We start from the raw sequence: 72,089 nt of genomic DNA on the forward strand, positions 1-72,089 counted from the left end.
GAACCCTCGGACAGACCCAGGCTCTTGGTAGGCGGCGTCTGACGGGCCGGTTGGGGTTAGAGTGAAGAGTGGAAATAACAAAAATAGAAAAAATAGTAGTTTATAGCAGTTCTTTGTAGTAGTTCATGGCATAGCAGGGCACTGTGGGCATTACAAGGCACAGCAGGACGTGCCAGGACATAGCAGAGCGTAGCAAGATGAACGTGGCCTCGCAGGACGTTTAGCGGGACCATGGCAACAGCTGCTACCATGATTTTGGAGCCTCCCTGATCCGAGGGAACATGCTGGGGAAAAAAGAACATAAGGTCTCCGGGGAGTGACTTCACACAACTTCTGCATTTTTGAGCGGAAATATACCCTGGTAATCTTTTTTCACCCCCATCAAGGCAACAGGGAAACAAATGGCGCAAGCAATTAGCAAGAGTTATTATAGCTACCAGGCTGTTATTCCCAATAGCAGCCATATCTGTTATCTATACCTTACCTATACCTTCCATGTTGATGATGAAGTTTGATGGCAATGGATTCAGGCTATCCGGCGGGATGAAGGACCAAACTTTGCAGTTATAAGGGGGAGCACTTATGTCTGCAGCAGACATAAATCATACATCAGACGACTATGTTTTAGGCATCACTGTTTGCCGCTTGCCGTCCCTAGCCTTTTTCCTTGGAACGATTTCACCCCTAAGGGAAAAAGGGACTCTGTGTATGAGCGGTGCCAAAAACAGTAGCCGTTAACGTCTGTAGGTGTCAAGATAAAGGAAATAGCACAGAAAGCTTTGAAACTGGACAATGATTATGCACCCCTGCCGACGGCTGGTAAGAAATTCCGACGTTAATGTCTTCATGGTAGAGTGTGCTGCCTTCTTCAATCACTGTAACAGCTTGTCAATATTTTACCACAGCTAACTTAAAGGGTTTAAAGCATTCCTTACCTCATATTATTGTGCTTCATTCCCTGGCTATGTTCTTGTGTTGTAGACTACTTTGCAAAACTTAATGTTACCCATCCTGCTTGTTAATGGTTTCTGTCATTATTACCCCCCTTCAATTTATCCATTTTGCACAAATAGATGATTAAAGACAGATGTCATGCATCTGTATGCCTTATCTTTTAGTTGTGTGAGAGCCCTCATCACTCTCTGTTGTGAGACATGTGATAGTATGAGAATTTCTTTGTATGCCATTAATATGGTCGCTCCCTAGGTCTATACATTGGTGCACTGAAGAGGTTCTGGGGTGGAAAGGCTTTCTTCAGCTTGGCTTTCTAGTCTCGGATGTAATCCACTGTCTCATCTAGCATACCTGTGGTGATTGAAAATTTACAAATTAATGCAGTCCTTCATTTAGTTTAGTGAAATTATAAAGCCCTGTGGATAACAATATACATATTTTTTTCATCAACTTCAAAAGTTGATGGAAATGAACAAACATTGTAAATTTTATAAGCCATGGGTTACATGAAAATGTATATGTTATTGCATTTTGCTATACATTGTGTACCTCTATTAAAGCATTAACATCAATTTGGCGTGTTCTGTATGCATTTGTGTTTAGGTGAGGGAATGACAAACACAACATGCTCTATGCGGCCAACCAAGATTTTGTTGAGGCCAGACACGTCACCCTTCGCAATTCCTGATATCCAGGGAGCATCTATAGATCCTGCTGACTTGCCAACCCTCTGTGATGTGGTAAGAACAGAGTTATTTATTTTTCCTGATTGACAAAACACTTCTTCCTGCTGTAAAGAAGGCGGAATACAGTGCTATTGTTGAGTCAGATCATGCTCCAGTGTCTCTTGATCTTTTGTTTGCTCAAAACCTGACGCAGCGTAGCACATGGAGATTGAACACAGCCCTACTAACAGTCACTTTTGCAATCTCATATCTAAGGCAATAGATGAATTTATACTATTTAACAAGTCAGACTCTATATCTCCATCCACTTTATGGGAGACACTTAAAGTAGTTGTAAGAGGAGAGATTATATCGTACACTATTTCACGCAATAAGGAGAGAAAGCAGAAGGAACAAGAACTCATTTCGTCAATTAGAAGCATAGACCGGCAATATTCCATCACCCCTACTCCAGAGTTATATAAAGAGAGGATTGCACTGAAAACCGAATATGATTTATTATCAACAGAAAGGACTGAGAGGCATCATCTGTGGTCAAAAGGTCATTATTACGAACATGGAGAGAAAGCAGGCCGTCTTCTGGCCTATCAACTGAAATGTAGATCTGCTTCTCGTTTAATCCCACAGATTCGCAATACTTCACAATCATTGACCATAGATCCAGTAGAAATTAATAATACTTTTAAAGAATTCTACTCAGAACTTTATACGTCTACATCCCCACAAGATAACTCAAACATGACTACTTTCCTGGATAGTATAGACATACCAAACATAGATGCAGCTGCTAAAGACAATCTTGATAAGCCCATACAACTGCAGGAGATTGTTGATGCCATTCAAAAAATGCAAAGTGGCAAATCACCGGGACTTGACGGCTATCCTGTGGAATTTTACAAAAAGTTTTCTTCTCAACTTGCCCCCATCCTACTTGAAATGTTCAATCACTCTTTTAATCAGAATCATTTACCACAGACTCTGACTGAGGCATCCATCTCACTTCTTTTAAAGCCAGGTAAGGACCCACTTGATTGTGGGTCCTACCGACCTATATCCTTGCTAAATTCAGATGTCAAGGTTCTAGCTAAACTTCTCTCCTCAAGATTGGATGGTGTAGTATCCCAAATCATCTCAATGGAGCAAACTGGATTCATGAGAGGCCGTCACTCCTTCACAAATATACGCAAACTCCTAAATGTAATACACTCACCGGCGTCCAGGGAGACGCCAGAGGTTGTTGTCTCCCTGGATGCTGAAAAAGCATTTGACAGAGTTGAGTGGTGTTTTTTATTTGCTGTCCTGGGGAAATTTGGTTTTGGCTCAAATTTCATTTCTTGGATCCGCTTATTATATACTGCTCCCAAAGCATCAGTACTTACAAACAAACTATCCTCCCATCTGTTTTCTCTGTCAAGGGGTACACGTCAGGGTTGTCCCCTCAGCCCTTTGTTATTTGCACTAGCTATTGAGCCGCTATCAATTAAGTTCAGAACGGCCCCCTGACATCCTTGGAATTCATAGGTTGGAAACTGGCACAGAGTTTCTTTATATGCAGATGACCTGCTTCTTATATTTCAGACCCAGTTTCATGCGTTCCTAATATTATTAATATCCTTAAATGACTTTGGGCTGTTCTCAGGTTACAAATAAAACCTCTCCAAAAGTGAATGCTTTCCCGTCAATAATCTAGCCTTCATATTTCAACAATACACTCCCTTTCCGTATGTCAAAGACTGGCTTAAATACTTAGGGATACAGATCACTTGTGTGTTCTCTGATCTCTATGAAAGAATTTTAAACCTCTCTATCAAATTGGAATCAGATCTAAACGATGTCTGTCCTTTATTTATCTCTTGTAGGTAGAGTTAATTGCATAAAGTTGAACGTCTTACCTAGGTTTTTATACCTATTTCAATGTCTCCCAGTCTTTTGTCTAAATCTTTCTTCCGGTCTCTGAATAATTAATCTCCTCATTTTTGTGGGCTGGCAAAAATCCTAGAATCCGTAGAGACTTTTGGAAAGACCCAAGACCAGGGTGGCCTAGCACTTCCCATATGGACAAATATTACTGGGCATCCAATATACAAAAAGTATCATACTGGTATCAGGCCCCAGACCTGGATTGGTGCAAAATTGAGGCAAACTCTTGCTTTTCTACTTCACTCCCTGTTTTAATTACGGCAAAATTACCATTCTCACCATCCAATTCTCATCTAGCCCTGTGGTAATCTCCACTCTTAAATACTGGCACAATTCAGGAAAAGATTTGAGCTGAAAGAATTCTCTGTGTATAGCCCAATTTGTGACAACCATCTATTTCCTGCATCCAGAATGGACCATACCTTCACACTGTGGCGTAGGAAGGGTTTAACTATATGCTACAACTTTTATATGATGGTGTCTTTGCCACTTTTACTGATCTTACTGAGAAATTTATTTGCAGCGGTCAACTTATTTAGATACTTTCAGGTCCGTCATTTTATTCAAGCCAGAGTTCATCATTTCCTGTTTTACCAACAGACTCAGGACTTGAGAAAATTTTGCGGACTCCAGTTCAGCACAAAAGACTGATCTCAACATTTCAAATATAATAACTTCTCTCCAGGAAACGTCACTAGAGCGGCTTAAACCGAATGGGCTGAAGAACTAGGGAGGACATCTCTGATGCAGTCTGGGACTGCGCTCAGACTAGAGTAATGGCACTTCATCCTGTGCCCGTCTTAGCTTGATACAGTTCAAGGTTTTTCACAGAATTTACTACACAAAATCCAACTATCAGAATTTATTCTGACATTCAAGTAGGTGTGAGCGCTGCAATTCTACACCAGCAGATAGTTGCATATGTTTTGGACCTGTTCTAAACTAAGAGATTTTTGGTCAATGTCTGCAACATTTTGAATGATGCTTTTGATACCAAAGTGAAACCCTCTGCAGAATGGCCTCTTTGGAGTCTTGATTAATGAGATCTTGTTGGCCACTGATAAGAAGAATGCTTTGCTTTTGCCTCTTGTTAGCCCGTTAGAGAATAGCTTTACAGTGGAAATCTCCTGATCCACCTAAAGGGTCTGTCTGGCTCAGTGAACTAATGTTTTTCTTGAAATTAGAAAAAATTAAGTACTTCACCAGAGGTTCAATTAGTAAATTTCACAAAATATGGGACCCGTTGATTTTGTATTTTGATAAGCTCAATACTCTCCCGTAAGACAACAGGGCCCTGATGTGTTTGTTTTTCTTTTTTCTTTTTTCAACCATGTGTAGCTACAGGCATGTATAATGTAAGAGTGTTGAGTGCCCCCCCCCCCCTTTTTCTTTCTCCTTTTTTTTGTTTTTTTTTGTTGTTTTTTTTGTTTGTTTTTTCTCATTATTATGTACTTATTTTCGTTATCGTTATTATTATTATCCTTAATTATTTTAATGGCAGTAAGTGGTTGTTGTGGGTGGGTGGATGGGATTCGATTGACAAAGTAATGTTAAACCAATTCAAGATATTCTATTTATATGCATGTACAGTGTTACCTTTCTTGAATAAAAATATCGTAAAAAAAAAACAAAAACAAAAAGTTTTTTAGCTGAGGACCATACCAGACCAGTCCAGACTTTACATTTCCCCAAAGAGATGATCGACCACAACCACTTCTACAGTAAATGAGGAGAAAATCAAGAGAAGCTGGCTTGTATATTCAAGGGAAAAAATACTCTGTATTGCTTCTGCTGCAGGCTCTTTTCATGAAAAAATTATCACCTCATTAGCAGTGGCCTAAATGACTGGAAGGATTGTAGTGAAATCCTGAAAAGCCACGAGCACAGTCCAAAGCATTCATTGCACATGACAGCATGGAAGGAATTGGAGACTCGACTTGAAAAGGGCAAGATAACTGATCACATTGTAATGGCACTCTTTCAAGATGAAGGGAGCAGGTGGTGGGAAGTCCTGACCAGGTTGGTGGCCATGAACCAGTCTTTCGGCGAGTAAAACTATTGTCCTTCGGGGGAACTCAGACAGGCTATACCGGCCAAATAATGGAAACGTCCTTAAGGAAGTTTAGCTCATGGCCAAGTTTGACCGTGTCCAACTGCATGTTGCTGATGTGGAGAGAGGACAACATACTTACCAAAAGATACTCAAAATGAACTAATTGATTGAAAAAAATGTACACTGTATGTTGAAGGAGATAAAGGAAGCCAAATACTATTCAATTATTTTGGATTGCACCCCAGACCTCACCCACATAGAAAAGTTATCTGTTATAGTTAGAATGATTGCAGTAAATGACACAGACACCCCTACAGTAAAAGAACATTCCATGGGGTTCCTTGAGGTGGACTCATCCACGGGAGAAAGCCTCTCCAACCTTATTCTGAAGAGACTGGAAGAGTTTAATCTTCCCTTTGAAGACTGCCGGGAACAGTGTTGGGGAACGGCCCCAACACGAAGGGAAAGTCAAAAGGCTAACTGTTCATGTTTTATTATTTGAGATAGGGATAGAACTACAGGAATTTCAATCTTTTAATTTTGTAGTGGTGCGTACAGTATCCATACTAGCACTTTTGTTTGTAGAGAGTATAGTTAATCCAGTTAATGGGTCATCCGTACATACACACCGCCACCGACTTGAGCTGCAAAAAAGCTCTGGCCGCCCCGCCAAAGACGCTTGTCAAAAAGTACGGGGAAGCTTTGTGACGCTTTGGTCGCTCTGACGTGGCGGCGTTTTCTGTTTGACCGGGAGAAGCACACGCAGACACGGCCAATACACTGACACTAGAAACCTTTATAAATTACATATATAATGACAGAAGTTGTATTAATTGGTCGCAACGGGGTCTGTTAGCAGTTAGCTCGCTCGTTAGCCGCTGGCATGCCGCTATGGCTCGCTCGTTAGCCGCTGAGCCATAGCGGCTGGCCGCTATGGCTCAGCTCGGTGTGCAGGCAGAGCGAGCAGCCGCCGGACTAATCTAGTGACCCGTGCCGGACTTCACTGTGAGCGGATGTGACCGGCAGGTAGCGTTAACTTGTTCCTATGTACAAACAACGTTGTATTATAAACGAAAGGTAACCCAGCAACGGCGATTATGAGCTTGTCCTCAGAATTAATGTTTTGGGTGGAACGAAAGATTAGATCGTATGTTTCTCCAGGATCAGCCAGCGCAAAGGACATCTATATTCCGATTGGCGGCTGGCGTTAACCGCTGCTTGCCGCTGAACCGCGTCATAGCTCATTACCATAAAATTTCAACTTTCTGATTGACGCTCAACACGCTCAAAACGCCCAAAACGCGACGCCGACAGATTTGCCGCTCCTTGCAGCTGAGAGAAGCCGGCTTCCATTGAAAATGAATGACTTCCGGTAACTTTAGACGCTCAAGTCGGTGGCGGTGTGAACGTACGGTAATAATTTGCTAAAGTGTCCTTACAGTTGCTTAAGTGTTTTTGCACAGTTTATGTAGTAAATCAAATTTGGTAAATACCCTTGAAAATTATTTGTAGCATTTGTGTATGAACAATTTATTACAGAATCAATCAAAAATCAATCTCACCTAGGGCAACCAAAGGGCTAGAACCGGTCCTGGCACTGCTGCAGGACAAACTTTGGTCAAGGAACCCAATGTTGTGGCAAGTACAGAGTGGAAAGACACTCAATACAGAAAGGGCTTCTTTCTTTGTCTGAGCCATGGTGAGTCATGGTGAGGTATGTCTTGTTTTATTAAAAAAAATAAAACAAGACATACCTCTACTATTGTGTGTCCCTTAAGGCCAAAAAGATGCGTTGGACAGTCTTCCCAGCAACCAACAGTCCTGTGACAGTCCTCATACACAGCCTGATGACATGTTCCCTTCTGGTGAGTCCATGCCTATTACACAGAATGTGACTTTTTTAATCTTTGCACTGATCATTATTCTTATATGTAGTCATAGTGTCTGTTTGTCTGGGGTTTCACTATTTGGCAAGTATGCATCTTCTCTACATATGGCCATTAACTATTCTAAAAATAAAACGGCACCATGTCAGTGTTGCTCCACTACATAACAAAACAGAACATAGTTTTGTGTAATGTGATTGGTTAAAAAACAAACTAAGCCACCAAAAATTGGTATGCAATTGTTTGGCTTTACAGTGCATGTTGTATCATCATATTTTCAAATGTACCCTTTCAGGTGGCGACAGCTCAGCAAGGTCAAATTCTCCAATGTCAACATCTAGTACAAGTATGAGTTGCACACCTCGACAACAGCTGGCATTTCAATTTTGAAATTCCTGGAAGAAGTTGCCATCTGAAGTCATCAGAAAATTAGAAGAAGGGGAGTGACCAACAAAGAGTGAGAGAGTTGAAATTATACGGCTGATTGTCAGTAAAAGTTTAAGAATATGCCCAACACATGGGAAGAAACACCTCAGTGAGATCGCAAGAAAGATGGCAAAGGTATATTCTGTGGCATTCACTGATGTCATTGAAGGTGAAATTGTGGGTAGTGGATAGGACTCACTCACAAAACATATGATCAGCAGGGTGGATAACTTGAGGAGAGGAAGCACTCCACTTTCTCTAAAGAGACAACTTAATAACACCAGTGAAGGAGAGGATACCCCACCCAGGAAAAGAAGACTAGACACCAATGGATGCATGAATTCTCAACCAATGTGTCTACTAACTGATGAAACACTGGAATCCCAGAAGCACGCACAAGAACAGTTAAAGAAAATCTACAAAGAAAGATGCCGGGACACCAAAGGTATTGAGAGAATGATGAGGACCACCTTCTTTGCTCAGAGAAAAGACATTATCAATGGAATTGAGACCTCTGATTTGACAAACAATTGGCTGTATTTATTTGAAATAAATGGCATGAAGACTGTCATCAATGTCCATGCCTGTAAGCTCTTTAAAATCAAAGCCATAGACAACAAATATGCCAGTTATTTCATACCTCAAGACCAGTGACAAGACAGGGAAGATGGAGACCTTCCTCAGAGAAATGGAAACATCAAGCAAGAATGTTGCAGATGTCAACGCTGCTGGGTTTCTTCAACTAATTGTTAAATATTTCAGTGACGAAGAGGACCAGATGTTCCATAAACTGGATCAAACAACCCTGCCCATTGAAGTGGACTGTGCTGAACTTCTAAGTACGCCATGCATTGTTGTGTAGAGTAAGTTTGAATATTTTCTTTTTCTGATCTAGTTATGATATATTATTATTATAATGTACTTTTGGTTATTAAAGGTGTAGTTCTTTTTTGCCTTCTTCTTCAACACATGATGGCATAGAAACAAAAATTTCTAAACTTTTATACTTTTTTTTTACCAGGCAGAACTAGAAAAAGGCAGCCCATAAACTCTCATAACCTGTGTGTGTGGTGTGTGTGTGTGTGTGTGTGTGTGTGTGTGTGTGTGTGTGTGTGTGTATGTGTGTGTGTGACAAAACATGCAGAAACAAACCATTTCACCAAAGAATCACTCAGTCATGTCACTATTAAAGGTGGCTAGAAATGGTGATAGGTGTAAAACCGAGCCCTGGGTATCCTGCTCTGCCTTTGGGAAAATTAAAGCTCAGATGGGCCGATCTGGAATGCCAAACCCACAGCACCAAAGTACATTATACATATTTACAGTATATAGGTCGATGTTCTGAATCTTGCTAGGAGTATTGCTGCTGTAATCAGCTCAGGCTCTTTCATGACGTCTCCAAAATGTTTCTGGATCCCTTGCGTGTATGAACAGGGGGTGTACACATCCTGCAACATGACTCCAACCTCTTCAGCTTGTCCCGCAACTGGTAGTGTTGGGAGCAGGAGGCCCATATGCACAGATGATTCCCCTTGGAGGATATTAAGGGCCATGGCAACAGGCTTCATCACAGCAGCATACTCGACCAAAAACCCCATTTCAACTGGATTGAACCTATAAAAGATGCAACGATAAAACAATTACTTTCTGGTGTCTTTATTATGCATTGTACATGTTAAATACACAAATAAATGAAAATCAATTAGTTAAATTATTTCATTCGAGACATCCACCATGCAAAGAAAACTCACTTACTTGTTATAGTTACAAGTGGATTCACCCATTTATCAGCCAGGCTTATTTATTTATATTATTCTTTAAAAACTAAATATATATTTTGTCTTTAATGCTGTGCAGACATTGCGAATTGCTTGTTCTCCTTGCTCTGAATGAACAGGGAGCTCCAGCCTGTCTGATTGGGTTGGAGAAACTGCAGCTTGCGTTCACGTTCCACTGTTTCATCAGCCATGGTTGACCTGCTGGTTTTATTCCAAAGAGCATGAAATTTTGCAAAGGCAGAGCGAGACTGCCTCTTGTAGGTTTCATTTGCACTCCTCCTTCAGCAGTGGCATCAACGTGGATATAGTTATAAGAGGAGATGGCATGCACACTTTTGGTGCCATGGAAGTACTCAAGGCCTGTGTTTCCACTGAGGATAGCAGACACATCTTGATACTCCACCTCTGACTCCTTTTGATCTTCTGTTGCATCATCAAGTGTGGAGTCACTCTCCTCTTGTACAATGGTGGCTTCCTCTTCTTTCTCCTCACCATATAATCAAAAGGCCTTCAGTAAGTTTGAGCCTCTGTCTGTCACGTGACGAGACTGCACATCTAAGTTATTGGTGAAACACAGTCACATGGTGGAACCTTTAGCGGAAGTCTCTCTCTGTGTCAAAATAAAACATTAAATGAGGCGTATGCCGGGGGGATAAAAACAATGACACATAGAATACTAAAGAGGTAAAAAGAAAAGTAACAAGCTTAATGTAGCCTAATGTAGCGGAGTAAGAGTACAGCTTGTTCTTCACAAATCTACTTAACCCTTGTATTGTCTTCACTTTCGGGACCCTCTCGACAGTGGTGCTCATAAGTTTACATGCTTAAATTGACTAAAAAGAGGAATAAAAAAATCATCTTTTGTAAATAGATCTTAATGCCTTAATTAAAAAAAGGAAAAATCCAACCTTCACCATAGATAGAAATTGGCATGGGATACTTTTCATAAAATCATCTCTCAATGCAAATCAAACCAGCTATTAGTCTAATAGGCGGGGGGGGGGGGGGGGGGGGGGGGGTATACTTATGCCCCCTGTATTTTAAGGAAGAACATATGTATTTACAATTCATTAGTCTTTCACAAAGAAAATTGGTGTCCTTAAAAGGTTGGATTTTCCTTTTTTTTAAGGTATTAAGATCTATTTACAAAAGATAATTTTTTTATTCCTCTTTTTAGTCAATTAAAGCATGGGCATATAAACTTATGAGCACCACTGTATTTGTTTTTTTTAAACAATTCTGAAATAAAATTTTACTTCATAACCTATTAACAAATAGTGTCTTTATCTCAATTTCAAACAATTGAGATAACATAATGTTTAGGAAATGCAATCAGTCTTTACTAGAACCCAATTCAAAATGGAAGTGTGATTCATTTTTTGTCATAAAGTTATAATTCATGTTAAAAATACACTATGGAAAAAACATAAGTGGTCATATCCAGAATCATTTTCTGAATTGAGTCAGGAATACATGTTTATCACAGAACATATGGTAAGACCATGGATTTTCAGGTAGAAAAATTTAACTTGTACCATTTTTCTTCGTGTAAAAATTTGAAATGGGTCAATTTGACCCAAATACCATACAAGGGTTATGTAAAAGTACAAGTATAGCGATTTTGAAATTTAAGACGTTTTAGGACCCCGCGGAAAGCCTGTACATTGAGTGAGTGTGTGGCATGGAGAGCAAGCGGTAGCGGTGTCAGAGTGTAAAGCGAGAGGAAGAAGAGATAGAAGAAAGAGGAAGAAGAAGAAGTGAGTTACCAGTGAACAATAACATAACAAGCTTCTCAAGAAATGGTGGCTTTAATCTGGAGGGTGTTACCCTGAAAGAACATCGGCCCAGGAGGGAATATCTTCTCTGTGCTTTGCACTTGACTTTATCATGGAAATGCGCGACGCTGCGTTGGACACAAGTGACTGCTGGTATACCCAGTAATGTTGAAGCTGAAAAACGGGTTGTTAAGCTCACTGAGAAAGTGCTTGCTGATAAATTGGACAGGTTGCAAAATGCTACTAAGGCTAAGCTACACAAAGCAAGCGTCTTAAGAAAATTAAACCAAGGGTTGTTGTTAAAGGGTGATATAATACAGAGATTTTATTAATGACATGAAAAGGAAAAGGAAAAAAACCATCAGGGACGTCATCAGCAACTAGTCGACCTCGTCTTGTCTTCAATCACATGAGTAAAATCTGAAGATGTGCAACTCTTAGTTCGTACGAGATCTCAGAACTTTTTCAACACCTTCCAATAAGTGCATTCAACCATTAATGCACAAAGTCAAAATTGAAAGAATAGCATAAAAAGTACATTACCTTCAAATAAGCCAAACTACAAAATGCCACATGTTATAGCAATTCTCCACTTATCCTAATTTGTTCTGCATCATGGTTATAATGTCAAACTGTTTAGTTCTTGCTCAATAGTTTTGTCATTCATCATCCTCTGAAGAATTCTTCCAAATATCCACACAGTTGAGGTGTGGGCAGGGTATTGTGAGGGTATGTGTGTGTCTATCTAAATAGGAACTGACAAAAAAACGTAAAATCCCCCTAAGTGCTACACAGTTTGAAATCCAGATTTCAAGCAGAATGGCCCGCCCCTATTAGCGCCTCTCCTCCACATCTATCAGCCCAATTAGATTATGTTTCTGTGTACTGCCTGCAGACAGCACTGGGGTTTATTAGCATGTGTGTGACCAGAGTGCCTAAGAGCCCCCTCTGAACTCAGCACAGCTGCAGGAATAAAATAACCCAAATAAAGCTGCTAGCGGCAATTTACGGGTTCTAAACCCTTGTTTGCTCATTACTAAAATTAATATAGGTATTGGTTATGGAACCGGCTACTGGTTAAAGTAAACTATGTTGTAATGAATTACCAATCAACACTGTTCTCCATATTGGTCATCATGACTAAAGTAACCTCTGCTCTGAGGGCTGACTCCTGGCCTCTCGCTTTGGTGACACTTGAGGTAGCTGTGTGCTTAAATGTCTTGAGTTTCATTTTTTTCCAATGGTGCATGAAATTTCACCTCATCTGTGTTGAGACAGTGTTGAAATAATTCAACAAATGCCTTCTCGCCTTTTTCCTTTCCTTCTGCAGAGATGGCTTCTGATGCGACCTGATCTGCTGTAACACGGTAAACATGCTCTTTTTCCGGTGTTTGATCAAATGGGTTCATGTGATGTATAGGGGACAGAATGCTCTGAACATCTTTTTCATCCTGTTTCTTTCTTTTCTCATCTAATTCTGTTTTCTGACAGAGATGGGAAGTAACAAAGTACAAACAGATAGTAGATTTTTCACAAATTTTTACTTTACTATTTATTTTTGTGGCGACTTTTTACTTTTAATACTTACATTTTAACACAAATATCCATACTTTCTTACATTTTACAAAATTGAATCGTTACTTTAGTTTTGTACAAAAGGTCGTCATGTCGGAGAATAGCGTGGCCTCACACCGCAAGCCACACAAGGAGAGAATAATTAGAGAAAAGAAAAAGTACGGAGCCCCCCTGGGGTCAGTTGAGAAAAGGATTCAAAACAATTCGTGCTCAAGGATTTATAAGCAAATTTAAGAGCAAAATAGGAAACATAGTTCTATATACTATGTTCTTACCCTAATTATAACTTGTCTCCTCCTAGTTGTACTACAGCACTTCAATCAATCAATCAATCAATCAAACTTTATTTCTAAAGCACATTTTAAAAACAACCAGGTTGACCAAAGTGCTGTACATAGACATGGAACAATACATAGACAGAATACAACACCAGACAAATACAACATACAGTTCTCATGCTGGATTAAAAGCCAGGGAATAAAAATGTGTTTTAAGTCGCAATTTAAAAACCGGAAGGCTGGGGGCCAGTTTGACATGTAGAGGCAGCTCATTCCAAAGTCTCGGGGCTGCGGCTGAGAAAGCCCGATCCCCTCTACTCTTCAGCCGTGTTTTAGGGGCAACAAGAAGAGACTGGTTTGCAGACCTTAAAGATCTTGAAGGAGCATTTGGCTTCAACAGATCAGTTATGTAGACTGGAGCTAGTCCATGGAGGGCTTTAAAAACAAACAATAAAATCTTAAAATCAATCCTAAAAGTAACTGGGAACCAGTGAAGAGAGGCAAGGACAGGGGTGATGTGATCTCGCTTACGAGTTCCAGCAGCAGCATTTTGAACCAGCTGTAGTTGAGAGAGGGAGGCCTGGCTAACACCTACATACAGAGCATTACAATAGTCAAGGCGTGTTGAGATAAAAGCATGTATAACCCTCTCAAAGTCTGTGAAGGATAAAAAGGCCTTAAGTTTAGTAAGAAGCCTAAGTTGAAAGAAACTTGCTTTCACAACAGAATTGATCTGCTTCTCCATTTTAAAATCACAATCCATTTTTACACCCAGGTTTTTTACAACAGACTTAACGTAGGGTTGAAATATGCCTAGGTCTATTTGTAAGACATCAGAGGTGCCACTGGGTCTTAAAACCATAACCTCAGTTTTACTCTTGTTAAAGTTTAAAAAATGTAAGGCCATCCAGGCTTTAATATCATTAAACAGTCAACTAATCTTGCTAAAGAACTACCATCATTTCTTTTGATGGGCAGGTAGATTTGTGAATCATCTGCATAAAGATGGAAGCTGATGTTGTTTCTTTTTAAGATACATCCAAGGGGAAGCAGATAGAGTGAAAAAAGAATTGGCTCGAGAATCGAACCCTGTGGAACTCCACATGTGAAGGACACAGAAGGTGAAATAGAGCCACCAAAACTGACTCTAAAATCTCTGTCTGACAAGTATGACCTAAACCACTCTAAGGCAGTGCCCCTAATCCCCACGCCATGCTCGAGGCGAGAAATAAGGATGCTGTGGTCAACTGTTTCAAATGCTGCTGTAAGATCTAAAAGAATAAGAATGACATAATCTCCAGAATCAGTTGAGATTGAAAGATCGTTAAAAACTCTTAAAAGTGCAGATTCAGTGCTATGAAATGTCTTAAAACCAGATTGGAACACCTCAAGAACACCATGTGTATCTAAAAACGACTGTAACTGTAAAAGAACTGCCTTCTCCAAAATCTTCGAGACAAAAGGGAGTTTAGAGATAGGGCAATAGTTTGAAAGTGCAGATGTGTCCAAATTTGCTTTTTTGAGGAGTGGCTGCACCACTACTTGTTTAAAAAAGGATGGTACAGAACCTGAAGTAAGGCTGCTGTTTATAATTTCTTGGATGGTAGGTCCAATAGTGTCCCACACCTCTTTAAAAAGGTGAGGCGGGACAATATCAGTGGGACAAATTGAGGGTTTCAAATGTGTAACTATATTTTTGAGAGTAGAGATGGACACAGATTCAAATCGGCTGAAAACAGCTGGACACTCTATGGAGATGGAGGGGTCAAAAGCGGGAAGTGAGATGCTTGCTCTAATTGAGGCAACCTTATCCACAAAAAAATGGAGACATTTTTCACAGGCCTCAGAGGATTCTACATGGTAGACTGTTAAAACATAACTTTGAAGACACTACCTTATTTATTTATTAAATTAACAGATAATTTTGTGTCGGTGTTGTAGTTTATATACGTTTCAGCAACGCCGGTTGCTGCTAGAGATCTTATTCCTCCAGGTTGGAGGACTGCTCGTTTTGCTAAAAATGAGTTTGTAGCTCTTTGTTAACCTTACTACGTTAGGAAAGATGCGTCATTTGTGATGTGAACACCCAGGAACCTGTAGCTGTCCACTACCTCAATGTCCGATCCCTGGATGCTCACCAGTGAGAAAGGGGATGTTTTCCTCCTGAAGTCGACGATCATCTCCTTTGTCTTGCTGGTGTTAAGCTGAAGCTGGTTGAGCTCACACCAGTTGACAAAGTCCTTGATAACCAGCCTATATTCCAGATCGTTCCCCTCAGAGACACAACTAACAACGACTGTGTCATCGGAGAACTTCTGGATGTGGCAGTGGGTGGTGTTGTGCGTGAAGTCCGAGGTATAGAGGGTGAAAAGGAAGGGGGAGAGCACCGTACCCTGAGGGGCACCTGTGCTGCAGTGCACCACATCGGACACACAGTGATGGAGCCTCACATACTGTGGTCTGTTGGTGAGGTACTCCGTAGTCCATGCAGCCAGGTGTTGGTCCACTCCGGCACTCTCCATCTTCACTTTGAGCAGCGAAGGCTGAATGGTGTTAAAAGCACTGGAGAAGTCAAAAAACATGACTCTCACAGTGCTCCCGCTGTCCTCCAGGTGGAGCAGCGATCTGTTCAGCAAGTAGATCACTGCCTCGTCCACCCCAATCCCAGGCTGGTAAGCAAACTGCAGGGGGTCCAGCTGTGTGCCCACCAGGGGTCGCAGGTGACGCAGGATGATCCTCTCCATGGTCTTCATCAGGTGAGAAGTCAAGGGAACAGGCCTGAAGTGGTTTGGCTCTCTGGGGCGCGGCAACTTCGGTTCCAGAACGACACAGGAGGTCTTCCACAGGGCTGGGACCTTCTCCAGGCTCAGGCTCAGGTTGAATAAGTGCCTGAGCACACCACAGAGCTGGTCCGCACAGTCCCTGAGGAGACTTGGGCTGATGCCGTCCGGGCCCGGGGCCTTCCTTGCCTTGATCTTCTTAAGTTGACTTCTCACCTGATCATCTGTTATGGAGAATGGGGTGGAGGATGACTGGGGTATGGGGATGGTGGAAGGTGAGAGTTTCAGGGAGGGGGAGGGGGGGGATGAACTGATGAGTGGGGCGAGGGGGGAGGAGCAGGCTGGTGGCCATTTTGTTGAGGGTCGTTGAAGGTGGCAGGCTGAGGAGGGGAGAGGGGGAGTAGGCCAGGGGAGGTGTGAAAGGTGTGAAAGAGGGGGCTGGGGGGTGTGAAGAGGGAGATGAGGAGGCAGAGTCAAATCTGTTAAAAAACAAATTCAGCTCATCTGCCCAGTCCTTGTCTCCTCCGGCTTGGATTCTCCCCACAGCTTTGCCGTGGCCGGAGATGTTCTGCAGCCCTCTCCAGATGTCCCTGGCGTTGTTCTGTTCCAGACTCTTTTCTAATTTTCTCCCGTAGATGACCTTCCCCCTTCTGATCCTGAGCCTGAATTCCTTCTGGACTCTGCACAGCTCCTCTCTGTCCCAAGATGCAAAGACCCTCTTCTTCTCATTTAGCAGAGCTTTAATCTCAGAGTTCACCCAGGGTTTGTTGTTGGGGAAACACTGGACGAACTTGGAGGGCACAGTCTTCTCCACACAGAAGTTGATATAGTCTGTAATGCATTGTGTCATACTGTCAATATCGGTGCAGTGGGGGGTGCAGAGTGCTTCCCAGTCTGTAATTTCAAAGCAGTCGCTGAGCCTATCACTTTCCTCCTCAGACCACTGCTTCACAAGCCTCTTCACAGGTTGTTGTTTGGTCACCACAGGGGAGTAGTCTGTGACCAGATGGACGAGATTGTGGTCCGAGCAGCCAGGGGGGGCTGAGGTGTATGCATCTTTGATGTTAGCATACAATAAGTCCAGAGTTGTGACAACCCTGGTGTGGCAATTAACATACTGGGTGAAGGTGGGGAGTGTTGGGCCGGAATCTTGCCCTTCTAGATTCTTTCAGGAAGAAGGGTTCAAGTCCGTAGGTTGGATAAAAGAACGTTTATTATAATAGAATATATATTCCAGAGACAAGGTTACAGAGAATATGCATCCATAGCTCTCCCTAAGTTTGTCTGACTCTTTTCCCTTTCTGCATGATCTTATGTGCACAGGGGGGTTCAGTTGCTACCACGTGACATGTTTGTGCGCTGTGTTTTGTCTTCAGAAGGTTAGTGCCTAGCAGAGCTTGGCCTGCAAAATAGATAACAGGTCTCAGACTGCTACTGGAGAGGACCTTCACCCAAACACAGGACGTGTCCCAAACCACCCTTGGCCCTGCTTTTCAGAATTAAACTCACTCGGCAGAGCTATCGTTGGACACATTGTACCAAAACAACTTATTAAAAGGTCACAGTAAACTTTATGAACTATCACACTGAAACCAAGCAGACTATGTGTAATGCTTTAGCTCTTCAGCCCAAAACATAAATAAATTTAACACACATGATTAATATAATGCACTACGTGAATATAATGATGTTTATGAGCACACATGATACGAATATATTTTATTCCAACAGGAGAGCAGAGGACAGGGAAGCATGATTGAAGTCCCCGGAGATGAGGAGAAGGGAATGGGGGTGCTGGTTTTGAAGTTGAGACACAACAGTGTGAATCTGATCTGTAGCTGCAGTGGCGACCGCCGAGGGGGGGATGTACACGGTCACAGCGATAACCTGTGAGAACTCCCTCGGGAGGTAATATGGCCGCATGCTAACAGCTAACGGCTCCAAGTCTCTGGTACAGAGGTGCTCCTTCACACTGATGTGTCCCAGGTGGCACCACCTATCGTTCACAAACACAGCAATCCCCCCTCCCTTCTTCTTACCGCTCTCCGTTGCTTTCCTGTCCGCTCGCAATAGTTTAAAACTATCCAGGGTGACTTGTGTGTCGAGAGAAAGTTCACACAGCCACGTCTCGGTGAAACACATGAGGCTGCATTCCCGGTACTCCCTCTGCAGTCGGGTCAGCACCGTCAACTCTTCCATCTTGTTGGAGATAGATCTAATGTTCCCCATGATGACAGACGGTAAACATAGTTTATACCGTCTTTTCCGTTCCCTGCGCTTCACTATTTATACATAAATATATGGAACTTCTTCATTAATGTCAGTTTAGTCATTCCTATTTTATCCTTTATTTTCTTTCCAGAAGGCATATCTGAGCCCACACACATACATGTAGATTTCTTTAAATGATAAGGGAAAGATTAAAAAAGAGGAACTGGATCTGTGAATTCTCACAGAATCACAACTGAATTCATATCTGGCTACTCAGTCAGAATCTTATTAATCTGGAGTCCCAGTCTCTGTTACAATAATCATAATCATACTGTATATGTGATGTTTTAGGCCTATTGGCAGACATCCATTTAAAATGTAGCCAATGGCATATAAAGAGCCTTTTCTCCATGTCCACTGAAGTTTCTCAGCTTGCACTCTAAAAAATGGTTGTCAATCGCAAGGCTACTTTTACTTTTATACTTTAAGTATATTTCCAAGCCAGTACTTTGTTACTTTTACTTCAGTAAAGAAGTTAAATTAAAGTATCTGTACTTCTACTTCAGTACGCGAAGTGAGTACTTTAGCCATCTCTGCTCGTTGACGTGTTCTGCCTAGCCATGTCCTTGACCTCCACTGTCATGGCTGCTCTCTCGTGCTGTGTCAGTGTCCACCTGTGGACTGCACCTTTGTTCAATGAAAAACCTGTAAGCCCAACTTTGGTCTTTGAGTCCCTGTTTGCTGTCTGTTCTATTACTTGGTCACATACAGTGCCTGCAAAGGCATACTGTATGCCTGCTGCCTCTGTGCCACAAAGCCTGTGTGTAGATTCTTGGATGAGTTTCCTTTAGAAGGATCATCTCCTGCCAGTATTCTGAGAAGTTTCTACTGTAATTTATTCTGTCATAGGAAAAGAACCACGGCAGCATTAACTGGCTGGAAAGATGCAAACCCCAGTTTACCATTTCAATGTAGGAGCTCCAAAAATGGTAATTCTTGCGTTCTTGTTGTTTGTTGAATTAGTCGTAGTCTTCAAGGACTGTGTTGAACACTTGTGATTCAATAATTACTTGACATATTTTTTCAGGAAAGGCACTTTGGAGGTCAGCAGCAACTTTTAAAGCAGCTTCACGGCAGTCTTGAGAAAGGGTTTCAAGGTAGGCTTGCTAGCGGAACCTGTGTAGTGCCTTGTACATCAACTTGTGGCTTTGGCTGCTTCTGTTATATTGGTGATCTGTTATAACTCCCCCAACAGACCCAGCAGCAATAACATCAGCCTCAATCAGAATCTCTTGTAAGCCAGCATCTCCAAATAGCTTGCCAATACAGGACAGGAAAGCCATACATGTGTGAAACTCCCCCATTCTAAGGTCTTTCCTTGTATTTTTCACTCATCCACCATATCTCCTGAGCTTTGGCATAGATGGCTTGGTCAAATAGTAGAACTATCTCCTGAAGTTGGAGGCTGTCTGCAATTTCTGTTGATCTTTTAAGGATGTTTTTTACAGTTCCTAATTCTGTAGGACTTTGGAATTGGATCTCCACAGATCAGTGTATTAAAACCAGTCCAGGAAGGAAGGACTTTGCCATGGACTGCAGTCTTCATCAGGAAGTAGGCATGATCTAATTGTTGTGCTGATTTCCTGGTAAGGATGTGGGTCTCGATTTAGTTCCACTTCTTTGAAAGCATAAGCACCTTCTGCATCCATCTGAAACTGTCTGTTTCCTGTGCAGTCATGTTCATCTTTTTTGTAAATAAATACAGTGTAGTTTCTGTAGCATCTGAAATTATACATTGCTTCTGAGGCAACAAGGTCCATTCCACGTATTTGTAGTTGCAAATGTACATGCCGCTGCAAGAAGCAGCTTACCAGCTGTCAGTATTTTACATTTTTGAAGTTTCTCATTTACTCTCTACCGGTTATAGTTTTTGGTGAAATATTTATCACATCTGCATATTATGCATTGCCTTGGAAGGATAAGTGGCGCTCTTTTTATATGGCCCTGAACCTCTCTTGTGGTTGAGCGGAGAACTCTAACCTTTGTTGGCATATTCTCATTTGTATTTGTGGTGTATGCTTCTTCATCTATTGTATTGAAATGAAAAAGATGAGGGAAAAACAGAAAATTGTGATGACTGCATGGATTGTAATGAAAAAGATAAGGGAAAAACAGAAAAATGTGCATACTAAAGCCTTGCTCGACCAAATAGTTGAATTGTCATTTAAGTATAAAGGTAGTCATGCTAAGATAATACATAATAAACTTTTATAAGAATAAATATATGGTATTTAACTTAATTTATGTTGTTACATTATATAATTATCTTTGTATGATTTTTCACTATTACCAAGATGTAAATATCAATAATTTATGTTTTGGGTTAAAATGGATTCTAAGCATTTATACCATGATTTATCCAAATGTTTGAGGTCAAACAAATACACTTAACCACTAAATTTATTGTGTTAGCATACTGCATGTAGCATTCTCTATGGTAGCCAACATGAATTGGCACATCTAGAATGTGGCCCTCTGTGATTTCATATTTTTCCACAGCTTTTTGGGCGATTTGGCTTTCTTTTGTATTTAAACTTTGCACAAACTTGTTCCAACTTGTTACTGAAAAGGGTTTGATGTTTGATGATGTACAGCTAGTATCATGCACTACAACACTCCATATGAAAGATAAAGTGTCATATTTGGTACCGGTATATAAATATAGGCCTACAATGTAACATTACCGCTTTGTCACTCCCGCCCATTTTGGGGTCCTAGTCTGGCCGTCTGCGATTGGTTAGTATTTTTAATGACGTTACAACAACAATCTGATTGGTTCAGCTACTAGAGCTGTCCCGCGATTTGCTTAAGCAGATTGACAATCAAAATACACATTTGTGAAAATATACTATCAAACCATAGAGTTGCCAACAAATTTTATTTGACTACATATAATTACTTAATATCGTACGTGAAAGAATCGTGCAATCTTTCAATGGAGATCAATCAACAACATGAAAAACGCGTTGGGCCCACCGTCTAAAGTGGTAGCCCCTACTATAGAGTGATTTCAAAGTAGTTTTAAACACATTGCTCCACATTGTTATGAAGCTCATCCTGTGACTTGATTTGTATTATGCCATCTCGATTTTCTTCAGTAATAGTGCCCCTAGTGGTGCGTTTGAATGAAACTTTCAGTTTCAGGTATTTATGTGGACACATCCAGTGAGTTCTGGGATGATTGGCCCAACACCTTAATGACAAGGAGTGTGATGAATAAATTACGTCAGTTTTTTGCGGTCAAGATGACAACAAAAAGATTTGGTTTGAAAGGGAAATTAGCTGCCCGACAAGCAGATTGAAAAAGTATAAATACAGACAAACACACACCCAAAAGCACACAGAAACAGACGTAGCCTGGAAGTCAGAGGGCTGTAATTTGTTCATTTGCATTGCAGGGCACGATAGGAGCACAACTCCATTAATCTTCTGACCGATTTAATTAGACTGTGTGATGACAAGAGGGTTCCTGGAGGATGTCATATTATTGCTGAGAGTAATGATGATTCAGACTTGTGCAGACGTGGTTAATAAGTGCAGAGCAGCGTTTTAACTTGCATAATCACTTTGAGGACATACAGTAGTCCTGGAATGAGCTGAACAGCTGAGGCTTCACAGAATTCTAAGCAGTAATTCTTAGAAGGGGAAAATGACATGACGTTCAGTATTTGAAAAAACATGCAATTGGCGATTTAGATTATTCAGATCTTAATTGTCTGTTGAGGACAATGTGCTGTAGAGGGAAAAACCAATCACAACATACAACAGGACACGGGACATTTATCACAACAAGTACAGAAAACAACCAAAGACAAAAGATCACCAGTATGAAACCATTAAAATGGAAGCCAAAATAAAGTGCTGCTGAGCTGTGCAGTTGAGGTTCAGTGAAAATGAAATGAGTTTTATAGCGCCTGGAACAAAGAAAAAATTAAACTGATTGCTTTTTACGTTGGGGAACCTGTATCTCCGAACACATTCCTCTAAGAGTTATTTATTTGTACTGCAGCTCCTTAACATTGATTATAAGTGTGTAGTTGTAACAATGTATTGTTTATTAAGGTTTGGTAAATGTGTTATGCAGGGTGGAGAGAGAAGTAATATGCTTGACTTCAGCTAGTAAATGTGATTGGAAAATTTGGAAATAAGTGAATGAGTTTAATTTGAAGGATGTCAAGTCTGTTAAAGGAAAGAAAGTTAGAAAATCCTGTTAATAAAGACAGAGGACAGCCTGCTGAACGAACGCGACTAACATGTCCTGTCTCTCCTTTTCCTGCATAAAAACAGAGCATATTTATCTGTTAACAGGTTACTCATGTTTGAGGCCTGTAACACTTGCAATAAGACACATCTCATGTTGAACTGGGCAGGGTACATCACTTTTCATCAGACTCACCCTGGGTTTGGTTAATTAAGTCGCCAAAATACCCCGGCAAATAAAAACCCCCCTACTTCCCCTTTTGGGACTTTGGGGGCCGCTAAACGAGGGAAAATAACCCCTCTGAGGAAATTTAAAATTCCCTTTAAACCAATTCAAAAAAAAACCCAACCCCCTCTCTCTTTTTTTTTTCCTTTCTTTCCTTCCTCCCCCGCTAAGCACCACACCCGCACACGCACCCCCACAAAACCCGCCCCACCCCGCACGCCCGCAGGCAAAACCACGCACCCCACAACACCACACACAAAACCACCCAAACACAAACGGCCCTGTTCGAGGGGATTATGAAAGCAGACTTTGCTGATTAGCTCTCATAAGGGGCCGGTGCCCTATGAAAAATTTTTGTTTCCCTTTCTAAATCTCGTTAGGAAAATCCCGTAGTCAATGTCCCCTACAGCGGGAAGACCTACCCCCTAAAAATCCGTATTTTGGGGGTCCTTCTGTAACCCCTTTTGGGGGGTAAAATTTTGGTTTTTAAAAAAGAATTCTAAAAAGCGCACTCCCAAGGGCCCAAAGCAATAAACCTTTTGGGCATTTTGGGTTTGTGGTTCAAGCTCTCTGGAGGGTTTCCCAAACACCCGGGTTTACTTAAATACATTCCCCCCGCGGCCCGCCTTTTTCCAGGTCTTCATTTTTTGCTTCTTGTGGCCAGGGAAACCCAAACCCCTTAAAGGCTTTCTTCATTTTTGGAAGCGTTCCCAAAAGAGGTTTTAGCCCTTTTGGGGCTTATTGTTGAATTATCACTTACCCAATTTGTTTTCACCTATCCTGCACCATGGGGGAACCGGGGTGAATCTTTCACAGTTTAAAAAAACTGACGGGAGTCTTGGGTTTGCTTCGGGTCTAGCTCCATGTAATGGGCAGTAACTCCTAAAAAGCCACGCATGGTCCTGTCAGTCCAGATATCTATAGTAACAGACACTGTCTGTTTTCTCTAATTTTGATTTGATCTTGGCCTCTTTGAAGTTGCAAGCTCATTCAGTCCTCTTGTTATGCTGCACCGACTTACTGCACAATATTTTTCATCTACCGCTGACAAAAAATTCTGGAGCAGGGATTGTTAATCAATGACAGTGGCGGGTTGCGTGAAATGATGAGTTCATTAATAATTGCCTCAGTGATGGCCTTCTGCCTAGGATGTCCCTGAAGGTGCACTTGCACACTTCTTGGCTGAATATGATTGACTCAATGCTCCTCTGTCCCTCTTGTTGGAATAAAATGTATTCATATCATGTGTGTTAAATTCATTTATCCCCAGGGCCATAAATCATGCAAAAAGGGAAAAAAGTTAGACAAACTTGGGGAGAGCTAGGGAAGCATATTCTCTGTAACCTTGTCTCTGGAATATATTCTTTTGTAATAAACGTTCTTTTACCCAAACCCTACGGCCCTTAAACCCCTTTTTCCCTGAAAGAATCTAGAAGGGCAGGATTCCGGGCCCAACACTCTCCAATAGTACCTTTTTTAGCATTGGTGAATTCTGTAAACCTGTAGATGGACATGGAAAATAATTTTGCATCCCACTAATACAATCTGCATAAAACTGACGTGTAGTGTTTCTGTGGGGATTTGCTAAAGTAATACTACATTTTTCGATCATGTTTTTTTTCCTTAAATAAAATGTGGGCACTGCAGCCAAGAGTGGCTGTGAACTGAAACATCACATATGCTTTAATGGAGCAAGCTTGATTTAGTTACATTCAGATATTAAATAAGGTCTCCAACTAAAGACATCATATAGTCTAATCTTTTGCTTCTTAACACATCTCTCTAGCCCTCAGACCTGGTGAAAAATCAACTGTCACATCATATGAATACAACTATAAAGATACAATTTGCCTGTTCCCAGCATAAGCGCAACACTTTGCAATGGTTAGCTTGTTACCTGTGATGATATAGGCTAAATGTAATGTCTTTTTTCACATTAGCAAGTGACTTAGCAAGTGTTTGATCTATCTGGGTGCGTTTTGAGATGCCTGATGAAGTTTGACGTTGTTGATCGAGCATCATTTATCTTGATGCCACACCTTGCATGTAGCTGTTTGTTTACCACCTATGTTTACGGGGTTATTGAAACCAAAACTAATGATAAAAGGCACAACTCCGGGAGGACTTGGTGTCGCCGTCGTCAATGCATTTTTTTAAATATTTCAATTCAGTTCAATTTTATTTATAGTATCAATTCATAACAAGAGTTATCTCAAGACACTATACAGATAGACCACACTCCAGAGTTTACAAGGACCCAACAGTTCTAGTAGTTTCCTCCAGAGCAAGCAACAGTGCGACAGTGGCGAGGAAAAACCTCGGACAGACCCAGGCTCTTGGTAGGCGGTGTCTGACGGGCCGGTTGGGGTTAGTGGAAATAACAAAAATAGAAAAAATAGTAGTTTGGAGCAGTTCTTTGTAGTAGTTCATGGCATAGCAGGGCACTGTGCGGCATTACAAGGCACAGCAGGATGTAGCTGGGCACCGCAGAGTGTAGCAGATAAACATGGCATCGCAGAACGTGTAGCGGGACCATGGCGACAGCTGCTACCATGATTTTGGAGCATCACTGATCCAAGGGAACATGCTGGGGAAAGAAGAACATAAGGACTCCGGGGAATGACTCCCCAGAGCTAGGTTAGTAACACGCATTTCTGGGACATGGATGCACATAAATGAAAAGATAGGAAGATAGAGGAGAGAGGAACTCAGTGTGTCAAAGGAAGTCCCCAGCTGTCTAAAACTATTACAGCAAAACCAAGAGAAACAGGGTAAAGAGAGGAGCCTGGTCGGGCTAGAACTCTCCCCAACCGGATTGGGCTGTATGCCAAGTCTCCCTTTAGTTTTATTATATGCTTGATTATATAATAGATAAATCTGACAACTATGACGAGAAGCAGGTGGGCCGGGACGCTGCGACTCCTCACTCCCTAACAATATTCAATTCTATGCCCTAACTATAAGCTTTATCAAAGCATAACCAAGAGAGACAGGGTAAAGAGAGGAGCCTGGTCAGGCTAGAACTCTCCCCAACCGGATCGGGCTGTATGCCAAGTCTCCCTTTAGTTTTATTATATGCTTAATTATAGGGGTGATCCGAGTACCCGGCTGAAACGAGTATCCGGTATGGATAAAGCACTTTTGCCGAGTACAAGTATTATACGAGTAATATGAGTCAATATCCGTGCTCGGATTGATAACAACTCCTCAACTGGCCGCGCAGCGTTCTGTGATAATCACAGCGCCCCCCCCCGCCTACAAACCCGCTCGGATCAATCACACACACACAGAACATGGAGAAATGCGCTCTCTCTCTCTCTCTCTCTCTCTCTCGCACTCTCTCTCGCTCTCGCTCGCTCCCGCTCCCGCTCGGGTCTGCGGATCTGTTCCGTTAATGTTTAGGGTTTCTTCAGCTTCAGGTTTGTTTTTAACTTCGGTTTGTAGTACTTACATAGTAACCAGTAGATTTCTGGTGAACGTGGGTTTCAGACATGCTGCTTGGTTTAAATGCAACTCCCGTTGCGTCTCTGCCATCGGAGATTTTTTTTTCAGCTGTCCCCCGCCCCCTCTCTCTCTGTGTCTCTCTCTTACTCACTCACACACACACACACATATATACCTTGTGTGGAAATAAAATAAATAAAAAAAATAAAAAAGAACCAAAAACAAAAAAAAATCACACACACAAAATAAAGTTAAAAAAAGAAAGTTATATTGAGTATGAAAACTCTTGTTCATCACATTTTACTTTATAATTGCAACCGCATGTGTTGTTGCAAAATGTTCTGTATATAGTTTGTTTGTTACCATGACAACACCATTGATCTGAAGCTTGATGTTGTCATGTAAATAGTTTTCAAATCAGCAATAAATATAACAATTTTTGATCAACTCATATCAATTGCATGCTTAAATAACATACCGGTTAAAGCCCTGCACATTTCAAGAGAACCAGACCCACTTCCTGGTTAAATCTGACCACTTCCGGTTTAGGCCCCGCCCAGTCCGAGTAAGGATCCGGATACAGATAATTCATGTGGTAAACAGATACAGATACAGATAATGCTGTACTCGCTCATCTCTACTTGATTATATGATAGATAAATCTGACAACTATGACTAGAAGCAGGTGGGCCGGGTTAGGCGGACGCTGCGACTCCTCACTCGCTAACAATATTCAATTCTATGCCCTAACTATAAACTTTATCAAAGCATAACCAAGAGAGACAGGGTAAAGAGAGGGGCCTGGTCAGGCTAGAACTCTCCCCAACCGGATCGGGCTGTATGCCAAGTCTCCCTTTAGTTTATTATATGCTTGATTATATGATAGATAAATCAGACAACTATGACGAGAAGCAGGTGGGCCGGGTTAGGCGAACGCTGCGACTCCTCACTCCCTAACAATATTCAATTTGATGCCCTAACAATAAGCTTTATCAAAGAGGAAAGTCTTAAGCCTACTCTTAAATATGGAGACGGTGTCTGCCTCCGGAACCCCAACTGGAACCTGGTTCCACAGGAGAGGAGCCTGATAGCTGAACGCTCTGGCTCCCGTTCTACTTTTAGAGACTCGAGGAACCACAAGTAACCCTGCATTCTGGGAGCGTAGTGCTCTTGTAGTACTATGAGCTCTTTAAGATAAGATGGTGCCTGACCATGAAGAGCTTTTGTAGGTGAGAAGAAGGATTTTAAATTCTATTCTAGATTTTACAGGAAGCCAATGCAGAGAAGCTAAAACAGGAGAGATGTGGTGTCTTTTCCTGGTTCCTGTCAGAACACGTGCTGCAGCATTCTGGATTAGCTGTAGAGTCTTTATGGATTTTGGATTATGAATATGTGAGTATAGGTATAGTACATGCGTTTCGTTGCACAGTATGGCAAATGGCAGGGGACATGCAGACAATTGCATGACAGCAGGTTGTTGACGAGTCTCGAAGCTCAAGTCTGAAGTCTTTTGGGTCGAGTTGCAAGTCAAGTCTGAAGTCAGCTGTTTGTGCGACTTAAGTGCAACTCCAGTCCAAGTCTCAGACTCGTGTCCCCATCTGTGGAAGTGGGTACTACATGCTGCAGTATGTAGTAGGCGATTTCAAAAACGGCCATTGTCATCTCAACAAGCCTCCACTAATTCTAAAAGATTGATGGAATTACATGTAAGGAATTAAGTCTTCTGGGATGGGTTTATTCAAATAATAAATAATATAATGAATTCTGAACACTCAGATACTTTACAAAGTTTTAAAATCCACACATAAACGGAATTTGAAAAACAAATTTAAACTAATGTATTTCAATGGGAAGCACCTTTTGTGATAACGACACGATTATGGTAGCGAGTAGTCCAAAAATCTGCGCAAGGAGGTTGGTGGGGGACTTTCACCCCAGAGACCAGGGATTGAGTCTCACGTGTGATGGTTCCTTTCCATGTTATTCTTTTCCTAACCACAAGCGTCCCATGGATGTAGTGCATCCTACATGTGGCGGTCCATCTGCCGGTGTGTGGCGTTTCATTTCCCCGTTGTCATGTCCCCCAGAGACCGTGAATCATGTCCCGGCGGCCATTGTTCATTTGGTGGTGACCACCACAAACAAACAAGAAAATTGCGTTACTGTTGATCAATAGATCAAAATAACATCACCCTTTCAGAAATTGCTAAGAGACCGGGTTGGCGACTCAGTAATCGCACTCCATTTGTTTAGTGATTCTAATAGATCAGGTGGTGTGCTCATGGAGAACTAGTTTAGCTGACTAGAACAACAATCAACCAATTGGACCCATCATCACATACCTAACTCACTTCATGTGATCTGATGTCATCTGATCGCAGTGTAAATTTATCCAAAAAGCATTGGCGATGGATTGAAATCCATTTGTTTTAAACTACCTCAGGAGGCGGTCTGAGATGCATCAGTCTCCCCAAGACACGTGCCATCTTTGCTCCTCCCATGGTGTAAGTGTCAGTTAGCAGTTTGGGTAAATAGCCTTTACTCTGCAGGGGTGTCAAGCTCAATTTCACAAAGATGTATGATGTGATGAATTAGCTATTATCAGTTCCTGTGTGCAGTGTACCCATGGATTCACAGACAACTCTTACTGAATTACTTTGATACTCAAGACAACTGGAGTTATAAGGAACATATTTGTGTATCCTTGCCAAGCAGATATATAAATGTTGATGGACATTGGAGATAAGGACATTCTCAGAAAGTGTCCTTGAATCTAAAAACGTGTAAAATGAAACAAAACAACATGATGAGTTCTAATTTGTGCAGCTGTGCACCTTTTCAAATAGAGAGAGAGAGAAAGAGAGAGACAAATCGATGCTGAGATGATTAGTGATTGGTAATTTTGTAGCAGCTGTTCTCTGATCCGTCACAGTTCCACCAGCTGTTGCCAAAACCTCTGATTGATGAGAAACTGTGTTGTTGTGGGCTCATATTTACATACAGCTGCATCTGGGTTCCAGCTTTTTCTTTTGTATTTTTGGGAATTTTGAGTGTCATCACATGGTTATGTGATGAATGTTGGATGCCACACACTCGTCAAAGTGATTCTCTGACTCCCAGGCTCAGCAAGAAATGTTTCGATATTCTTACATTAGGTCTTTGTCAGTCTATAACCTAAAAAGAGATGCCTTCTTCCTGCACTATTGGTATTCAGGCTATTTCCGCTGCCGCTAACTAAAAAAGAATTCAATGCCTTTTTTCCAAAGAAGCTTTAACAGGAAGACTATCTCCATGCTTACTTTGTTCACATCCTTTTGCCCTCTCTCTCTCTTTCATTTCCCACTTCGAACTCAGTCAGCTGACCGAGGGCGTTAGCTCTTTTAGTTACTCCAATCAGAAACCAAATACCTGCAGAAATAATGACATACACATTGTTGTGGCTAGGGTCGACTGGCTGTGAGATTTTGTTTTATTTTCCAATTTTCTCATTCCTTTTTGTGTTTTCCATGTTTAGTTGCTCTGTTGGCCCTGCCACCTTTCTGTGTCTTCCCTCCCTTCCCCTCCTGCCAACTGCTGCCAGCTGACTACTCACACCTGTTTGACATTCCCTCATCACCTCTCCCGCCGCGCACACCTGTCAGCCATCTACAATCAAGCTCAGTAGAACCCCGTCTCCACTCACCATGTTCGCTTGATTGTTGTCTCAGCCACTCTGGTGTCGCTTTAAGTGCTCTGAAAAACCTTGGACTTACCTGTCTCTGTCCATTTTATGATGCTTAACTCTGTTTGTTCCCTGCAGCCATTGTCTCCATACCTCTCTGTTGTCTCAAGTCAGCTGGCCTCCCCACTCGGTCCCCTCCTCACGACTCCCTGTTCCTTCTCCCTCGTCATCCTTCTCCAGCCCTCAAATCCCTCGCCATCCAACCCCAGCCCTCGTCCCTCTCCTTGGGCATGCGCTGAACTCAAAACTGTAAGACTTTTTCTACGTACACAAAAGGCTTATTTCTCTTAAATATTGTTCACAAATCTGTCTAAATCTTTGTTAGGCAGCACTTCTCCTGTGCTGAGATAATCCATCCACCTCAAAAGTGTGGCAAATCAAGATGTGGTTTGCCTTAGGATGGCCAATGGACAATAAAAGGCCACTCTAAACTGTGCAGTTTTATCACACAGCACAATGCCACAGATGTCAGTTTTGTGGGTGCGTGCAAATGGCATGCTGACTGCAGAAATGTCCACCTGAACGTTGCCCGTGAATTAAATGTTCATTTCTCTACCATAAGCAGTCTCAGTTTCAGAGAATTTGGCAGTACATGTAATCGGCCTAACAACCGCAGACTACATGTAACCACACCAGCCCAGGTCCTCCACATCCAGCATCTTCCCCTCCAAGATCAGCCAAGACCAGCCACCCAGACAGCTGATCAGTTTGCATAACCAAAGAATTTCTGCACAAACTGTCAGAAAATGACTGCAGTTCGTCGTCGTAACTGACTTGAGTGACTCAAGTCCGATGGCGTCTGGCACTTTAGAGAGGTGTTCTCTTCATGATGAATCCTGGTTTACACTGTACAGGGCAGATGCCAGACAGCGTGAATGACGTTGTGTGGGTAAGCGGTTTGCTGATATCAACGTTGTGGATCAAGTGGGTCATGGTGGTGGTGGGGTTATGGTATGGGCAGGCGTATGTTATGGACAAGGAACACAGGTGAATTTTATTGATGGCATTTTGAATGCACAAAGATACCGTGATGAGATCTTAATTTCTGTATGGCCAGCATACTAATTTCTAACATACCAAATAGGGATGATCCGGCTGAAACGAGTATCCGGTACCGATAAAACACTTTTGCCGAGTACAAGTATTATACGAGTAATATGAGTCAATATCCGTGCTCGGATTGAATACAACTCCTCAACTGGCCACGCTGCGTTCTGTGATAGTCACAGCGCCCCCCCCCCGCCTACAAACACGCTCGGCTCTATCACACACACACACAACACGGAGAAATGCGCTCCCTCGGCCGCTCCCTCCCTCCCTCCCTCTCTCTCTCTCTCTCTCGCTCCGTCAGTCAATCGAGTCTGTTCCGTTAACGTTTAGGGTTTCTTCAGCTTCAGGTTTGTTTTTAACTTCGGTTTGTAGTCCTTACATAGTAACCAGTAGATTTCTGGTGACCGTGGGGTTTGTAGTCCTTACATAGTAACCAGTAGATTTCTGGTGAACGTGGGGTTTGTAGTCCTTACATAGTAACTAGTAGATTTCTGGTGAACGTGGGTTTCAGACATGCTGCTTGGTTTAAATGTGACTCCCGTTGCGTCTCTGTTTTTTTTTTACTGTTAGCTGCCCCCCCGCCCCCTCTCTCTCTGTGACACACACACACACACACACACACACACAGGAAATAAAAAAAATAAAAAATAACCCAAAACAAAAGAATCACACTGATCATAAAAAAATTAAGTTAAAAAAAGAAAGTTATATTGAGTATGAAAACTCTTGTTCATTACATTTTACTTCATAATTGCAACTGCATATGTTGTATTCATTGTTGCAAAACGTTCTGTATATAGTTTGTTTGTTACCATGCCAACACCATTGATCTGAAGCTCAATACTGTCATGTAAATAGTTTTCTAATCAGCAATAAATATAACAATTTCTGATCAACCCATATCAATTGCATGCTTAAACATGCCGGTTAAAGCCCCGCCCATTTCAAGACCACACGACCCACTTCCGGGTTAAATCTGACCACTTCCGGGTTAGGTCCCGCCCAGTCCGAGTACAGATACGGATACAGATAATTCATGTGGTAAACCGATACAGATACAGATACAGATAATGTTTTACTCGCTCATCCCTAATACCAAACATGTCACCCATTTAGCATGTTTGGGAAGCTCTGGGGCCTGTTGCACGAAAGTAGAATAAAGATATCCAGGATAAGTGAAAAAGCGCAGCTTGACTTAGTGTGACCTGCTCATCGCGGCTTAATCGGTTGCACGTTTGCCGAGCCAGGATGAACAGGTGGAGCTATGTCAAGCCAGGTGTAGATAGCTGGGATAAGTGCACGTTCACGGCTTTCTCAAATAGACAACGTTATCGATCACAGATTTACTGATGCAGAGATGAGAAGACGCATGCGCCAAATGTTTCACCCAATGAGCAGCATCTTCTAATGGAAAGTAACAAGGAGGGGAAGAATATGGAAAAAGGGAAATACGGCTCTTATCAAACGGAGAAAAAAAGCCCGACATAGCGGACCCGACTGAATGTGTGGGGGTGTAAAAATATCTACTTTGCCTCAAAAGTGAGCAGAGGGAACTAATGTTCCTCGGGAAATGGACCCTACGGACTTTAGGCTTAATTTCAAACCCTTAGTCACAACGTGAGAACATGTTTTACAACCATGCACAAATCTCTATAAGCTATATCTAATTATTTATACAATTAATGTTCATATAGAACAATCAGAAAGGGACAACAACTAGAAAAAAAAGTAAATGACTTCAATACACGCTGTGAGCATATGTAAAACAATATTCATGTTTTTTTATTCTTCTGACAAGTGACCGCACCAAAATAAAAAGATGAAGAAGCATTGTGGTGTTCCCAGTGTGATGAATGATAACTCCACTACATACGTGCTGTATATAGACCACGTTATTATACCGGTGATGTGAGACTTATTAGGAAGGTTATGAAACCAATGTAAGGTATATCAAAAAACATTATTATTATAAAAACATTACCACTTATTAAGGAGTAACACAAACTACCCTTTATTAGAGAAGGACAAGCAACAAGAAAATGAAATCATGAATGTATTGGTCTCTGACCAGTCTGCCATTATTATCATCTGGGAACATCGCTACATTAATATCATCTGGAACATCGCTACATTAATATCATCTGGAATATCGCTACATTAATATCGTCACACTTAATCTCCGGAGCGCGTCCTGTATAAACCTGAAGCTGAGACCACGGACGCTGCGCTGCTCATCTCTACTTTTACAGAGAGAGTGGACACTGACACAACTCGCAAGTCTGCTGGTAGGCAATAGCCACTGGCCACCGGGCACCGGGCACCAGGCACCGGGCAGCAGCCACCGGGCAGCAGCCACCGGCCACCGGGCAGCGGCCACAGGGTAGCGGCGGCCACCGGCCACCGGGCAGCAGCCACCGGGCAGCAGCCACCGGGACGCGGCGGCCACCGGCCACCGGGCACCGGCCGCACGCCAGGCAGCCTCGAGATAGTACCGTCCCACCGGGAAAAGTCCCACTCCGCATCTGGGTGCCAGTGCAACCATTTCTAACATCTAAACAGCTGTAGTAGGGTTTAAATCAAACTCGCGACAACAATAGAGACAAGTAGCTAATGCATGTTAATAAAAATAAAGCAGAACACATGCCGAAGACAACGGAATAACTGTTAAACACGTTTATTTCGGATCAGAGCCGCAGCTGATTTGACACATGAGACTTTAGGATTAATCTTAGCCTGGCTGTTAGCCTGCTCTGGACCAGGCTAGCCGCAAAGAATAAATCTCTATGGTTACTTGGCTGGGCTTAATTCAATCTGGTTTCGTGCAACCGAGTCCAAGCTAAATCCATCCAGGATAACTTGAATATCCCGGCTTAATCCCTTATCCTAGTTTCGTGCAACAGGCCCCTGGATTGGTGTATACGACAACGTATCCCAGGTCCTGCCAATATCCAGCAACTTTGCACCGCCATTGAAGAGGACTTGACCAGCTCTGCGAAGGTGATGTGTTGCACTTCATGAGGCAAATGGTGGTCCCCCCAGATACTGACTGGTTTTTGGATTATAATTTTGATCAGTGTATCTCCATTCATCCGTCATCATCCTCATATCCTGGGTTGGGTCGGGGTGGCTGCTCCAGCTGGGGACCCCAAACCTTTCCCAGCCATAACTGGGGGATCCTGAGGCGTCCCCAGGCCAGGGTGGAGATATGATATCTCTACCTAGTCGTGGGTCTTCTCAAAAGCCACTTCCCAACTAGACGTACTTGAAACACCTCCCTAGGTATTGCTGTTTATTTAATTTTCTAATATTTTTTTGGGGTGTTTTAGGCATACTGGATAGGACAGCTGAAGACAGGAAAGGGGGGAGAAAGAGGGGAAGTGACATGCAAAACATGGCTGCAGGTTGGAATTGAACCCACTGCATCTGCAGCAGGACTAAAACTCTTGAGCACGTGCAGACCTGGTGAGCTATAGAGGTGGCCCAGCTACTTCTGTTTAATAATTGTCGGTCGTGTTTTTCTATCCAGTTGATAGGGGTGAGGTATAGTGATAGCAGCCAAAGCAACTGGTATCTGGTAACAAATGTCATTGACATGCTGTTTTTGGATGCTTTTATATAGGCCTTAGTGGTCCCCTAGTGTTGTATCTGAAGTCTCTTTTATATAGACCTTAGTGGTCCCCTAATACTGCATCTGAAGTCTCTTTTATATAGACCTTAGTGGTCCCCTAATACTGCATCTGAAGTCTCTTTCCCAAATTTCTGCCTTGGTGCAGAATTACAGCCACTAAAGCCAGTCCCACAATGAGCCTTACTTAGTTTTTGCCATTTCTGAGTCTGTAGCTTTTGATGTGAAGAGAGGGGGGGACAAGGTGGAGGCTGGGGGTGTGCCCTTGACCAACTGCCACTTTGATTGTTTGAAAGCCATGATCTCTCTCTCCTGGGTGGGCCAAATTCTCTGGGCGGGCAAAGCAGAGAAAGGGGAGGTAACCTTATGCCCCTTATGACCTCATAAGGGGAAAAGATTCCAGATTGGCCCATCTGAGCTTTCATTTTCTCAAAGCCAGAGCAGGATACCCAGGGCTTGGTCTACCATTTCTAGCCACTGGGGGACCATAGGCAGGCTGGGGGAACTCATATTAAAAGTGAAGTGAAATTTTCATGTCATGGGATCTTTAACATATTTGCAAAAGTTGTTTAAAGTTAACAAACACATGGCTGAAGCATGTTCGTATGCCACATTCCATCGTATTATGAGTATCTCGTAGCAAAGCAAAGACAGGAGAGGCAGCAAGAACCACAGGAACAGTTTGGATCTTGCAGCGTCTACCTGACTAAAGCCAACAGCGTGAGGTGATTACCTGATAGGCTTTTTTTGTTAGAAGTTACCATGCCTCAAATCTGTATCTTTTTATAAACTTTAGGAAACACATACTGGATGATTTGGCTTGCTGTCCGCATTGAGTATTTTCATTTATCTAGTCTGATACATTCTTTTTGCAGTACTTGCTACATCAGGTTCAGCTCCAAAACTATACTGTGTCTGAAATTTGGTTTTGCACATTTTAGTAGGCTAATGTCTTCAAGAACATTAGGGACTATGCTGTGGATTTGTTTTTGTTGGACACAGATGTAACATATCAAGTCAAGCGGAATGTTCACAGACAAGATAAACATTATGTAATTGATCAACTCCCTCCAGAATGTTTTAATAAGTGGCATAAATATTCCTTCAGCCTCATTGCATTTAAAACGTCAGGTAAAACGTTGCTGTGTACACAAACAACACAAACTTTCAAACTCCAGTTGAAACTTCTTGTTTGCTCAGGTGATTTGATTTAGCATCAATTACAGCAACAGCTTTGGGGAGACAATCAAGAGTAATTTTAAAATAATTTCCTATATCCACCAAGCCTTGAAACTGTTCTTTGGAGTGTGTACTCATTAAAGAAAGAGCACACAGAGCCTTGTTGACATGTTCTATTTTTAAAGCCTTCCTTCTGCCTGTGTTGGCTCTCCCCCTGCCGTAATGGATCTCAGGCTAACGCTGTACATTTTTATGCATGAGCTGAGCTAATTTGCTTTGAAACAATGCAAGCACAGTTGTTTGCATGAACAGATTACTTTCACATTTGATGTTCTCATGCAAAGAGATGTATCCAAATAAAAGAGTTCTACAACAACTCACTTGATGGCAATGGGCCCATTTATACTGAAGCTAACTAGCAGTTTCTGAAGCTGTAGTGACCTTCTTCTTTGCTATTTTTCTTCTCCGCCTAAAATTCCCGTTACTACCTGAACCGTTAAACCGTACATGGTTGGGGGGGTGCTACAATTCCCACACTGGACATTCAAAAACCATATATTCACGGGCGCCCAGATAGCTCAGTTGGTAGAGCAAGCGCCCATATGTAGAGGTTTACTCCTCGACGTATTGTTCCCGGGTTCAACTCTGACCTCCGACCTTTGTGTCATTCTACCCTTTCACTTCTTCAGCTGTCCTGTCATTAAAGGCCTAAAATTCCCCAAAAAATATCTTTAAAAAAAACAACACATATATCCACACCTCCCTTTGATCCAACTGAATTGCATGATATTACCATTAACATTAAAGTGAACAACTTTATTTACATGGTTTTTACAGGGTTACAATTTACAAGGTATATGTAATATGGGTAATTGACCTCACTTACCAAATTGGCACTTAGTGCCAATTGGGCATCTTTTAAATGCCACGGCCTACCTGAGCATTGTTTCTGACCATGTCCATCCCTTTATGGCCACCATGTACGCATCCTCTGATGGCTACTTCCAGCAGGATAATGCACCATGTCACAAAGCTCGAAACATTTTAAATTGGTTTCTTGAACATGACAATGAGTTCACTGTACTAAAATGGCCCCCACAGTCACCAGATCTCAACCCAATAGAGCATCTTTGGGATGTGGTTAGTATGATTGTTGTGGTTTGGGGTTTTTGTTGGGGGTTATTTTCCCCGTTTGGCCTTCCCTGTGTTTTTGTCTCGGTTTTCACCCTAGTCTGGTGTTATGGATCCTGTCTTATGTTTCCCTGTATCTGTGTGTTCTGCTTCCTGTTTTTGATAGTCAGCTTCCTGTCTTATCTTGTCTTGTCTAGCTTCACATGGGGCGTTTCTCATACCAAGTAAGCAAAGAACGGACTTGTTGTTCTTGGGGAGACCGTACTTGCTAGCTGTACCTGGAGACTGAACTCGCAAGTTCAGAAGCACACAAAACCGCTGTTGACAGTTTTGAGACGAAGCGTTCTTCCTGTTATTGCGCACACCCCCAGCAAGAGGGTGCTTGCCACTTTATAGTTAGCTTTGATGGTGTATTCATAATAAAGCATGGACGTCACCCTTCACACCGCCTGTTGTTTTGTTGTTCAGTCTTCCAGGTTTTCATTTAAGTGCATTAGTATCACGGGCCAATAACTATATAAATACCGACACAACTATATAAATACCGACACAACGGCGGGGAAAAAATCCTTGTAACATTGTTCGGGATTCAATTTTAATTGAAAGCAGAAAATAAACGTTAAAATAGGTATTAAAATTATAGATGGACTGGGTAAAGTTAGTCACTGCCGTCTGTATATGTTACCGAGAAGCAGAAGAGGAGCCTGAGAGGGAGGAGAGCCAGGATGAGGAGGACAGATATATATAACAGCGGTAAAAATTGTTTAAAATATCTTACAATTGTGGACCTGGCTTTGTTGCAGTGTTCTGTCTAAATGTGGGGCCAGAGTGGTCTGTCTAGACGTGGGGCCAGAGGGGTCTGTGAGCTGACTGACTGACCGGGTCGCGAGAGTCATTCCCGGCTGGCGTAGCAAGCTCACCCGCCGGGGTTTGCGGAGCTTTCAAACTCCGAAGGCTTTTTTAATTCACCATCAATTTTCGTTGAACTGCCAATATTCAAAATCTACACAGCTGATTTCTCTCCTTAAAACATCTTTAAAATGAATTTATTGATTTAATAATAGACGTAAATTGTGAAAATATGTGTACCGGAAACCATAAGCGCTTTACACCCGAATTGAATGCTGGGATACCTGCCCGGCCAAGTTCACACAAGTTACTGTTATGAAATTCATAACTTACATCGCATTCGTTCGGATTTCTGAGGAAAAGGAGGCTGGGGGTCAAATTGAGAATTGGAAAAGGTTTATTGCAACAGCAGTGATGAAGATGATAAGACAAAGACAATCAGACAAAACAAAGTAACACTGCAGCTGACAGCGGACTGATCCACGCTCCTCCTGACGGAGTCACGTAAAAAAGCAGTCTAGAAACTTCTTAGTTCACACTTTTTATGCGCTGCACCGGGGGGCGGTTCCTTTTCACCTGGTGCTTTCAAATCCATTCTCATTGGTCCGTTGTTGTCATGACAGCAGATCTAGTGCATCTTTGCTGTCCAATCGGGAAGGACATGCTCTAACCCCCTCCTTTGGGGTAGTTTTCACACACATAGATCAACCGTGAATTATCATGTTAGTGAGAAAGTCTAACATAATACAGGGAATCAGCATTCCAGTGTCTTATCTCAGTCTAGGACACCAGGTGGTGGAAGACAGGAGGTTTCTTCCTTCTTGTGGAGCAAACGGTGTCCTTCTAAATGTTAATTGTCTTTTGTTCTAAACCATATGGCAGAGACCGTGGGAGAGAGGGGGGTAGGTGAGAGAACAGAAAGGCTTGTTTGATCTACCTTTCTTGAGACAGACAATGGTAATTTACACAGCATGATATGGACCCCACACCACTGATTAAAATCATATTTTCAAACCCTACTGCAGCATACATCTTAAAACATGAGAACATGTATAATTACATAGTATTGAAACATTTAAACTTTATTTTATTCAACATTACCATCCGATTTTTCCTCGGTAAAATGGGCGTGTCGAGATCACATCCGGGGATTTTAACTGTTCTTGGCGAAATGCTAACTTCTGTATTGGGTCAGTACTTTGGCCACCAAACATGACGTTTCACAAGAACACAAGGACACAAGTCCATAGAAGAACACAGATTGAGAAACGCCCTTTGTTTGTCTGATTGTCCTGCCCCGCCCTAATGTGATCCACCTGGTGTCTCACCTGTTCCCCCTTGTATTTAACCCCAGTGTTCCTCTTGTCTTGTGTCTACGTGAAATGTTTGTCTTGTTCGTCTGCCTTCCTGCCCAACTGTGCCTGCTGCCTGTTCCTGTTTTTCCCTTGAGTTTTTCCCTGTGGAGTTTTCCCTGCCTTGCCTTCGCCTTTCCCCGTTTTTGGATTGTGGATTTTTGGGTTTCGTTTTGTTCCCTGTGCTTGGTTGGACTGTTGTTTGAAATAAACCCTGCTTAAGTTCCCTGCTACTCTGCATTTGGGTCCTCCTTCTGCTCCCATAACAATGGTGTTCCTAATAATCCTATAAGTGAGTGTACTGTATAACTCTCACATCAGAAATCTTTACATCCACCTGTTCCTTGAATTAAGTTGAGTCAGGCCAGACCCATTTCTGCAAAAAGGTTTTCACAATATTGCGCACAAACTTGTCCTAGGCTTGACCTAGTGTGATCAGTGCGTCCTGGCTTAAGTTTCACAAAGGCCAAACCAGGCTCAGGAGGGGCGACTATGTCGAGACAGGTGTAAGTAATTCAGATAAATGCGCGTCCACAGCTTTCTTAAAGAGACCCACGGTCGATCACTGATGCTACAATGGACAGGCGTGCTCCATCCCCGAATGAGCAACATCTTTTAATGGAGGCTTATGAGGAAATGAAGCACATATTAAAAAAGGAAACACTGTTATTGCACTGCTATTATAAAGGCGCGAGAAAAGGCATGGCAAACAATAGTGGCTTGACTTAATGCATGAGTAATCTAAAATATACATTTCCTAACCACTACTCTAACTGAAAATGTCATAATTCTACATTGAAGGAGTTACTTGTCATTTGCTCAAATGAACAACTTTAAACTTAAAAATGAACAGTGGAAGTCAATTATAACATGTGTGAATCTGACAGCTGATTAATTCATGTTACTTTTTTTTGTTACACATCCCACCAATATTTATACAACACAAACATGACTGGACTAATGAGGACCTGGCAACAGGTCAAGATTAAATATAAGAACATTTTGCAGACTGGTAAGTGTCTGGATAATAACTGTCTATAAATGACTGGTATTAGAAGGTGCCTGCTCACATATTTTATTCTCTCACTTTAGATGTTAAAATGGCTCATGTGTCTGGCACAGGGGGTGGCCCACCAACCCTAGAATTCACGCCAGCAGAAGAGCTGGAGGCCTATTTTAGAAAGGATCCGGGGGAGGGGGGGGGCAGCAACTGACTCTGTCCCACCCATAGAAACTGCCCCCTTCATACATGGTACATTATTCCACTAATGCATATGCAATGTAATCAAACATTTACAGTATGTATGTTATGGACTGACTGACATTGTCTTGACACCCTTACTCTTGTGGAGGTACCCTGGGGTTACTTTAAAATCCAATAGATTTTAAAATTTTTCCTTTAAGGGGACATAGCTTACAGAAACCCATAGATATGATGAAAAAACTTAAAAAGGGGTAACACATGGGTTAAAACGGCATCAAGGGGAAAAAATCCCGGGGTTAAAGAAAGCAAGTTTTAACAGTGCAAAGAAAAGAGGAGATTTTTACCAGCACATTCATGCTTGTTTTTAAAGGGTCTTACAGGTTTCCCAAAACGCCCGGAAGTTTGTTACAGCAAACCATTAAAAAAAAAATTTGATTTTGGCGGATATAAAAACCACATGTCCCCAAAAAAAACTGCGGGAATTGGCCCTAGGTTGGAACAAAAAGGGTAGCCCAGTAACAAAATGATTTGAAAACCCAAGAAATTTCCCAAAAAAAAGGTTTTAAAATTTAAAAATGCATGCTCAAAAACCCAAAAAAAACTGTAGGCTCCTGCAAAAACTTATTAATCTTTTTTTTTTAAAATTCTTCCCAAAGCCCCCCAGCGACAAGGGACATATTAAAAAAAATCCCCATGGTGCCATCCTCCCCCCTTTTTTAGCAAAAAATCAATTTATTTTTTAACCCAAGGTACCCTCTTCCATTAATTTTCCCCAAGTCAATAAATTCCTGAAATATGATCCTCCCCGTGTTTTCCCTTTTTCCCCTCTGCCCCCAATGATGTATTTCCCCTGAAATGGAGGTTCACATTTCAGAAAGGGAACTCCCATAATTATGGGGTTTCTTTGTTTTTCCAAAAGAAGTTTGAAAAAGCCAGGGCACAAATCCAAGAAGAGTTTCTGTTCAATGCTTCACTCCCGTCAACTCCCCCCTCCTTTAAACCCCTTCTCCCCTTCTCCCATACCCTTAAAGGGAAAGGATTTTAAAAAATTATCCAACAAAAAACCCTAAAAATTTAGGGACTATGGTTTCATCCAGATTGGGGGGTCCGACTGAAAAATCCCTGGGTTTACTGTTGGAAAACCCTTTTTAAAAAACTGCCAACTGACCCATGATAAATTTAAACCCACAGCTTTTTTTCCTTGTGGTAAACAAAATAAAATGCTTTTCCCTGGGCATTTTAAACGTGCCCGGCCCAGAGGGATTTTGGGTCTAGTACAGATTTTTCCCCAAAAAAGGGCCCACTTAAAAAATAGCTTTCTCAGGGTTTTTTGGGTTCCCCCTTTGGGGCCGTTTGGGTCCGCTATACTGTTCGGGGGGTCCAATCCCGGCCTCCCTCTTCCTTTTGCCTGTTTATTATTTTCATTTTACCCTTTATTTCCACAAGAAGCAAAGGGTTTCACCCCCCTTTTTTTTGTACTTCCTTTTTCTCAAAGTTATCACCCCCGTCCTCGAACTTCAGTTCCTTTGGGGCCTCCCTTTCCCCTTTTCCCTCGTGCCACTGAAGTTATCTGATAAGATAGCCCTCCTTTTTCCTTTTTCCCTCCTACCGAAAACCCCAGCTGAAAACCCAAAATGTATAATGCCCACACACACAACCTTTTTGGTTTTTGGTTTTAATTTTCCGCAACCCTTTAAAACCCGCTTTTACGGGGGGGCCTAAAGTGCCCTTTTCCATAACCCCTCAGTCATTGTATTATTTTCCCCAAAATTTCCCCCCTTTTGCACCTACTGGGTGCGAACACTTTTTACACTAACTGAAAGTCCCCCAACGTCCTCCCCCGCCCCTCAGGGGGGGTGAGTAGGCAGAAATCCCAGCGGAATAGGGAGGCGGCGTTTTTCTTTGGCAAGGCAGTGGGATGACCCGGGGAAAATCATGGTCCGCGGGCCGGGGCCACCCCAAAGCAAAACCCACAGGAAAACTAGAATGCGAAAAAAACAGCAATAGATTTTAACAAGGGAAAAGTTTCTTCCTTTTGCCAAAAAGGTTGCCCACCCCCCCCCTTTCCGGGGGTTTTGGATACCCTGAGGCGTCAGGGCCATCTCCGGGAAAGGGGGCCCGAATTTTTGGTTTCAAACCCGGGGTGACCTTCCCATCCGGGGCCCCCAGTTTTTTGGTAGGGATGACCGTACGAACATCTTACAAAAATGGAAAAGATCCTCCTTTTTCAGCCAACAGCACCCCCAAAGGGGCCATCCTATTTGGGGCGCCAAAGAGGCCCTTGGGGGGCCCCTATGCCGGCCAGGGCCCTTTGATGGCATCCCTAGTTGCAATTTCTCAAGCGTAAAACATTATAATGCCCAAAATTTACCCCATCACATTTTTGTGGGGTTTTAAGGGGGAAGATTGGTTTAAAGCAGTGGTTTTCTCAAAAACCCGCGGCTATTTTATCTGCCAATTTTTTATTAAATTTGGGGGCCCCCCCTAGGAAAATCCTAGCTGTCTATATGGGTTGGGGGGTTTCCCCCCCATGGATCCCAAAAACCGGGGCCTTGCCTTTACGGGCCCCCGCGCCTTCTCTTTTCGGTCAAATTTTCACAGCCTTATGGTTGGGGATAGGGGGGACTCCCCTCCCCCCCAAAATATGGGCTAGTAATCAACCATAGCCCCAAACCCCCTGACGTTTTATTTGGGAACTTTTTCGGGAGTACAAACCCAAGACCACCACAAAAGTAGAAAAAGTCCTATTCTACCACTGGGCCCAGGGCTGTTTTGTTTTTCGTTTATTTCACCCTTCCCGGGGGGGAATCACCTAGTTTGGGTTGTGGGCTTGTTTTATCCGGGGGATTTAAAACCCGTGATATCGGGCCCCCCCCCCCTTTTTTGGCGGTAAAATTTCCCCCGGTTTTTTTAAAGCCTGGGGGGAAAAAGGGGTGCTGGGCGTACAAATTTCGGGGAAACGGGCTTAGATGTGTGAAGTTCAACCCCAAGCAAACCTGCTGGGTCCCCATGGAAACAACGGGGGCCCCGGGGGAAATGAACCTACGGTCAGCGTGGCACGGCCCCGCACCCTTCCAGTGTTGTTCTTTTGGGATTCGGGATTAGCCCCTGACCATTTGTCCCCGGCCTGCACCTGTGGGGTAAAATCCCAACACATCTTTCCCCCTATTTTTTAAAAAGTCCTTCCCTTTTGTCTTCCCCCTTCAGGGGGGGGTTTTCTGTAAGGGCTCTGCCCGGGCCCCCCCCGTGTAAATTTTGTTTTGTGCGGGGAGGGGATCCAAAATATTTTATCCTGCAGGGGGTTATCTGGGCATTCCTGCCCATCCTACACCTTGGGAACATCCCCACATCCTGACCGTTCCTGCCCCCCAATTGCCTATTTACACAGGGGTTTTTGGGTTTTTTGGGGGTTCTGAACTATATCCCCCCTTTATAGATAATTCTCCCATTAAACTTGTTGGGCCCACCCAAAATTTTTTTGTCTGCCCCCTCGCCCCTTTGGTTTTTTCCCCCCTCCTGTTGTTTCCCAAACCCCCCGTCATACCCCGTGTTTCAGAGACTACCTTTCCCCCTGTCCCGGGAAACGCTCCTTTCCCCAGTCCCTACCTTTTGATAGTCCCACAGATTAACATCTGTGTTTTTGAAAAAACTATTATACCCCCCGCCGTCTATAGCCTGACACAAACAAAGGGAAAAGAAGTGGTTTAGGCTCCAATTTGGGGAGGGTTTAAACGGCAAAAACCCCCCCTTTTGGGGGTGGGCCCTTAGTTTTGTTGCTTTTACTACGCCCAAAAACTGCCCCTTCTTTCTCTCTCTATTTTTTCATTTCCTTTTTTACTGAAAGGGGTTTTGGGCACTTTCCGGGGTGTTGGGTTTTTTGGGGGTCTCGGGTCCTCATTTTTCCAAAACCCGAAAATTTAAAGCTGCAACTCCCAATATACTATACTGCAGGGAAAAAATTTGCCCTTTTTCCCAAAACCCCCTTGCCCCCCAATTATGGATGTGAATATGCGGGGGGGTGTTTTTCCCCCCCAAAACATCCCCTTCCCTCTATCATTTTGGGGTTGCTTTTTTAATTTTGCCAATGGGCGGCTAGGAGGTGCGGCTGGGGCCCAATGTGTAGGGGGTTCCCAAAGGGGGCTTCCCCTTTTTTTCCTTTTAAAACCCGGAGAGTGTGAAGAACCCCCTCCTTTTGTAAAACCCCGGGCCCCCCGGGGGGGCAGTCCCTTCCCCCTGGGAACTTTGGGGCCCGGGCCCATTTGCCTACCTTGACCGGTTGTTGTTCCCCCCCTGCGGTTTTTCCCGTTTGCCAAATGGGCCCGCGTAAAAGGGCGGGAAAACCCAAGGGTGGTTTGTTTTTCAAAGTCTTTTCATTTTAATTTTCTGAACATTAACCCTTGGGGAGTGCCCCCATCTAGGGAGGCCTGGCATTTTTCCCCCCTGTCATTTTTTCATGTGGGGTAAATGGGTTTCCGCCTTTTGAGGACCTAAAAGCCATGAGGGCCAAAGGGGGCGCTTTACCCATGTTTAAATTGCTTCCTGCCCCAGGGGCCCTTTGGGTATCTTAGCCTTTATGTCTTTGGGTTTTTCCCTTTTTCCCCATTTTTCCCCGTGACTGTGGATATAAACTGAATTTCCCAAGGCATGGGATTTCCCCGGGGCCCGTTTCTACTTCTCCTTTGGAGTTTTTTGTTAAAAAAAGTGTTCCATTTTCTCCCTTTTTTCCCCGGGGACCCCAACCTCGGGGGAGTTCAGTTTTTTAGCCATTTCCCACCCCGTTTTTTTTTCGTCCCTTTTCTGGGGGGGAAAGGCTTTTTAAAACCCCCCTAGAGAAACCTGTCTACCCCCCCCAAAAAAGAACCCTTTTCCCCCTTTCCACATTTTCTGCGCCCAATAATTTTATTATACTTATATTTTTAAAAAAAGGGTGGGGGGGGACGGGTTTCGCCTCCTTTTTGGGGTGGGGGGTATGGTTTTCCCCAACCCTTATGCTCTCCAACCCCAAACCCCGCATTCCTTACCAAAAAAAGTTCACCCTGTCCCTCAAATTGGGGGGGCCCCCACAGTCAGACAGATTCCCGGAGAGTCTGTTTTTCTTCCTTTATGGTTGGGCTGGGGTTTTCCCCGGGAGCCAAAATTGGGACATCTGGGGATGTGCATTTTCCTTGATGGGGGAACCCTTTCCCTATTTCCCCTCTTTTTCTTTTTTTGGGGCCGCTCCGCTGCCAATGATTCCCTTATAGGGCCCCTTTCCTTTTTTTCCCCTGGACCCTTGAGATGGGACCCCGTAATGTCTTCCCCCCTTTTTTTTGAAATAAAAAGGGATTTAAAAGCCCCGTTTTCAGAAAAACCCATAAATGGGAAATGAGATCCCGGGGAGGGGAGTGTCCTGCCCTTGGCCCAGGGCACTTTGGGTCAGAGGGAAGGGGCCGGGGGCCCGGTTTTTCCCCTGGGGGGGGGCGGTGAACAGCGGGACCAGCCGCAACCCCCATTTTTCCCTGAGCGATGTAGTTCTGTTTTTGGGATAGTCAGGGGTTTTGAGCGGGGGTATCCTGTAGGCCCCTTTTAAAAAACACAGTCTTTACTTTAGGTCAGTTTTCCCTTTAAAAAGGGGAAAGGGGTGGGGGGGGGGGGTGGGGAGCCATTTAAAAGTTTTGTGCCCCGTTTTATCTAGGGCCCAGGGATTTTTCCCGTGGCCAAACCTCTGCGAGTGTGACAACGGGGAAGAAAATTCCCCCGATTTTGGGACCAAATCTTCGAGGAATTGGGGTTTAAAAACCCCAAACAGCCAAACCCCTTTTTTCCACAATAACCCTGCAAGGGGAAAAAGGGTGTGTCCTTTAATTTTTTTCCCCCGGCTTTTTGATATGGGGGGTCCCCGGTCGTTTAGTAAATGTGGGGTACAGTGTACTTTTGGGAAATGGGGACCTTTGGGGTGAGTCCCGTATTGGTGGTTTCAGGGTTTTAATGCATGTTTGGGAAAGGGGGTTGGTAGGGGGCCCCTTTGGGGAAACAGGCGGGAACCAAAAACTATTTTTGTAGTTCTGACACTGGGGTTGGGGGAGGGGAGAATGGTGGCCTTTGGGAATCAGGAAGTGGATACTGGAGGGGAAAAGGAAAAAATTTACTGAAACAAACCCCTTTATCCTATGCACAGATTCCCCTTTTCACATAAGATTTTCTTCCTAAAAAATTTACGGGGGATGCAGGGGGGAAAGCAAAAAAAAAGGTGTGTGTTTGTGAGTTAAATTTGGTTAACAATGGCTTGTGAAAATGTGTAAGTAGGGTTCCCAAAGACCCCCCAAAATGCTGGGGGTGTTTCCCCAAAAGGCAAGGAAGGATCCTCAAAAACCAGAATTTTGGGATGCCAAAGTCATCAACGTTTATCCAAAACCCCGCCGAAGGACCGTTTCCCCTGTCAAAGGAAACCCCGAATTCCTCCAAGGGGTCATCCTTCATTATAAAAATTTCCCAGGAAAGAGAAGGATTCTTAGGGGTTTTTCCTTTGCGGTTTCCCCAAAACAACCCCCCCCTATGGGGCGGGCCTTTGCCGGGCCCTTAAAAAGAAAAAAGCGGAAACCCCAGCGGGGGTTGGCGGCATGGCTGACGGTGAAGTTATAAAATTTTTTCTTTTGTGGTGCCGTACATTTTTTACACCGTTAATGTTTAATTTTAAAGTAAAAATTTAAACCCCTTTAAAAGTTGTACAAATTCCTAAATAAATTTGGTTTGAAAACCCCCCCGAGCTAAAGTTAAACTAACTGAAACCTATTTTATAATATTTTGCTGTTAGCTAGTAGGTTTCTGGCTTTTTAAAGTTTAAAAGCACGGTGGCAAAACATCTCTCTTTAAAAATGCCCTTTTCCCTATTGCGAAGTTAGCAGGATTTAGAAAGTTTGTTTTGTTTATCACTTGTTTTATCTGTTAAGGGGAGGGAAAAAAACCCGCCCTTTTTAAATTTACTAACAAAGTTTTAAAAAGAACTACCCCTTAGCACTCCCTGTAATAACGGTATGTTTAGCTTTTTAAAAAGTAAAAAAATTTTTTGTTGGTTAAATGTCTTTTAACAGGGAATAACGGAGGGGGGTCACCAAGGCGGAAAAAGCCACGCCAAAGCGGGGAGACAAGGGCCCAAAAGGAAAGATTTTTAAAATAATTTTTTGCTATATAAAGTTTTGTTTTTCCCCCCCAACAAAAAAATGTTTTTAAATTAAAGGTTTGCCCGGTTTTGTCTTTGGGTTCGGGGGGTTTTTGGGTAAAAAACCTTTATTTTACTGTTTTTTCCCCTTTTAAATTTTGGGGGGAAATTGTTCTGATGCTGTTGTAACAACTCGAAAGGGTTTGACAGTTCAAACTTTAATTTTAACTGACACAAAAAGGTTAATTCAACAAAAGGGGGACCCCGGGGACGCTGCCGAGGGATGGGGGGTTGCTTGGGGGGCCAAGGAGAAGGTTTTGGGGTAGTCAACCTGTCCTGTTACAGTTGAAATTCACAATTTATTTTTCCCGGGGAAAAGCCCAAGGTGTAGTTTTTTTCATCATAAAACGTAAAAAAACCCTTTAAAATTTACCCCCCAAAACCTCCTTTCGGGTTTTGGGGGGATTTTTTTTCCAATGGTATGCCCTTTGTTTTTGGGGAAAAGGGTAACAGTATTTTTAAAAATCTTTCTACTTACGGGTTTACGAGGTAATACCTCCCTGTGTAGCTAAAAAGCGGGAAACCCTTGTGGGTTGTGATTTATTTTTTCTTTTCCCTTGACCGGTAAAAAAAGCAAATTTTACATGATGCAGAAAAAGAAAGGGCCTTTTTAACAGCACTTTTTTTTTTTTAAAAAAGGGGGATACAGATAGCATCTGTTTAAAATTGGGGGATTTTTAAGTAAAAAATTGAAGTTTTCTGTCCGGGTCACAATTTGAGGGGAAAAATAGACCTTAAAAAATTAAAATTTTAAACACAAGCCCAAAAAAATTAAAGGGGAACGGAAAAAACCCAAAAAATTTTAAAAAGAATTTATTGTTAAAAAGGACAATTTTTAATATAGAAAAAAATGTTTTTCCAAACATCTTTTTTTGGGCCCTCTGTTCCCGGCTGGTCGTGGCTTTTCCCGCCCTTTGGGTTTGACCCCCTCCTTTTATTTCCCGGTTAAAACATTTAAAAAAAAAATAAAGATGTTTAATCGTTAGGGAATGCTAAAACATACCGTTTTTACACGGGAGTGCTCTTTACTGTAAAACCCCTTCTTTTAAAACGGGGCTAGTAAAGGGTTAACAGGGTGCATTTGGAAAATTTCCCGTTTTTACAGATAAAAAACCAGGGATAAAAAAAACCCCTTTCTAAATTTTGTTTTGGGAAAACTTTAAAGGAAATAAAACTTTTAACGGCAATAAAGAGATGAACTTGCAAAATAAATTTTACAAAGACGGCAAACTAGCTAGTTTAAACAGCCGAATTTTAAATAAAGGTTTCGGGTTAGTTTTTCAGTGGGGGGTTTTCCCAAAAAATTTTAAATAGCAATTTTAAAGTTTTAAAAACCCTTTAAAAGCTTGACTTTAAGAAAAAACCATTAACGGTGATAACAAAGTGGGGGCACCACTAAAGATTTTTACTTTTAAATTAAATTTCACGTCAGCGAGGCCGCTCGAAACCCCCCTTTATTTTAAAAGCGGGTTTTTTTTAAACGACCCGAAAAAAGGGCCGCGAAAGGGAATTGGGGGTGATTGGGCCCGCAAAGGATACACATGCCCCTTTCTCCCGTCAAGGGGAAAATTTTCAAAATAAAGGGGACCCCGGCCTCGGGGGAAAAATTCGGAGGATGCTCGAAATTGGAACCGGCCCTTTTAAACGGACGTTGATGACTTTTAGCGTCCTCAAAAGGTTTGGAGGATTCTTCCGTAAACATTAAGAAAGGGGCCTGCTGTTTTCTTTTCACCCAAAAACAGAAAAATTTTTTAACAGCACATTTAAACATTTCCAAAATTTCATTTATCCGTGTTTTTAAAAAATGCAGCAAAAAAAAAAAGTGACGCCACCCCGCAAGGACGTGAAACTTGATAGCCTTTTTCCTTTGAAACATGTTCTCCAAAGGCAAGGAGGACTCTACCGCTCAAAGGACCTTCCCTTGGGAAAGGGAAGGGGTCCTCCCAAAAGGAAGGACCCTTTGACATTGAAAAAACCCCCCGGGAGTTTGAGCTGAAGGGGGGGAATTTGGGGGGAAATTAGACAGGAAAAGGGTGCCCCCCCTGGGGTTCCCCAAAATTACATGGGGGTTTCCCTTTGAATTTTAAGGGGAAAATGGGGGGTTTTCTTTTGGCCCGACCAAAAAAAAATCAGGGGGAGGGGAAAACCTTAATTGGGGCCCCCTTTGGTAAACCTTTGCGGTTTGGAGGGGGGTTTAGGGGGGGGGGCCCAGGGGCCCTGGCTCAGGGGGATGGTTGGGGGGGGGGTTTTCCCCCGGCCCCCTTGGGGGCTGTGCGGGGGCTTTGCTTTCTCGGTAGTCCTTGTTCCCAAATTTGTAGAAAAGGGGAAGTGGGGGCGAGGGGGCCTTCCCCGGGCCCGGGGCCCGTCTTTTCCCCCCCCTCTCTAAAAAAACCTCCCCCCTTTCCCTCTTGGGGGCCCAAATTTTGCGGTCGTTTTCCGGGGCCCATGGTGGTTGTGGGGGTGGGGGGGGGGCCAGGAAGCTTTGCTCTCGTAAGATTTGAGGGGGACGTTCCCCAACACTGGGGCTTCTGACTGTTGGGGGTTTGTGGGGGGACTGTCTTTTGTTTAGCTTTGTTTGGGTTGGGCTTGTTTAATTTTCCCAGTTTTTTCCCTTTAAAATTGATTTTGTTTTTTTTAAAATTCATTTTTCTTTTTGCTCTGCCCCTTTTTGGGGTTTTTTGACGGGGAAAGGGACCCCAACATTCTGGCCCAAATGTTGCAGGGGTCATTTTTCCCGGGCCACTACCCCTCAAAAACTGGGGCGGAATGTTTGGGGGTAACCCCCCTATCCCCCAAATGGGGGAAAGGGGCCACTGGGGGCGGGGGGAATGGTCCAAACCTTTTCCCTCATAGAACGCTCCCAAATTTTTTTTGCTCTATCGCATAGGCATAAAAAAATTTTCTTTCACTTGTTTTTTTTAAATAAGGGCCATGCTGAATGCCCCCAACGGTGGGGAAAATGGGGGGGCAGCTCGGGCCCAAAGCCAGGGGTTTTGGGGGGGGGGTTTGAGGCCCCTGTGCGGGAAACAGGGGTTTCCAGGCTCCCCCTCTGGTGGGGGGCAGAACTAGTTTCATCTGTTCCCTTTACTTACCCCAATAATGCTTGGGGATCCCCCAAAAACCCCCCAGGGGCCCATGCGGAAAGATTTTGAAAGTGTGAGGAATGCTAAACCCCCCTCCTTTTCAGGGAGGGGATTTTGGCACACAGGCATCAAAGGACCAAAACTGAAAGGGGGGGGAAACATAAAACGTCCCCCTCCCCCCCAAAAGGGGGGTGGAGTGGGCTTTTTACCCCCGTCTGGGGGGTGGCGGGGTCTGCTTCCCCCTTGAGCTCATTCACGTTGACGCACCCCTGCTTTGCTGCTTTTATCTCTCTAAAACTCTTTGAAAGGGTTTTCCCCTTATTAAAATTTGATCTTGCGGGCAAACTTCCCCAGGGCCCTCGTTGGAAAATTTCCCTTAAATGGGGCCTTTGCTAAAAAAAAGGGTCTGGGGGAATTTTGGATCTAGATCTGGGCCTGCGTTTTTTGTCGTTTTTTATTTCCTTTCCTAGAGCAAGAGCTTTGTGGGTTTGTTTAATTTTCCCCTGCTGCTTTTTCGGGGACGTTCCTATTTTCCTTACTTCCGAGTCTTGGGGGGGTTTACTATGGTGAGGGGGACGGGCCCTTTTTTAAGGACATGTAAAATGCGGGGGATTTTTTTGGAAAAAAGCCGGAATAGGGGGTACTAGTTTGGGGGGCCCGGCGGGGGGAATTTGGGGGCCGCTGGTTGTGGGGGGGGCCCGCGGGTTCCCCCCCTGACGCAAATGTACCATTAAATTTAGATAACATTCTAAATCCTGTACGCGGCCCTCTAATGCCGGTATCAATGGGTCCTGTGGTACGTCTATTTGTAATGCATTTGGCTGTAAATGGGCAGTTACCACTGGGGCTTGGACTGTGGGTTTTGATGCCGTTGGACCTGTATACGGCGGCGGTGGAGCGGAAATTCTTAGGTTTCTTATGTCTGGATAAAAAGGGTTTGTTGGCGGGGGCGCTTCAGCGGGCAGCGGGGTTTTCTCTGCGCTAGCGGTTTTATTCTGTTCAGCTTCTGTCTCAGTTTTTGGTGAACTTTTGTCATCTTGTTTTGTCAATCCCAATTGTTTCTGTATTGCATTTGTCATTTTCAACCCCACCCCATATTTCTCTTTCTGCGCTTCATACTCCTTCTGCTTTGGTTTAGTCAATTTAAACCATTTTCTTTTCTTTTCCTCCTTGCCTGCCTTTCCGCATACTCCAACTACTTTTTCATACTTCACTATTCATTCACGGCGCCCCTTCTCCCTCAATCCATCCTCCTCTCTCCCATTCTTTCACAATCTCTTTTGCTACTTTCTCCTCTCCTTTATTGCCATACTTTTTCACTGCCCCTACTAACACTTTACCATAGGGGTCGTCATTTTACAACAATAAGCAGTGAGAAAAAATCCAACAAGCCAAACCACAACAAAAATCACACATGCAACAACAAACAAACTTTTTCATTAAGACTCCATCTAGAGCCTTTTTATGTACATCTCTATAATCTTACAACTAAAAAGTGACCTCTCACTCCTTTGCACAAATACACTCGCGGTGGACTCGTAATATTACAATGACAATCTGTTAACGCAATTCTTTTTAGGTTGTTCACACAGAACCAAGGGTGGCAATTCACAATCACTCATCTGAACTATCGTCCTTGCAGTCTCCTACCTCGTCAACCATCTGGACGTATTTCCTCTGACTATTTGTCCCTTTTCCTCTCCTACCGCCACCCGTATTATCAACAATTCTCTCACAACTCTCTAGTTGTTTTTCTCTGTTTAATCACATCACATGCCCCAACATTTCATCTGTTTGTATCCCTTTAATTACAGCACATTCAATCAATACTTTTCGCTTAAAACAACACTTACGACAGTTGAAATGTGATCACATCAATTTAGTTTTCAGCCAATAACAGAATTTTGATTTTAAACAGGCTTCTGCTTACCTTTTTTGTTGAGAGCTCTCAGTGATCACACCAACGAATCGCAGTATCGCCGCTCAGTCCCCTTCACGGGCTGCGGGATGTCAGTCCGGTGGCTGAGCTGAACCGGACCGTGGACACAATGCCAAGGTCCAGTTGGATTCTCCTGTCCAATTACGTTATCACGTACGGGGTCACCAAATTTGTTGGAGAAATCCTTCTATAAACTGACAACTGACTCCATGATGAATTAACACAGCGTTTATTCTTGTGGTCAACAGATGAAATGCGTTTCCGGGCAGTTAAACGTGCACGGACCAGATGGAAACTTGTCTAGTACAGAGGTTCCCAAAAAGGCACTTAAACAATAGCGTGCTCAGGGTTATATTGGTTCCCCTTGTGGGGCCTGATTGGTCAGCTATACTGTTGCTGGGGTACAATCCCTGCTCTGCCTCTTCCTTCTTGCCTGTCTATTATTTTCAGTTATCATTTACTTCACAAGACAGCTATGTTCACTCCCTTCTTAGTTTGTACGTCCTGTTCTCTGAGTTATCAGACCGTCCTCGAACTTCAGTGTCCTTGGCCTCACCATTCTCCTCTTCTCGTGCTCACTGTAGCTTATCTGACTAAGATAGCCCTTCCTGTTCTCTCCTCCTAGCCGTACCCCAGCTGCAAAGCATAATGTATAATATGTCACACACCCCACACTCTTATTTAGTCTTTGGTTAATTCAGCATATACTTTAAGCCAGCTTTTACGTGGCCGTTCCTGAGTGCCCTGTTCATCACCACCTCAGTCATTGTATTATTTTCCCACACATCATAATGACATAGAGGTTCTTTGAAGAACCTTGTGGTTCCAGACTACTCATCGTTCGTGTTAGAGACCTCAGCAGAGAAAAGTGCCAACTGATCATGAGGCACAAGTTACATCGTAAAGTTGTCTGCCTGCCGCCCAACTGTGAGGCAACCAACTCATGGTATAATCTATTTCCTATGCTACATGGAGTAGAACAAAGTTGAATTGTAAGGGTCCACTCCATAGATCAGGATTCAAAACAGGTTGTAGGCCTGCACGATATTGGAAAACACTCACATTGCGATATTCTTTTTCCTCTGCGATATACACTACCGTTCAAAAGTTTGGGGTCACCCAAACAATTTTGTGTTTTCCTGAAAAGTCACACTTATTCACCACCATACGTTGTGAAATGAATAGAAAATAGAGTCAAGACTTTGACAAGGTTAGAAATAATGATTTGTATTTCAAATAAGATTTTTTTTACATCAAACTTTGCTTTCGTCAAAGAATCCTCCATTTGCAGCAATTACAACATTGCAGACCTTTGGCATTCTAGCTGTTAATTTGTTGAGGTAATCTGGAGAAATTGCACCCCACACTTCCAGAAGCAGCTCCCACAAGTTGGATTGGTTGGATGTGCACTTCTTGCGTACCATACGGTCAAGCTGCTCCCACAACAGCTCAATGGGGTTCAGATCTGGTGACTGCGCTGGCCACTCCATTACCGATAGAATACCAGCTGCCTGCTTCTGCTCTAAATAGTTCTTGCACAATTTGGAGGTGTGTTTAGGGTCATTGTCCTGTTGTAGGATGAAATTGGCTCCAATCAAGCGCTGTCCACTGGGTATGGCATGGCGTTGCAAAATGGAGTGATAGCCTTCCTTATTCAGAATCCCTTTTACCCTGTACAAATCTGCCACCTTACCAGCACCAAAGCAACCACAGACCATCATATTACCTCCACCATGCTTAACTTCTGGCATTCCTCTCCCTGGTTTTTAATAACTTTTGGAAGTCGATAACATTCCAATTGTTTTTCAAATGGGAGTAATTAACCATTTTCCTTGACGACGTTCGGGATCTACTTTGGTGCCGGTGCAAACAAAGGTAGGGGGGGGGGGGGGAACCTCGGGACTGCGCCAGGACGACGACCAGCATGGCATCAGGAAACAAGAACAATCTGACAAAAGGCAAACGAAACACAGAGGTTAAATACAAGAGGTAACGAGAAACAGGTGATACGTCAGGTGAATCACATAATAAGATAATCAGAAAGACAAAAAGTCAAACTAGGCAAGACTAGACAAAACAGAAAACCATCCTATCAAAACAAAACAGGAAACAGAACATACAGACACTCACCGGGGAACACAAGAACGAGACAACCACACAAGACCGGGGAGGAAACTAAGAAAAAACACGAGGAGACAAGACAGGACCAAAAACCAAAGAAGGGGGAAAAAAAGAAACTAAAGCAACCACCCAAACCATCACACTGCCTCCAATATGGCAACTTCCGTTTTGACGACGCATCGTGAAAACCCTCTATAGGTTTCACTGACAATTTTAGTCTGTTTTGGGATTGTGGCTCACTGTTTAGCCAGGATGGGATTAACCTTCTCCTCTACAAATAACTCTACTAGGCCACAGAACAGCTACATCATTTCAATTATTACTAATAATAGACCACACAAAGTGGTGAGTCAGCAAAGTGATAAACATCACTCAACTGCAAACAGTCAGTTTGGCATCCATTCCCTGTCTACTACAGCCTGCCCCAAAAAATAAGGTAGATAGCCACCTTAATAAACTAACAATAGCTCTATTAAATTTCAGATCTTTAGCAGGAAAATAATTTTTTAACTAATGATTTTATTATTAAACACCATCAGGATTTTAAGTTTTTAACTGAAATCTGGTTAGATCAGAGTAGCAGTGATGCTGTTCTCATTGAGTCAGCTCCCCCTGGCTTCAGTTTTATGAGTGAGAATAAAAAGAGGAGGTGGAGTCGCTGTTTTGTTCAAAGACTTATTCCTATGCAGGTTGTAAACTTTGCATCCTTTGAATATGTGGCTCTTCAGCTAAGGTCCACCGCTAGAGCGATACTTCTAATTATTTACAGGTCACCTAGGTACTGTGCAGCCTTTTTTGATGACTTTGCTGAACTGCTATCTTTGGTCTATGTTGACTTTGACCGTGTAATTGTCAGGATAGAGGGACACAAGCTGCGCTGTATTATTGATAATTATGGGCCAACTCAACACGTGATGGAGCCCACGGACAATAAGGGTGACATCCTGGACTTAATTATCTCGAAAGGTCTGAATTTCAAAGGTTGTGGTGAATGATGTTGCTCTCTCTGATCATTCCTGTGTGTTTTTTTCACAGAACTATCTTTGTGCAAAAAAGTGTCCAAACAAAAGGTAATTGGAAAACGATACATCACTGAGAGCACCAGTGAAAGGTTCATTTGGCTTTTCTCTTCCTCTTCTGCCCCCTCTGAAGCCTCAGTAACTGAGCTTGTAGATAATTTCAACTGTAGAAGTACTAAAGTTATTAACGCCATTGCTCCCTACTAAGCTCAGAGTTTGCTCGCCAAAAAATAAAATGGCCCTGGACAAATGTTACGTTTGTAAAATATGGTTGAATAGTGTTGAAAAGCTGAACACAGGTGGCGAAAAAAAAATCCCAGGTCCACTATGACACCTATAAAGAGAGACTATGGCTGAATCCAAATCCTTCGTCTTACCCCTACCCCTTGGCCCTTACCCCTGCCCCTTGGCCCTTGAAACCAAGGGGTAAGTGGTAGGGGTGAAAACATACCCCTATGAAATGGGACACCACTTGGTGATATCACCATACAGAATTTATCACAAACTTCCAAGATGCCGTCTCTGTCTGTCGACTGTGTGGGTTTAGACAACAGTGTCATATGTATTTACATATCTTTTAGTTACAGTGCCTTGCGAAAGTATTCGGCCCCCTTGAACTTTTCAACCTTTTGACACATTTCAGGCTTCAAACATAAAGATATAAAATTTTAATTTTTTGTGAAGAATCACCAACAAGTGGGACACAATTGTAAAGTGAAACGAAATCTATTGGATATTTTAAACTTTTTTAGCAAATAAAAAACTGAAAAGTGGTGCGTGCAAAATTGTTCGGCCCCCTTGCGTTAATACTTTGTAGAGCCACCTTTTGCTGCGATTACAGCTGCAAGTCGCTTGGGGTATGTCTCTATCAGTTTTGCACATCGAGAGACCTCTCCGGGAACCATCACCTTATCGTGGTGGAGAGGTTTGTGTGTCCCTATGAACCTGAGGGCTGTGTTGTCTGGAGCTGTGTGCTCCTGGTAGGGTCTCCCATGGCAAAGTGGTCTCAGGTGAGGGGCCAGACAAAGAATGGTTCAAAAACCCCATGAAAGATCGAGGTAAAGAGGGAGTGACCCTGCCCGGAGGAGGCCCGGGGCCCCCGTCTGGAGCCAGGCCCAGACGGCGGGCTTGTCAGCGAGCGCCTGGTGGCCGGGTTTGCCACGGAGCCCGGTCGGGCACAGCCCGAAGAAGCTACGTGGCACCCCCATCTCCATCCCATGGGCTCACCACCTGTGGGAGGAACCGCTGGGGTCGGGTGCGAAGGTCAGGGGCCTCGACGGACCAGACCCGGGCGGCAGAGGCTGGCTCTGGGGACATGGAACGTCACCTCTCTGTGGGGGAAGGAGCCGGAACTTGTACGGGAGGTGGAGCGCTACCAGTTAGATCTGGTGGGGCTTACCCCTACGCACAGTCTCGGTTCTGGAACCGTACTCCTGGATAGGGGTTGGACTCTGTCCTACTCCGGAGTTGCCCAGGGTGTGAGGCGCCGGGCGGGTGTGGGGATACTCACAAGCCCCCGGCTGAGCGCCGCTGCGTTGGAGTTTACCCCGGTGGACGAGAGGGTTGCCTCCCTACGCCTGCGGGTGATGGGGGGGAAAACTCTGACTGTTGTTTGTGCATATGCACCACACAGGAGTTCAGAGTATTCGGCCTTCTTGGAGACCTTGAATGGAGTCCTGTATGGGGCTCCAGTAGGGGACTCCATAGTTCTGCTGGGGGACTTCAACGCACACGTGGGCAATGATGGAGATACTTGGAGAGGCGTGATTGGGAGGAACAGCCTCCCTGATCTGAATCAGAGTGGTTGTTTGTTGTTGGACTTCTGTGCTAGTCATGGATTGTCCATAACAAACACCATGTTCGAACATAGGGATGCTCATAAGTGTACGTGGTACCAGAGCACCCTAGGCCAAAGGTCAATGATTGATTTTATAATCGTTTCATCTGATCTGAGGCCGTATGTTTTGGACACTCGGGTGAAGAGAGGGGCAGAGCTGTCAACTGATCACCATCTGGTGGTGAGTTGGGTCAGGGGGTGGGGGAGGACTCTGGACAGACCTGGTAAGCCCAAACGCGTAGTGTGGGTAAATTGGGAACGTCTGGAGGAGGCCCCTGTCTGACGGACTTTCAACTCACACCTCCGGCGGAGCTTTTCGTGCATCCCTGTGGAAGCTGGGGGCATTGAACCTGAGCGGACAATGTTCAAAGTTTCCATTGCTGAAGCTGCGGCGGGAAGATGTGGTCTAAGGGTCTTAGGTGCTTCAATGGGCGGTAACCCACGAACACCCTGGTGGACACCGGTGGTCAGGGAAGCCGTCCGACTGAAGAAGGAGTCCTTCCGGGATATGTTATCCCAGGGGACTCCGGACGCAGTTGCAAGGTACCAACGGGCCCGAAGGGCTGCAGCCTCTGCCGTGACAGAGGCAAAGCAGCGGGTGTGGGAGAAGTTCGGAGAAGACATGGAGAAGGACTTTCGGTCGGCACCAAGGTGCTTCTGGAAAACCGTTCGCCACCTCAGGAGGGGGAAGCGAGGACTCATCCAAGCTGTATACAGTAAGGATGGGACGTTGTTGACCTCAACTGGGGAGGTAATAGAGCGGTGGAAGGAGCACTTTGAGGAACTCCTAAATCCAGCTGACACGTCCTCTGTGGTGGAGGCAGAGCTGGAGGATGATGGGGGATTATCGTCAATTTCCCTGGTGGAGGTCGCTGAGGTAGTCAAACAACTCCACAGCGGCAAAGCCACAGGGATTGATGAGATCCGTCCAGAAATGCTGAAAGCTCTGGGTGTGGAGGGGCTGTCTTGGTTGACACGCCTCTTTAACATTGCGTGGAAGTCTGGGACAGTGCCTAAGGAGTGGCAGACCGGGGTGGTGGTTCCCCTCTTCAAAAAGGGGGACCAGAGGGTGTGTGCCAATTACAGGGGTATCACACTTCTCAGCCTCCCTGGTAAAGTCTACTCCAAGGTGCTGGAAAGGAGGGTTCAGCCGATAGTCGAACCTCGGATTGAAGAGGAACAATGCGGATTCCGTCCTGGTCGTGGAACAACGGATCAGATCTTTACTCAAGCAAGGATCCTGGAGGGAGCCTGGGAGTATGCCCAACCAGTCTACATGTGTTTTGTGCCTACCCTCACCTATGGTCATGAAGGCTGGGTCATGACCGAAAGAACGAGATCAGGGGTCCACACCCCTAAATGCATTGAAGCAACTGCCATGTGATTGGTTGATTAGATAAAATTATCTAATCAACCAATCACATGGCATTAATGAGAAATTGAACTGGTATTCCTAATAATCTTTAGGTGAATGTATATTGATGTTTTACAGGAGTCTCATGACAAAGAGATGGCAGATGATGTAGTTGAAGTAGCCAATGATGTTGATGTAAGCATTTGTCTGAGTTTCATACTAGGGAATATAAAAGATTAATGTCACTTATAAATATATTGAATGTTTTGACATTTCCTAATGTTGCCTATAGGAGTTACATGAGTTGACTGGACTTCACACAAGGCAAGAGATGGATTTGAGTCATGTTAATGACAATGAGTAAGTGGTGTTTTTCCAAATGTGTTATTAATGGATCATTTGTATTAAATGAGCCACTGTCAGCAGGCTAATAGAGTGCTATACCCAGATTAAATAGTATGTTAATGCAGCTGTTTTGGATGTTGCAAAGTATTGGAGGACGATATATTAATATTTATTCTTATATTTTTTAATCCATATATTTTAGACAATACCATTTTAATTGATATGGTATTGATATAATGGATGATGCCATCCGAGCCTTTGCGAGGAATTTTAATCCAAAAGCCAAATTAAGTATTGTATGTATGGATGACTTCATGCAAGCAGAGGGTTCAGTGGAAGAGGGGGGCCCAACATGGGAGTTTTTCCGACTGCTGACGATAGCTCTAAAAGACAGCAGCCTATTTACAGGGCCACAGAACAGTAAGAACCTGTCCCTGGACAGCCATGGTTAACTTTAGATTTGAGAAAGATATAAACACTGTTGCCTGCAGATATTTGCCAACTGTTATACACTGGAAACTGTAGAATATTTAAATTGTTTTTGCAGCATTACACAAAGGTCTCTACAGACCATATGGAGTGATGATGGCTGTGCCACTAGTACATTGAGGGGTGTTGCCTTCTTTTTTTTTTTCAGAGAGGCTCTACCAAAACCTTTGCTCAACACCTACATTGCCACACACTTTGGAAGAGGCGGCAGACCAGGATTTGCAGTTGAAACTCAAAAAGGTATGTCAATTTTCTTTTTCTACTTACAAATAGTGAAGTATCTGAAAAGACCTCATACTAATGAACTGTACATGATGTCATTAAGATCAGTGAGGCAGTTGATATTGCATTGGCCGGAGATGCTTTTGAGGAAGCTGCCGAGAGCCTGTCCTTATTGGGATCACCAAGGCATATCACCACTGTGGAAGGACGGGACCAGTTGGTTCAGGCTGCCACAAGTTTCTATGTGGAAGGAAGGACAAAAGAAGCCTTGCAAAAGTGTAGTCCCACAGTTCATCTGTAATGGTTCATACAAATTGTGTTAATGATTTTAAATTCTTCATTTTGTTCATGACAGTGCTAGAGTGGTTGGACCAGATTTTACTTACATTTTGAGGAAAATGCTTGGGCGAGCTGGAAAATGTATCAAAAACAAACCTGCTTGGCGGCATATACTGTTGTCTTGATACATTGCATTTTACTGTGTTAGGGACTAAAGGTGTTAACACTGTGTTACGCCTGTCTTTGTTGAAGGATTGCTTAACTGGGTAATGAAGATCAATTGTGTGGTACTCCTGATTTGTTTAACCTATTGCTCGGCTCACTTGAGTGTGTTGGGCTAAAATGCTTTTTTTCCATCACCTTTTCTCTTCTCATTCCTAAAAGGTAAATATGTTGTCCCCTTGCAGAATAGAATACACCTCCACCAATGACGCCTGATGTCAGGGGACTGGACCGTGGCCCGCCTTCAACGGTATCTCAGCGAAAAAGACATTCCCTTCCGCCGCAGCGACAATAAACCTGCCTTGTTCCAGCTCTACCTCACTTCCGTTGCTAACCCTGGAGCTGCAACCTCCGGGCCAGCGTCACTCATGATGTCACTGGTCATCAACAGCCGCAGCATGCTTCATCGGCTCCCCCTGGCGGGGTCAGTTGGTATGTCCCCATGTGCCTGCTCCCTTAGTGTTTGTTATGTCTCAGGCAATCTTAGCCTTTTTTTCCATCCCTGTGTTCGCAGTCTTCACAAGGTCCCCATGCACACGCATCTTTTCATCCCTTCGTCTACCCTTCCTTCTGCCGCTCACAGCCATGCAGCTTCTGTTCCTCTCTCTTTCCGAGATGGCCACTCTGAAATTCTTGTGCCCTGTCCAGCAGCTCTTCAAGACCTGTCTGGCATCATCCTGGACAATCCTCGGCCTTCTTCTTTTCCACCTGGTCTGTCCTTACCCCCACTCACCCATCCCCACCCCCTTCCTTCCCCAACACCCAAATGTTTTTTCTGTTAACAATTTTTTCCCTTGCTACAACAACTCCGGTCTCTCAGCCAGATTCATCTGCACATCGACCAGCAAATCCTCTCTGGTAATTACGTCAATCTAGCCCTGCTTCTCCAACCGTCCATGTTGGACGCCAGCCAGCCTAAGGAATTGCAGACTAGCCTTGGTTCGGTGCAGCTCCGTTGGCCCTTGCCCTCCAGGTCGAGGGACCTAACTCCGGCTGAATTTGCCTTTGTTTTTTCTCTCTTCCGTGACGTCGTCTGCTCAGCCTTCCCTGTACGGGGACCGGAGTTGGATGATTATCTGTGCACCGTGCTCGACATGGTTTTACGATTCGGGGAGACGGGTTTCTAAAGTTATCACGTGCACTTTGTAACTACGTCAGCCGGTTGTATCCAGCAATTTAACCAGGGTACGTACTGCTGCCCGTGCATCCCTCTCCTGCGGATTGTGCGGTGCCCCCATCCCACCCACCCCTGTGCAGCGCCCCACCTCCTCCTCATTCATGCCCTTCTTCTTCTTGTTACAGCGCCGTGTTCAACCGCCTGTCTTCTGCCGCGCCCCCACCCCTATCATCCCCAGGCCTGCGGACGCTCGTCCTTCTGGCCGTGTCCCCCTGCTAAAAGGGGTCGACAAACGGGGAAGGCCGGTTCTCTATCAGGGTGGCAGGATGGTTTGCAACAATTTCAACGACCTTGGCTGCTCCCTGTTCAACTGCCAGCTCCTGCATGTCCTTTTGCGGCAGGGTTCACGCCAGGCGCACCTGCCCTCTTGCCTGCGGAAGGACTGGCACGGGACCTCAGCACGCCAGTTGAAGTAAATAGCCTTGTCATTGCCTTACAACATCACCCTGATAGACAGTTTGTTGACTTCCTACTTAACAGCTTCACCAATGGTTTCCATCCAGGTATTAAGGTCCTCCCTGTGACTTCACACTCGTGCCTCAAGCTCTAGTCCGCTCTCACGGACCTGTCAAAGGTGGATGTCAAGATTTCCGTACCACTAACATGATTGTGCATGTGAATGGCTGTGACCATGTTTTTAAATGGACTAATGGTATGTGTTTTTAAGGTTTTTAGCGTATGCATGCTTTTATTCTATTTGGATGTTTTTAAGTATTGCATAAACTGTTGTAGTGGGATGACACCACCTTGACAAGACTGGAACCTCCTCCTTTTTCTTTCCCACAACACAACCTGACTAATGAGCTGAATGAGAAACAGGTGTGGCAGGGAGACTGGGGAGTGAAAAGGAGGCAAAGGAACACAAGCAAGGAAGACAGAAAAGACAGACAGGAAGAGGTCACGGGAGAACACGGACAGAGCAGTAGCAAGAGGGGTTGACGGGGAAACAGATTGAGCAGAAGCAAAGGGGGTTGACGGGGCAACACGCACCGAGCAAAAGCGAGGAGGAGATCTTGGGGAAACAGGCACAAAGGAAGAGCGACAGAACGCGGAGATGGACTGACAAGGAGGACAATGGAGAAGTTGGCACACTGGGAAGGAGAGGACATGGAGGTGAGCGGACAGGCTGGAGGAGTTGCAGCCATGACAAATCGTCGTAAGTGCAGGTGAACGCGTTGTGGTGCAGACCAAACTACGCCCTTAAAGCCAAAAGTAGCAGGGGGAGTGCAGCCACCCAAATGGGGAGTTCAACGCATGTGTACAGATAAGTAAAGGGAAGTCCTCCAGATGTCCTCTTTGAATGTGTGGGAAAGAAATGTCTGGTGTCGTACTTGCCTGAGAGCTGCCCTTATTCCTTCCCCAGAGTCTGCCGTGTGGGCATCGCAACGCAGAGCGGCGAAAGAGAAGAGGAGCTCAGGCTACCCTCTGTGGAATCGGCCGCTCCTTTGTGATCAACTTAACGACTGACTGTCATAGGGACTTGATCAGGCCGCCATTCTCAGCTGTTAACTTTAATTACTTGTGTTTTTATAATTTTTAACTTATATTGAATAAAATGCTAAATTTAAGTAACTGTTTGTTCTGTTTTTTTGTCGGTGGAAAGAATTGCTGATATAATAATTTTTAAACAGACACACCAGCTCCCGGTGTGTCACAGACCCGTTCACTGTCACCTCTTTACTGGCAAAGGAAGTGAAGGACGGTTTTATGATTGCTTGTTTGTTGTGCCTCCTTTTCCTGTGTTCAGCATCAGTCCCATTGGCGTCGCCACTTGGAAATACTTTGGGGAAAAAGAGGTTGATGACCTTTCTTCTCCTTTTGCATTATTCCCTTTCCAAAACCGACATCACCAGTGCATTTAAGATTCTGTCCATTGATCCGGATTTCTGGTGTTTTTTCAGGGTCTGCTGGGAGGGAGCCTACTATTTCTCCGTGCGCCTAGCCTTTGGCTGCAGAAGCAGTCCCAAAATCTTTGACTCTCTGTCTGAAGCCCTGTGCTGGATCCTGATTAACAATCACAGACTTCCTTACGTACTCCACCTCCTCGACGATCTCGTCATCGTCACCCCTCCATCCTCTCCTCCTCACATGGAGCTTTGTACTCTCGTTACAGCTTTCTGCGAACTCGGCATCACTCTGTCCAATGAGAAGATCTAGAGGCCTAGCACCTCCGTCGAGTTCTTTGCAATTACCCTGGATTCTGTGTCCTTCCAGGCATCTTTGCCATCTGAGAAAGTGCAGCGCATTACCCTCCTGTCGAACTTTCTTCTCGCAGTCAGATGCACCAAATGCCAGTTATTAGCTCTCCTTGGTCATCTCAATTACGCCATCCACATAATTCCCCAAGCCAAATCCTTTCTGTCCAGCCTTTTGTCCAAGGCCACTGCCATCCCCTCTCCATGATAGGGTCGTCTTGGACGAGCTGTGCAAGATGGAAATGCATTTCTGGCTTCTTGGAATAGCATTTCTTTTTTTTACGAGGACATTCAGCTGTACATGCAGTTCCCTCCATAGGTTTTGGCGGCTACTATGGCAAGAGGTGGTTTGCTTCAGCTTGGCCTTTGGAATTCCGTAATTTTGACGCAGAGTCTGGGTCTCCTTTGTCTGCGTTCCATGAACTTTACCCCATTGTCTTGGCTGCCATTCTTTGGGGGTACAAATGGTCCAAAAGATCCATACTCATTCACTCCGACAACACAGCAGTAGTAGACATTTTAAATAAAGGTCACTCTCGCTCCCTGGACATTACACAATTCTTTTGCAAGCTCACTATAATATCAGCCCAGCACCAGTTCATCCTCAGGGCTGCTTACGTGCCCGACCACCACAAACGCATCAGACTCATTATTTCTCTTTTCAGAAATTCAGACGCTTGGCTCCAGAATCGGACATTCAACGCCAGTGCCACCGTTTTCAGCCACAACGTTCACCTACCAAACCATCTAAGAAATCTCTCTTACGCCTCTCAAGATGCCATCCTCAACAGTCTTCTTCCCCCCCCCAGCACTCTCTCAGCCTACTCAACTGACTGGAATTGCTTTAAGGCATATCAAGTAGGGATGAGCGAGTACAGCATTATCTGTATCTGTTTACCACATGAATTATCTGTATCCGTATCCGTATCCGTACTCGGACTGGGCGGGGCCTAACCCGGAAGTGGGCAGATTTCACCCGGAAGTGGGTCGAGTTGTCTTGAAATGGGAGGGGCTTTAACCAGTATGTTATTTTAAGCATGCAATTGATATGGGTTGATTAGAAATTGTTATATTTATTGCTGATTAGATAACTATTTACATGACAGCAGCGAGCTTCAGGTCAATGGTGTTGTCATGGTAACAAACAAACTATATACAGAACGTTTTGCAACAATGAATACAACACATCCGGTTGCAATTATGAAGTAAAATGTGATGAACAAGAGTTTTCATACTCAGTATAACTTTCTAAGAGAGAGACACAGAGAGAGAGAGAGAAAGAAAGAGAGGGGGCAGGGGGGCAGTTAAAAAAAAAAAAATCTCCAATGGCAGAGACGCAACAGGAGTTGCATTTAAACCAAGCAGCATGTTTGAAACCCACGTTCACCAGAAATCTACTGGTTACTATGTAAGTACTACAAACCTAAGTTAAAAACCAACCTGAAGCTGAAGAAACCCTAAACATTAGCGGAACAGGGGCCTGTTGCACGAAAGTAGAATAAAGATATCCAGGATAAATGTAAAAGCGCAGCTTGACTCATCGCAGCTTAATCGGTTGCACGTTTGCCGAGCCAGGATGAAGAGGTGGAGCTATATCAAGCTAGGTGTAGATAGCTGGGATAAGTGCACGTTCACGGCTTTCTCAAATAGACCACGGTATTGATCACAGAGTTACTGATGCAGAGATGGAGAAGACGCATGCGCCATATGTTTCACCCAATGAGCAGCAGCTTCTAATGGAAAGTAACGAGGAGGTGAAGATTATAATGTGCAAAAAGGGAAATACGGCTCTAAGGGAGAGAAAAAGCCCAACATAGCGGACCCGACTGAATGTGTATGGATGTAAAAATATCTACTTAGCCTAGAGTCACTCCACATTTTTACAGAGTTGTAGGCTACACTGTGTTTTAATTGCTTTAAATATGCTAGTTTAGTGTTTCTGTTTTTATGTGATAAATGTGCTGGTTTTACTGTAAAGTGTCTTTGACTAGCCTACCATGTAAAGCACTATATAAATAAAGTATATTATTATTTAGCCTTTGCCTTAAAAGTGAGCCGAGGGAATAATGTTCCTCGGGAAATGGACCCTAATGACTAGGCTTAATTTCAAACCTTTATTCACAACGCGAGAACATGTTTTACAACGATATGCACAAATCTCTATAAGCTATATCTAATTCTTTGTGCAATTAATGTTCATACAGAACAACCAGAAAGGGACAACTAGAAAAAGAAGTAAGTGACTTCTATTGGCTACACGCTGTGAACATTTGTAAAACAATATTCATGGTTTATTCTTCTGACAAGCCGCACCAAAATAAAAAGATGAAGAAGCATTGTGGTGTTCCCGGTGTGATGAATGTAAACTACACTACATACGTACAGTATATAGACCACCAGTTATTGGTACAGGGATGTACAAATAATTGTTATGAAACCAATGTAAGCTATAATAAAAAACATTAGGCCTACATATTAAGGAGTAACACAACTGTCCTTTATTAGAGAAGGATAGGCAACAAAAATCATGAATGTATTGGTCTCTGACAATTCTGCCATTAATGTTATTGCCATCTGGGAATATCGCTACATTAATGGCAGCGGCCACCGGGCACCAGCCACCGGACAGCAGCCGCACGCGAGGCAGCCTCGAAACAGTAGGCTACCGTCCCAGCAGGAAAAGTCCCACTCCGCATCTGGGTGCCAGTGCAACCATTTCTAACCATCTACACAGCTGTAGTAGGGTTTAGATCAAACTCGCCACAGTAGGCTGTTAATAAAAGTAAAGCAGAACACATGCAGAAGACAACAGAATAACTGTTAAACATATTGATTTCAGATCAGACAGCAGCTGATTTGACACAAGGTAGTAGCAAATCTCTACTGGCTAGCTACCGTTAGCTAGTTTAGTTAAGTTAGCCTTGACAACAATCCAATGCTAGCCCCCCCCCTCGTGGCTGGCTATAGTGGCTATAATTCCCACACCATTTATAAAAGTGACACTAAAAACTCAAAGTACTCTTCAAATACAGTTTTCCCCAACTGTGTTTATTATTTTAGGTAGTTATTATCATGTTTATCCAAGTTCAAGAATCCATATCCCCAGATAAGATGATTTTTATTCGTTATTTGACAATATAAACATACACTAACCTCCTCAAGCTTTTATTTTGGTACTTCCAGTTACCGAGATTTAATTTGCATACTAGCTAAATATTTGGTTTCACCCGAAACATTTAGGTTTAACATTTAGATTTAGATTTAATATTTAGATTTAACATTTAGATTTAGATTTAACATTTAGAATTAGATTTAAGATTTGGATTTAGCGTTTAGATTTAACATTTAGGTGCAACATTTAATATTTGGATTTAACTATTTAAAATATTTCCAAGTTGACAAATATTGTTGTAAATGTGCAAGAAAGTGACCCTCAAAATTTCATACCAGTTTTTTAAACATTATTTAAAGCTAAATGTGACAAAATGTTGCTGTTATTTTCAGCACGAGCCGCTTTACAAACGGCGCCCCATAGTCCATGTAGTTAATTAATTGTTAACTTAGGTTTAGGAGCAAGGCCACGCCTAAACCACACCTTTAATCACCAGACAAATCTATATATACACCGTGCTATGCAGAAGCCTTGTTATCTCTGATTGCTTGACCCAGCCTCCCGTTCCCTTCTCTTCATTTTTCCATCTACCCTCTCACCCCTTCCTGTTCATCCCGGTGCGCACCTCTCTCTTTTCTCATCTAGGACTGTCTGGGGGCCTATAAACTGTTTGGGCACAAAACGGTTTCCGAGACGGAATACCCACTCTGAGTCTCCTCCACCCGGTCATCATGCATTCTCCCAGACCAACCATCAGACGACATCTACATCGATTCATACATCTGCACATTCATAATGTTTATTAAATCTTTAAACTAACATATTGTTGTGGCGTGGTCCATGCCAGTGAAACAAATATTGATTTTTGCCTCTGGAGCTGACAGAGCTCTTGGCTTTTCTCCTCACCCAACGCTGACTTTCATTCATGAGACAGGGCGGAAATACCCTGAAGCCAACACATGCCTTGTAAATTTGAAACTTCCTGTCCATGACACCTACGTAAAGTTCACCAAGTTAATGTGTGAGGGCATCATTCAAGCTCCAACTTTTGGTGTGGCTTAAAGCTTTAGTGTGTAACTTTATGATATTTCTCAACATCCGTTACATTCAAGCCGTTGCCAAGTGAGTGTCTACAAAGCTAATTAAGACTATCAGCTCCACACAACTCTCTCTGGATATGGGGCGCCGTTTGTAAAGCGGCTCACGCTGAAAATAACTGCAACATTTTGTCACATTTAGCTTTAAATAATGTTTAAAAAACTGGTATGATCTTTGACTGATCTGTCATGTTCGCTTGCATTAAGGCCAGCTAGAGCCTATCCCCGCCCACCCACGACAAGGTACGGTAAACTACTGTCAGCCATGGTCACACTGCGAAATGTCCAACGAATCAGCGATAGCCGAGAAGGCTGTTGAATAAGTTTGTATAGCCACCAGGACGGCTCTGCCGATACAAAGAAAAGTTTTTATTTAGCTTTTCAAGTGGCGCATCAAACCCTCCCGTACATCCCGGCCTTCTTCCTCTGCACCCTGGGACAGTGTCACCACCGGCTCTGCTGTCCCAGATGCATCCCAGTCACAAGCCTCTCCATGACTCTAATAAAGATTATACAAAGCCCTGCAGGTCAGAACCAGAGATTTCACCAGGCAGACATCGAACGCCCACCAGACGGTTTGCGGCGGTGATTTTGCCGTTTGTTGCTTCCTTCAGCTTCTTTTGAAACAAAACATTTCTTCTGGCTGTGGCGAGTAGCCAACGTGCTGTTGTGAGTCGCGTTGAAAATTACATCATCACGCGTAGCTGTGGTGACCAGCCACGCTGAGGTGTTAATCATTTTGCAATGGAAAACGGACGCAGAATGCGTCGAGTTGAGGCGAGTCGAGTCAAGCTGTTACCACCAGTGGAAAAATACAAAATGAGCCCCCCTCGTGGCTGGCTATAGTGGCTACAGGTCATAAGTCTGGCACCATTCATAAAAGTGACACTAAAAACTCAAAGTACTCTTCAAATACAGTTTCTCCAACTGTGTTTATTATTTTAGGTAGTTATTATCACGTTTATCCAAGTTCAAGAGTCCATATCCATTATCCATTATTCATTATTTGACACTATAAACATACACTGACCTCCTTGAGCTTTTATTTTGTTACTTCCGGTTACCGGCATTTAATTTGCATATTAGCTATTAAGTTTCACCCGAAACATTTAGATTTACCATTTAGATTTAGATTTACCATTTAGATTTAGATTTAACATTTAGGTGTAACATTTAATATTTGGACTATTTAAAATATCTCCAAGTTGACAAATATTGTTGTAAATGTGCAAGAAAGTGACCCTCAAAATTTCATACTAGTTTTTTAAACATTATTTAAAGCTATATGTGACAAAATGTTGCTGTTATTTTCAGCGAGAGACGCTTTACAAACGGCACCCCATATCTGGATTTCTCAGTATGACTATGTTCAGAAGATTGTTGTCTGGTAACTTTCATGTGCAGCTTCTTGAAACATGTTGCATGTTTTCTGTCTGATAATAAATTGAATTGTGTACTGCTTGCTTGAGTCTGCCTGACAGCTCTATTTTTAGTGTGGAGAGAGTTTAGCCCACTAGGGTATCGAATGTTCAGAGCTATCCCATTATGTTATTGGTTCCAAGGTGGTCACGTGTTTTGTGGACTCCATGTTGGATACCAACATTCATCTGATTCCCATTGACATCTGATTGACATAGGAAATAGTCAAACTGTAGAAAATTTTTAAAAAATGACAAAACTCTGAAAAAAAAATTTCCTTGGTTAATACAAAGTAATTATTGCTAGCATGATAACGTCCAGCACCAGGCAGTTTTTCTATGGTCTCGGACTCGCTGGTATTTGCACTTGGACTTGCCTCTGTCTCTGCCACTGGTCTTGCCAAATATGGCTTTTGGTCTCGACTTAATCCAGGTGTCTTTATCATATTTATAATATTTGATGGAAAGTGAAACACAGTTTGGACAGGGATGTTGTTCAACTTTTAACAAGTTTAGACAGTTAGCTAAGCCGGCGTTTGCTAAAGTTAGCACAACAGCATTAGCTTAACCTGCTAGGTAAATATAACTGCTTTTGGAGTTTCCTATATCTGCCTTCACGTTGGCAACGTAAGATGTCATAGACGGCTATCTTTATGAAGAATTCCACTCGGACTCGTAGTGCACCTTGTAGGACTCAGCTTTATTACTCAGCTTGTAACTGTACAACCGCCGGATGACTCGCGCATGCTCAACAATGTACCTCTGCTACGGAAGCCTAACTGTGACATATCACTACATCTCCCCCCTCCCAGCAGCGAAACCGCTTGCTTAACCTTACATGGGTACTTTACAGAAATACTCAACATTTAGAAAATAGCATCTCCGAACACTAGGACGTTGGAGTAGACAGTCCTCAGTCCGCAGCAACACAGGGATTATTCTGCCCTAAACAGTTGCTGTTCCTATCAATCCTACAAAACAAACTTTCAGTACAAGCCTTTAGTTAGAAGTAAACTTGTTGATAATACCAACATCTATAACGTGTGAATCTTTACTCTTACAGAGTTCCAATGCACTTTCAAATTCCAATTTACTCCTTATCTCTCCTCCTGGGTATATATTTCTTTTTGTTCCTGAACTCTATATGCTTCCCATCTAAACACTTGAACTAAACACATGAAGTAGAAGACTGAGTCACTAAGTGTCTCTATATCTCAGAGGAATTCTGACTATTCTTCCCCTGGATGTAACCTGTGAACCTTCGAGTGTAGTAGGACGCTCCACCTCCGGGTGCAGCAGCCTCTGAACAGGGCTTCTGGTTGTGGAGTCGGAACTGTCCTCAGGTGGAAAGCTACTGGTTGGTTCCACTGGGGAATCAGGTGACTGTAGCTGATCTGGTCGATCGGTGAGCTGTGGCACAGCTTGCAGGTGTCTCCGATTCCGTCGTAGCACAGCACCATTTTCTGTTTCCACCATGTAAGACCGTGGCTCCTTGCATTTGGCAATAATCTTAGCTGGGGTTTTCCAACCTTTGTCACCATCCAGTTTTATCCTGACATTCTGTCCTGGTTGTAGAGTGGGAAGTAGTTGTGCAGAATAATGGCGATCATGGAAGAACCGATAAGCTGACTTTGTCTGATCGTCCTTTTGCTGTACCAACTCCTTGTCCACCGGAGTAGCTCGCAGTTTGCTCTCCAGCATCGGAAGTGTAGTTCTAATCTCTCTCCCAATCATAAGTAGTGCAGGGCTCATACCTGTACGGTACTAGGGTTGCTCTGTAGCACATCAGGGCCAAATGGGGTCAGGCTGCTTCAAGATTTCCTCGCAGTCTGAAACCGCTCGTTCAGCCGCACCATTAGCCTGAGGGTAATGTGGGCTAGAGGTCGTGTGCACGAAACCATATTCTCTGGTAAAATCTTGGAACTCAGTAGATGTGAACTGAGTGGCATTATCACTGACCAGTTCCAGTGGGATTCCCCACCTCACAAACATGCCCTTGATCGACAAATGACATCACGACTAGATATAGAAGTCAGTCGAGCTATTTCAATGTCCCCTGGAGTAATAGTCGGTTACGATGAGATAATTCCACCTCTCAAACTCGCATAGGTCAGCAGCGATGCGCTGCCAGGGCCCTCTGGTAGGGTAGAAGTCAGGAGAGGTTCATGCCTCTGGGTTGGTTTATTTTCAATGCAGAATTTGCATGACGACACCATCTGTTTAATCTCAGCACTGATGCTCGGCCACCACACAGCCATCTTGGCGCGTGCCCGGCCCCGTGTTAGTCCTTGGTGTCCTTTATGTAGATCTGACAGCACTTCAGCCCTCTGCGCAGTAGAATGACCAGCCGGTCCTGATATAACACTAATCCATCCGTTTCTGAGAGATGAGCTCTTGCAGAATAATAACGATGGAGAGAAGGTTCATCATTGTTTTGTGCGGCCATCCATTCTTGATAAAACTTGTAACCTGCTGCAATTCATAATCATGCTGAGTGGCCAGACGGATCTTAGAGAGTCTTTGGGATGAGACAGGTGCATTTGCTACAACTGACGAAACATGAGCTTGTATCACCTGATCTGTGGTCTCATCACTCACGTGTTTCTGCGGCCTCCTGGA

General features: G+C 43.5%; 3 long non-coding RNA genes and 1 pseudogene across 3 annotated transcripts; 3 read left to right on the plus strand and 1 right to left on the minus strand.

Moving 5' to 3' along the window:
* Positions 1 to 12,635: 12,635 nt before the first annotated feature.
* LOC116673248 (uncharacterized) lies at positions 12,636 to 19,030 on the plus strand. The gene is made up of 2 exons (XR_004327798.1): positions 12,636 to 12,845; positions 18,941 to 19,030. It is a non-coding gene; the product is annotated as an uncharacterized LOC116673248 (long non-coding RNA).
* On the minus strand, positions 18,497 to 27,853 carry LOC116673249 (uncharacterized). The gene is made up of 3 exons (XR_004327799.1): positions 27,710 to 27,853; positions 21,142 to 21,150; positions 18,497 to 18,510 (listed from the first exon to the last, which is right to left on the minus strand). It is a non-coding gene; the product is annotated as an uncharacterized LOC116673249 (long non-coding RNA).
* Positions 19,269 to 19,844, plus strand: LOC116673246 (uncharacterized). The gene is made up of 3 exons (XR_004327797.1): positions 19,269 to 19,311; positions 19,410 to 19,479; positions 19,578 to 19,844. It is a non-coding gene; the product is annotated as an uncharacterized LOC116673246 (long non-coding RNA).
* Positions 27,854 to 62,722: 34,869 nt separating the features above from the next.
* LOC116673480 (uncharacterized) lies at positions 62,723 to 64,051 on the plus strand (annotated as a pseudogene).
* The last annotated feature ends 8,038 nt before the right edge of the window (positions 64,052 to 72,089 follow it).

This window comes from Etheostoma spectabile, chromosome 23, assembly GCF_008692095.1.
Source record: "Etheostoma spectabile isolate EspeVRDwgs_2016 chromosome 23, UIUC_Espe_1.0, whole genome shotgun sequence".
Lineage (NCBI taxonomy): Eukaryota > Metazoa > Chordata > Actinopteri > Perciformes > Percidae > Etheostoma > Etheostoma spectabile.